Source organism: Lycium barbarum, chromosome 2, assembly GCF_019175385.1.
Source record: "Lycium barbarum isolate Lr01 chromosome 2, ASM1917538v2, whole genome shotgun sequence".
Taxonomy (NCBI): domain Eukaryota; kingdom Viridiplantae; phylum Streptophyta; class Magnoliopsida; order Solanales; family Solanaceae; genus Lycium; species Lycium barbarum.
Window position 1 is genome coordinate 113735834 of NC_083338.1, and position 72089 is coordinate 113807922.

Here is a 72089-nt window from a genome sequence, read left to right on the forward strand (position 1 = left end):
TTCGTTTATTACCTTCTTGATCTTATTTTGTCACTTAATAAATTTAAGCAGTTAAAATCAATTGATACGCAATCATTGAATTGGTTCAAATGCATTGCACATTTTTTTAGTATAATATGACTAAAGTCTTTTTCTATAAATTACTATCTTATTTAAATTTAAATAGCAGTCTTATATTTTCCATTTTGAAATCTTGATAATATTTACAAACTATTTTCCTAAACATTTAAAATGCTATATTTGTATTTTTCTAGTCTTAATTAAATAACCTAAGTTTGACCGGTTAACCGTTTTTAAACGGATCTTAAAGGATGCCTTACCCCTTCCCTTTAGGATAATTAAGAACCCTTACCTAGAATCGCATTAATTAAGCAGACCATTAACGGAGGTTTAGTTTAGCTTTACCTTAGTTAATAATTAGGTGTTCTAATTCACCATTAAAATAATTAGGTGGCGACTCCTTAAAATAAACAAATAGGAATCACTATTATGTTGTACTCCGATTTGACCCGTTTAAAATGGGGTATAACAACGCATTTACCCCCAATGTTGACTTTGGTCAAACTTCTGCATTTCCTTAACTTAAGAACTTCTAATTTTGCTAAATTCAATCCGAACCTCACTTGATTTCCTTGGGAACCATGTCCCCATCCCGCAAGTCATAAATACCAAGGTACAACTACAGGAAGGGTAATTTGGGTAAATAAGACTAAAAGGTCAAAATGACCAAGCAGGTGGTTAAACTTCAGCCGTAATTGTTCAAGTGTAGTGGAATTGCCTTCTTTTAGGACCGACATGTAACCTTGAGAAGAATGATAACAACCCTAGAGTCTTCTAACCTATGCCTATCACAAAAGGTATGCTGGATTGACGGAGGCACATGCGTATTTATAGGTAGACTAAGAATTCTTAGGCAAAAACTTTAACCCTAGGAATTCTCCATAAAATATGATTGCCGTAGGTACTCCGAATAAAACGTTTCCTTCCATTAAAGAAATTTTTCGAATATATTTGCCTAACCATGCATGTAATATTATCTTATTCTTTACTTTATTGGGAAGCAAGGTAAATAATTAATTAACTAATATGTGGATCACATTAAACGTCTCTAAGTAAAGAGACGTAAATTCTAACACATGTGCCAATGACCCCACTCTTAGATACACGAATGGAAAACGAAGTTATGGGTTAAAACTTAGACATTTTCCAATAATAAAATCTCTAAGATTATGAAAGGATTAAGCAACATCTATTTTCTAAGCATTCTATAATTATACAGTTAACAGTTAACAGTTATACAAATTGCAACTTGTTATTTTGTACTATTTTCTCCTAAAATAGAAAATGTGTGTCTTCCCTAAATGTCATTAGTTAGTATTAACTTCTAATTTTCCAAAAGACAGAGAAAAACGAATGAACTGTGTTGAGGGAAAATAACAACTAAAGGTGTAATTTACGGTTTTACCTTTAGAAGGAAATCTCAAGATAAATATAAGGATACTTTCTTTCAAAATACTGTACCTATGTTTGCTCCACTCTTAATTCTCAAATTTGTGTAACCCCAATGGAATTTTGCTCGTAATTATCGTGCTTCCTAATAATTCTGTCTTAAAGTCTCAAAACTCAAAATCCAAAGTACGAACAAACTGACTAAGTCAAAATTTAGCTTAAAAAATCCAATCCGAGCTTATTTGAATTGAATTTGAATTGTAATTTCTTCAATCCGACAACCGAAAAATCAAACTGAAATTTCATATCCAATATGAACGGCCCGAAGGCCCATCCCTAATTATAAAAATTATAACTGGTTATTTTGTACTATTTTCTATAAATGTGTGTCTTTTCTAAACGTCATTAGTTAGTTTTAATATCAAATTTTCCAAAACACAAAGAAAAACAAATGAAACGTGACCGAAAATAACAATTAAAATTATGTGGTATGGTGTTATAAACCCGTTGTAATTCCGTGGTCATATAACAATGAAAAAATTCAATTTTTGTAACCACGAATTTGGTGGTTTTTGTGTGGTTACGTATTTCGTTTCTCCATTATACCACACCACCCCCACCCCTATCACCCACCCCCAACCCACTCTACCACCCACCCCCACCCCTACCCTACCACCCAACTCCACCCCCATCCTACCACTCGCCCCCACCCCACCCCACCCCTCTGTCACCCACTCCACTCCCACAGTGACGGAGCCAGGAATTTGGCTAAGGGTGTTCAAATTTTTATAGTAAATATTTTTTTTTTCAATAACTAGGTGCATAAAATTTTTTAAATCAATATAAATAATATTTAGCTTGCCATTTCCTTCGCAATTTGTTCTCAGAACATTATCCAAGCACTAAAATTTGAAATGAGTTTTTGAATTTTCATTTAAAGTTTTAGTTGAGCAAAGACAATCACTCAAGGAGTCTAGCATAGAAAATTACCGGGTACCAGTAAAAACAAAAGGCTGAAAGGTTAAAAATAAAAAAAGTAGAGAGAGAGAATAAAAAAAACCTGAAAAGAGCGAACTAGGCATCTAACAAGGTTTTAAACAAACTTATTGATTAATTAAAAATCAAGTCAAACGTACTTTATTTTTAAATGACTAGTAAACTTATTTAGCTTTACGCGATGTGAAAACATCAACAAACCTAAAATAATATATTCGTAAATTCAATCGAGCACTTTCAGGTATCGCAAAGAAAAATATTTTTACTAGATTTAAAGTTTATATTAAATTGTAATTTTCATTATCAAATTTTCTCATAAGGAAAAAATTAAACATGTATGAGTGAAATCTTTCTACTTTAAAATTTTAATTAAGACAAACATTTAAAGAGATTACTTAAAACAATGAAAAGAAAGAGAGAGATTGGGCCTATGGAAACTTAAATTTGCCTTTGAGTTAACAAAGTGGGCTATCAGAGAGGATGGGTTGGGGTTTTTTTTTTTTTTTTTTTTTTTAATTATTTAAATAGATTTTAAAATATAGTTTTTGTTAAAATTAATTTTTAATGATTAAAAATTTTTAAAAAAGAAAAAAATTGGTAACTCACGCTCTGTTTAAAGCAGTGCACTGCATGCATGTGCCCAGCTGGCACGAGGGGTTCAAATGACACATTTTATCTTATGTTCGAGGGTCCAGATATTCAACGTTTCAGTTAAGGGGTCTAAATGAAAAATCAAGACAAGTTCAGGGGTCCATCTATGACTTTGGCCGAAAAATATCAACTGTCATACACTAAATTAATTGCCAAACTGCAGCAACTAAGTACCAATCTGCTGACCCAACTACTGTCGAACTGAAATATAAAGTTAATTAATTGGCATTTATAACTCAAAATCACCGTATACAGGGGCGGATTTACATGGTGGCGAGGGTGTTCACCCTCGGCAAAAAATTACAGTGTATGTATAAGGTAAATTTTAAGTGTTCATGTACATATATTAACTTTTGAACACCCTGAACAAATGTAAAAAGTTAGCTCAAGCGGTCTAGGGTGTTCAAATTGTCTCTACTATCCTAGGTTTGATCCCTAGGGATAACATAGTTTTTTATATTTAGCATTTGTTATTTTTTTCGAACCCCAGAGTGAAAATCCTGAATCGGCCACTGCATATATAAACACATAGTCATTGCCCTAAGTGTGTTCTAATGAGAATTTGATCGTGAGTTTAGGTTAAAAGAAACGGGCTAGGATTATTAGAGGGCGGGGTTAGATTTAACAAACGGGTATGTTTAATTTCTTATATTAAATAATATATGTGACCCATCATAATAGGCCACATAACTATTTTAAATTGCAATAAGTCACCGTTAGTTTGAGTGGTACCGTTGAGGGTTCATTCACACGCTACACTATCATCACATATTTTAAACGTTGGATATGCCTCTACATAGTTTCAAACCTTATCTACGTGATATTTTTTGTCCTTTAAATAGCCTATGCTATTATTTATGTAAGGGATAAGACATCAATACCCCTCTGAACTTTATCCAAAGTTTGAGCGGCACACTTGTTTTTTTTTTCCAGGGTTCCTACTACCCCTAAACTTTTTAAAACAAAATAATTATCATCTTGAAACTGAATATCTAAATTCTTATGGGAGAGTGACATTCACGCACTGCCACATGTATATTTAATTTTTTTTTTTTTTTTAAATTCTCTTCCTATTTTTCTCTTTCCTGTGCAAGCCAATCATGACTGCCCCTTTTCGTTCATTTTTTTTTCTCTTCTTTTCTTTTCCTTTATTTTTTTGCTTCTTCATGATAATCCATGGAAACGTTGATTTATGCCCATGTGTTTTGAAGCCCCAATTTCGTAAATCTATAAAATATTGTTCTTAATTATTTCAGCGAGATTCAAAACACATGGCCCGAATTTAAAATTCCGGCGATAAAATCTTTTTCGGCGAGCTTCAAATTCCAGCGACAAAATCTATTCCAAATCTCATATTTGCCATGGCAACAATGGATGGAGATCCTCCGGCGTTAACGAGAACTTTTGAAAAAAAAAAAAAAAACTTTCAACTTTAATGATAGTTAATTAGGTGTAATTAAATGTGAAGTACCCAATTAAAAAACGACACTTGTATAAGATAATCAGATTTTATGCTTCTCACTCTCCCAAATTGAGTAAAATACACTCTCATTGTCACCTCAATGCTTAGGGTGGTATTTATTATGTTTTAAAGGGGGTAATAAGACCCTCGAAAAGGAAAGGTGCGTCTTGAAACTTCTAGTATAGTTCGGGCATATTTATGCCTCATCTCATTTGTGTAATGATCCGTGATTTATGTCTTCTGTAATGCTTTTTTAAACACTCTATTAATAGAAGCACTTTAAAATACTATCGTAAGGGCTTATCAACACACCGTAAGCAAATATATATTGAAAATTGTTAATTATTGATAAAAATTTGACAAGTATTTCAGTTGAAATTAATAATGTTTTTTAACTCGCAAAATTTCACCATTGTTATAAATATTATCATATATTGTGCATGTCTATTTTTAGGAGAAAACTTAGATTTGTGACTTTCGGATCGACTTAATTTTCTTCTATAAAATAAAGATGTTCTCTTCATTGTATTTCATCACACAAGAGAAATAAAGTATTTTTCTCTCTTCTCTCTCTTTCCCTACAATATTATTCTTCTTCTAGTTTATTATTTTATAACAACCATCTCTTTTTTTCTTTGCTTTAAACGATCATATCCTACTATAAGTCTAACTTTCAAACCCCTTTTTTCATCTTCAAATTCGAATAATATTTGTTTCCAACTTCAAGCAAATATTATCCTAACACCTACTTAAAGCCATTAATTACTTTACTTGAAAGTTGAAACAATCTACCTGCGCTAATGCATATTAATAAAATAATCTTTAATAAATTTAATTGAGAAAGAAGAGATAAGATTCTCTAAATTAATAATATAAATATTTTAATTTGAATTAGGGTTAGATTTTTTTATTTGCCGACGAATTAGAGTTTTAAAATGTGACTCCTATCCATTATCCACCAAAACAATCCTATAATCTCGAATCAATTACACCATTAGCTTGAATTTTTTTAATGCAATATATTTTTTTTCCCAATAATCAATAACATTTACAATTCGAAGGGACAAAAATGTTCATACCAAAATTGCAACCATATATACTTTCAAATTTCAACTATATACTATTAAAACAAAACATAGTAGAAGAATATGTAGTCACGTATCTTATAAAACCATACCCTTAATAAATGACCTTTGGTTTAATTTTTGAATCCACTGATCGGAATCTTAAAAATATCTTCATCTAGTCTCTTATAAAATTAACTAGATACAAACTCCCGTGCCATCACAGATCCAATCCTTATTAATCGTATTATTAAATTCAATTATTTATATGTATAAATAAAATAAATTAAAAGAACCAACTGGTTTGGAACATCCAGGAGGACACCTGATCTGCGCTCTCTTCCATTTGTCATATTTAGACTGTTTTTAGAACTGTATTACCATCAAATACGAAGTAATAACAATACAAACTTAACATAAGACATGGATAATTAAATGATGGAACAATTGATAATCATGATATATTTGGAGTATTCACAAATAAAGTGATTAAAATTACAAATTTCAATTAATTATAGGTTAATTATCAGCAAGGCCAAATAGCCCCACGTGGCCAATCATATAATTATGTTCTTCCTTACTTTTTTGTAAGGAATATTTGATCACTTTATATAATACAGTGAAAATCTGCATCAAAATGGACAAATATCCCACTAAGGAAATTTATAGTAACGTGAAGCAAATCAATTTGATCCTTCTTTTTCAAAATAACTATCAGCAAGGCCAAATAGGCCCACGTGGCCATCAAAGAGAAAAATTTAAAAGAAGAAGTGCAAAACTGTGAAGGTTCAATAGGTTGCGGTTTAAAAGTGACGCATGGAGTGAAATTTTAGTTGGACCTGCATTTTACATTTTATTTGGTCCATAAGTTGAGAGGTACCAAAAATATATCATCAATTACAACATTGTTGAAAGCAAAATCTTATGAAAGGCCAAAAGTAACCTTATGTCGGCAAGCAAGCATGTTGTTGAACAGGCTGCCTGCTCCTAGACTCTTATTAATAGTAGTAATAGTAAAGTAATTACATCTAATAATCTTTTAGCGTAAAACGTAAAAAAGAAAAGATACTCCCTTTGTTTCAATTTATGTGTCTTATTTTCCTTCTTAATTTGTTTAAACAATTAAACCACTTTCTATATTAGTACTTAACTCTATATGACATATTTAAGATCATAATATTCAAAGACCACTTTGATACATTATACATATTTTTAATTTAAACCACAATAATAAAATAACATTTTGACACATTGTGCATATTTTTTAATTTAGGACGACAAAATTAAAAAATTATCTTTATTTTTTCAAATTTCGTGACAGTCAAACTAAGGCAAACAAATTAAAATCAAGGAAATAATAGATTGTAAATTTTAATATTATTAATTTTATTAAAAATAGTAAATGAAGTCTACCGACTAGAGTCTACTATTGGCAGAAACATTCCTGCTCCACAGATTTTTTTATCCAGCTTTTCGCAGAAAAGGCTGGAATTTATGAAGAATACAACAGAAAAAGGAAAAAACGTAATGCAAAAGAAAGGTAAAGAGTCCCGTGTAAGGGTCGCAACACTCCTTGGATGACACCTAACCACAAAGTACTTCCGGGTCAATAATATCTGCAACTCTTACTATCGTGTGCTTCTTCCTATGCTACATATTTCACTTGCAATTGCCTTTTAATGTGACCCCACACATATTTCGGGCAAAGCTATAAATTGTGTAATAATGAGAAAATAATTACAACACGATATCTTTAAATTTCTGCCAAACTTTTTGGGCCAAAAAAACATAATCTCAAACTCCATTGAATCACAGAAAGATGAAGGAAACATGTGAAGGAACAAACTTTTGGACCCAAGAAATACCAACTCTTCCACAAGATCTCATCACTGAAATTCTCATCAGGTTACCTATCAAAACTCTCTTGAAATTCAAGTGTGTTTCAAAATCATGGCTTTCTTTACTCTCAAACACTGTATTCCACAAATCCCATGTCAATTTTTCCATAAAGAACTCCAAAATGACTGATTATACACTTGCTATTGTAGCCACAGTCTCTGGTTTGGGTAAAATCTGCCATGTTTACAACATAAGCTCTGAAAATTCATGTGTTACTGTTGCTAAACATGATTGTCCTCCTAAATCTTTGTCTCTGTCAGCTTTTCTTTTGGGATCTTGTAATGGCTTAGTTTGCTTAACTACTGATTCATTTGAACTAATGTTATTGAACCCATGTACTGGAAAGTTTAATGTAATTCCTGATACTACGATTCAGTATAAAGTTGGTGCTGGTGGTTGTTATGTTAGATATGGATTTGGTTATGATGCATCTGTTGATGATTATAAGGTTGTCAAGATCTTTAGTTTTCCTCAAAGTGAAGGCAGACATGTGAACATGGTTAATGTTTATAGCTTAAAGGCTAATTCTTGGTCGACTATTAAGTGTTTTAATAGTGGTTATATAACTGTAAATGTTGGTGTTTTTGCAAATGGGGTTCTTCATTGGGAAGTAGGCGATCGTGGTATTTCGGAGATTGTTACTTTGGATTTGGCTGCAGAGAGATACGGAAAAATAGCACTGCCTAGTTACAAAGACGGAGGTATTCGTTGGACATTAGGTGTTTCAAGAGGGTGTTTAGTTGCTTGTTGCAACTATGAACCAAATAATGCAGATATGTGGGTGATGAAAGAATATGGTGTCCAGGAATCCTGGACTAAATTGGTTACCATCTCATCACCAGTTGATCGAAGAGTTTACATCTCACCATTGTTTGTGGGAGAGAATGGTGATGAGTTTCTGGTGAAGCTTGGCACAGAGCTAACACTGTACAATTCAAGAAATGCATCATTCAAGCGACTTGCCGATTATGTGTCGGGTGATTTTCTTCAAGTTCAAGCGGCCACCTACTTAGAGAACCTTCGTTCACCTCATATTTAGTGACGTGACAACAGGTTACACCTTGAAGGCAAAGAAAGAGAGGGTAAAAGATCTCTTTGATTGCCTGGCAGGGGTGGAGCCAAAGTGGGAGCAAGGGTTCATCCGAACCCCACTCGTAAAATTGCACTATATATACAAGGTTAAAGTTATTTTAATATATATATATATAGTAGATGTTGAATCCCCTTGACTTATTCATGTGTTTACTTCTTCATAATGAAAATCCTGGCTCCGGTTGCTTGGTGTCCTGTTCTCAAATTTACTGATAACTTGTGTCTTGTCATTGTCTCTTTTTGCATTTTTCCTTTCCTTATAAGGTGCTATAGATATCATGCTCAATTAGATGTTCTATATTTCTACACAATTCATATCATGCACCATACTGCTACACAATCCTTGAATCCACTAAAGATCAATGTCAGATATGAAAGTTTGGGTAACAAGCAACTGCTTGAATGCATATTGAATATGTACAGATCATCTTCTTGTGAGCTTTATGAAAGTTCCTAGAGTAATTTGGTTCTATTTGATGGGTTGTTGAATAGCTAGAGGTGTGAACAAGTCTTCCCCTTCGGGGGGACATCCGATACAAGAATTTTAGAATGTATGACAGAGTAGGATAGCTTGTTACAAAATGGACACTTGTCTGTTCAATTGGTTTTAGGTTGATTACTTGAGATTTAAGTGCTGCAAGTTTTTCCACTGCTAGTCTTGGTATGTGCTTGCTCTTTGGGACTTGGGTCATGCATTGTTCTGGTGCTCGTTAAACGCTCCCCCTCAAGGATGATTAACCGTGCACACACACACACACATAGATATGTGTGTTTGTGTGTGAGTATGTGATTATATGCATCTGTATCTATGTGTGTGTGGCGCGCACACGTGTGTGTGTGAGTATGTGATTATATGCATCTGTATCATGTATGTACATGGCGTGTATTGGCATGTCCCTGAGTGAGCCGGGGGGGGGGGGGGGGGGGGGGGGAGGAACCGGGCATTTTAAAGGTGAAATTGAGCTATTGAAGTTGCTTTAGAAAAAAAAGGCAATTGGGCCTGGATGAGTTGGACTTGACTCTTGGGCTATTTTAAAAAGGGTAATTGGACATCACCTGCCGGTGATTCCTCTCACACGGCACTTTCAGGGGTAATAATTAACTATGACATTCCGTTCGTCTAAGTTACCACAAAGACTCACAATAATACAACCATGAACTTTGAAAACATGAACAATTAAAAGGAAAGACAAACAAAGAAACTACTGGAAGTTGCTTTATTTGTTTATTCTGCATCAGCAGAGGCTAATAACTAGTCTGTTTAAGTGGGGAAGGAAGACTGCTTGGTTTCTTATTAATGACTGAAATCTTCAGCACTGTGAAGTACATGTCCAGCCCCTCTTGTTAGCTTATTTTGTTGTTTCAGCTTCTTGACTAGCTTTATTTTACTTACAAGTTGCTGTAAAGGCATAAAAGAATCGATAATTTAAGGAGTAGGACTTTACGTTACCGATCATTATTTGAATGAAGTCAACAGTTCTTCGTACATAAACATGTAACTTGCACTTTCTCATTCCGGATAATCTGATAAGTAAATGGGATCTATGCTGCTTTCTGATATTTATCTCCAAAGTTTGAAACATCCCATTGTTGCTGAGCTTCTGTTATGCTGTTAATATACACTTGGTATTTCATTTATCGCCTTCTGATCTATTCTACTCAAACTATGTTTCTATTGTGATACTAGCATGTTAGTGTTTTCTATCTTGCTGCTCTTTGAAATTTAGAAGAAAATGGACATTTTGTCTATAACTCAACCTCAAAACTAGCTCATAGGATGAGGCTTGCCCAAGATCATATAAGGAGATGTCAGCTTATTCATTCAACCAATGTAAGACACATTAATGTCCTTGCCCGCAAGCCCATACCTGGATTAGGCGGGGACAACATCAAATGGGGGCCTACAATTGGGGTAAATCAAGAACAAGGGTGGGTTAGACTCTAATACCATGTTGTGAAAATGAATTGGGCCTAACTCAACCTAAAAGCATGAGGTGAGGATCTTCCAATACGATATAAGGAGACATCAGTTCATTCCTTCAGCCAATGCCAGAAAGGCAGAAACTAACTTTTGTGCTTTAATTGTTACTTTTCTTTGCTACTATTTCTGTACAAGATTCATTTTGTTATATAATATTTTGTCTCTATGTTGATGGGGACTTTGATACTTATTTATCTTCTGGTGGTCTTGAAGTAGCTACTAAAGATGTCATCCACTTTGTTTAGCAGTTGACTCTGCAAGATGATGTTATTTTATCTTTCTATTTGCTATAATCTGAGCTGTCAGAAAGAGCGATAAAATCATTCAGATTAACTGAATGTTTCCGCAGTAGGTATTCTTGATTAAACTCTTTTTAGATATTAGATTTATATTTATTTTTAAATAATTAACAAATTATTATTCGGATACGTACGGCGGTGAATGTGAATTATTTACATTTGTAGCTAACCCTATCCTTCATGGATTCTCTAAATTTTCTTTTTATTAGAGCGATTGAGATCTGCATTGCCATACTTTAGAAATTTGATATGCTTAATATCAATCACTCTTGGAACGGAAATCATCAAGAGGTAATGAAAAATTTGTCAGAGTGCAAATGTTGAAGCACATGGATTTAGGAGAATGGATTTGAGGTTAACATAAATGCCAATGTTATCAATTTTGAATATGGACATTTTATACTCATCAAATGGATGATTTTATTGGGAGTAACTCTTGCTACTCTCGACATGTCTTGCAACAGGCTAGCCGGTATACTTCCTGCAATGGCTAAACTCTTCCCAACTTTGAAAGCATATAAATGCAAAAAAAAGGAGCCATTGATGTTGAAAAATCATGTGCTCTTTCATGGTTCCAGTTTTTTACTGCCTGGATTTCCTGTAGTATTCAAATACAATTACTTCTTTTGTTTTGTACTCCTTAAAGAGGACAATCAGTTGCACGAAGCAGTGCGGATCTACAGCCCATTGAGGGGGTTCACCCGAATACCCTCGGCAAAAAATTACACTGTATATATAAGGGATTTTTATATGTTTTATGTACATATATAGATTTTGAACACCTTGAACACAATAGTAGAGGTTAGTTCAGTGGTTTAGGGTGTTTGAAATTCACCTTGAAGTTCTAAGTTCAAGCCTCGGGCACTACATTTTTACTTTTCGAACCCTCTCAGAGAATATCCTAGATCTGCCAAGCATCCCACGTTTAAGAAAGGAAAAAGAAACCCTTTTTTTTTCAGTACTAAAGAGCTGGTACAAATACAATGGAAGCGCTTATGCTCGTCTCAGAAGAAATATACCATGCTTCAACTACATCTGATAAGTTCAGTACCACTGTACCAGCAGGTTGAGTATCAAAAGACTATTCTCGAGAAAAATTCAATGGGACTACGGGAGAACTTAACTTTGAAGTAGTAAACTGCATAATGAATAAGTACATTCAATTTGCACTAGAATAAACTACATCGCCAATCTAATAGAAACAAAACTTCCTCCACCTCCGTAAGGGTCCTCACTACCAGCTCTCGACTTCTGAGTAACTCGCGCTGATTATAAGAGTCACATTTGTAGGCTTTTACTCCTTTTAATTCACTATGCCTAGGCTTGCTTCCATGAGATGTAGAATGATGTGAATTCTTCAAATACATTAAACGATCCATGAAGCAAGTAATCATTTCAATAGTTGATTGTAGGTAGAGTCTCCTAGGATGACAACGGATGACAACTCCAGAGCAAAGCGTCCACAAGCAGTGGGCACTCCCCCGACGACTCTATCTGTACATTTAGAACGTCCACTTTGGGGTTAGCAACTCTATGGTGCAGTTCCAAATCTTTCATGCTGATCTCATCACATTCGTCAAAGTAAAGGTCAACTAGAGACCAAGAGGTCGAGTTTAATAGATATTTCCTCAACTCACCAAACCATGCAGCATTTAAATCGTTCAAGCGACAAAGACGTAATTATGAGTTCTTCAATTGGCCAGACTCTTTTGCAATTTTAAGCTTAGGAATTTGATCTCCCTCATACTCAAGTGATACCAAATTTGGAGCACCAATATCCCGTAAGACCTTACAACCCTCAATCGCTAAGAACTTAGGGATTGACTCCCAAAAATTTTAAACCTTTCCCACCCTGTAGAAAGGTCATATAATCTCAAACACTCAAGGACTTGAGATGTAGAAATAAGGTGCTGGAGAAATCCTCTAGATATCCTCATACATGATAGCTCTAAAGATTTTAGATTTTGACATTCAGCAATATCCAATACAGGGAATTGTTCCCAACGACACCCTGAATAAGACAAGTGTTCGAGAGTTGGTGCTTGGATTTTGACACTCTGGTTGTGGTTGCTATTAATGGAAACTGACTTGATATTTTGAAGATTCCGCAGCTCAATGTTTGTCAATAAAGAACAATGCACAATGATGAAATCGACAATCAATGGACAGCAATTGAGCAGAGTCTGAAGCAAGTTTTGGTCTAAACAAACAAAAGATAGAGAAAACTTTCTCAAAGAATGGCAGCTTGCCACTTGACTAGTAGATAATGAAATATCCGTCAGATTACATTTCCACATAACCAATTCTCTTAAAGAATTTTCTGCCAAGAATGTGAAAACAGGGAAGGGGTATGAGGGAATAGAAACCTTACAGACGAGATCTTTTACACTATTCTGAAGAGCAATGCCGAGCGAATTATCCATCTTAGGGAAATCAAGAGGATGATTTGATCTACTATTATCTGAAATCGAAAGTTGAAACTTTACTATAGGGATTTTTCTTTCCCTATATCTCGCCATGATTTGATCCACTATTTTCTTATTATTGCCTTTAACATTTTCGAAGGTGAATTCCAAGTTGGGATGAGCAAACCAGGCTTGTAGCCATGTTTTGGGGAGAGTGCTCATATTGGCTGCTTTTTTAAAACTAAGGTATGAGACTATTTTGTAAATGAGGCATTCAGGCAATATGTCCATGGTCGTGACTTACAAGTTGCACTGTGATACAAATTCTTGAATTTATAGAATGCGGCTCCTGTGACAAGGAGAACGAAAGGAAATCCTTTACTTAAGAGATTTTTATGGTGATAGGCCAAGTTATAAATAACAAAACTTGCGATTAATTTGTAACAGATCATTAGTTAATGTTAGGCTAGATTTTAGGCAGGGAATAAGGATTCCAGTTATACTACGTACAGCATCTCTTGCAGTGGCGGAGCCACACTATGCCGAGGGTGTTCATCCGAACCCCCTCGGCGGAAAAAAATACTGTTTTTACAAGGTTAAAATTATTTTATATATATATATAGTAGATGTTGAACCTCCTTAGACTTCTTCGTATGTTTACTTTTTTATATTTTGAACCCCATCAGAGGAAATCTTGGCTCCGCCACTGATCTCTTGTAGCATGTTTTGGGGAAAAACTATTTGTTTTAGCTTGTGAAAAACTGTTTCTGCTACTCTTCATTTTTTTTTTAAATAAGAACTCTTTGAAGCAAAAACAAAAACACTTTTGGCCTCCCAAAAGCTTGGCCAAATAGACTATTAGTAGGGTTTTGCTAATACGTTAGTAATATTATTTGGCTATAATTATTGTAATCATTTTTATGCTAAAAATATTCAACGTATATCTTAATAATGCTAGTAAACCCTAGTTGATATATTTTGTTACTCTTTTTTTTTTTTTTTTTTTGATTAAGTATCTTGCTTGTGAAAATTGTGGATTTCAAAATTAGTTTTTCTGGTTTTAAGTTTTGAGAAATTTTATTTTGTATGCATTTATTAATTGTTAAGGAAAAATATTACTTATAAGTTTAATTAACCAAGTAACTTAAACTTATTTCAGGTTAAAACTATCTTCTTCTCTTTTTCATCCAAAGCAGAGATTTATATTGGTTCTTCTACTAAGTTTACATGTTTCCACTTTACTTAATTATAGTTATTTCAATTACTCATTATATATACAAAGGTATTAAAGGTTGAAGTTGATCAAGAGAACCGCTCAGGCTATTCCAAACATAAGGTGTTATACGACGTTGGTAGCAGAGAGGCGAAGTGTAAGAAAGCATTCCATGACACTCTTGGGAAATATTGGTTAAGGACTATATTACGGGTAGCAATATGAATGGAAGCGTGACTCAAGACTTATTGGTTTTTCTACAGAATCTTTTGAAGCGACTCAACATATTTCAGCCGCGGTAAGGGATACGAATATTGCCAAGGGCAAGTAAGTAACACGCGAATGGAATCTAACTTCTACTCCGAAATAAGGTTGAGAGCCCAACCAGTCAGTCAGGAATGAAGAAAGGACTCAAATATGTGACAAAGGCTTCGGCGTTCCTCGAGTTCTATTCTTTGCTAAAGAAGATTCAAGAAGGAGATGAAAGGAAAGAACGCGTTCTCAGAACACGAATAAGGTATAGGTTGAAAGAGAGGGTCAGCATAGTTGGATGAGATTGGAAGGGCCTTAAAATAATACGCCGGCTATCGGGAAAGGACCTAGACATAGTCAAAAGGTGGCGACGTATCTCCCATAATTAATAAGTAGAGAGGCAATCCGGAAACATCATAAGCAGAAGATACTGGAGACAGGTATGATGCAACTGCAATGTGATCCGGTAAACGACCATGGATGTAGGTATAAGCTACTGTATGGATCGCCGAATTCCAAGACAAGCACGACTAATCGCTGTCAAGAGCAGTGACAGAAGGACGATTAGGACAGCAATGGAATTCACCCCCCGAATCCCAAGTAACACCATCGCCTAAGAATTGAGCTCACTCGAGGAATAGTATGGTAAGGACCAATGATCAGATAAGGGGAAGCGAGCAATGACAAAATAACCAAAGATTGAGACATCAGAGTAAGACAAGCACTAAGTCGAAGTCCATAACCTTAAGGAATAGGGTAAGCGTAAAACTTATGGCCATTAAGAAGGTGTTACACGAAGGATGATTAGTGCGAAAAGGTCTTAGGATGAGAACAACAGTAAATAGATGCCATTAGCAGCCAAAGGACTGGAAGAACCAAAATCAGAATTTTCCCAAGTATTAGCCAGATCCAAGGAGCATATGGTAACTTTGTCACCAAGAACATGCCAAGCGTTGTTGGTACCTCGAGGGCAGATATTAGATAAAGGACAAGAGAAGAAACTTTTCAAGTAAAGACGCAAGATTGATGTAAAGGTATGGAAGTTGAGAACGTTATTGCAAGAATTAAGGATAGTCAAGAGGACTCCGAAGGCAGCCAGGAGGCAAATGCGCCAAGGAAACCCGTACCACACTAACTCAATTGCAACAGGCAGTAATGAAGGATTAAAAGGTAAAAATAAGGACAAAAGAAGGCTGGGAAGACTCTAAGGATAACCGAGTAAGTCCATTGATCATCAACCTTTTCAATCTATGAGCAAGGGTGTAGACAAGGAAAAATGGGACTCTAAGAGGCAGATTATCAACAAGATAGACAGAGGAATTAGCGGAAACTAAATACAAGTTCAGAAGACGAAGATAAGAAGGACGTCAGGTTCAAGTATACAATGGTACCCCATAGTTAATCAACAAAAAGGAAAACAAGAGTTAGCATATGGAAGGCAAAGCGTCGAGCTGTAAAGGTCTTGCTCGCAACGATAACTTGGGTGGCAATGAAGACAAGAACGTATGTTTGGGGGCAGGCGAAGCAATACGGATACTATCAACAGTATGCCATAGTACGACAGACCATAAAAAGAAAGGACCCCCATAATTTCAAGGGCTTATGGAAGTATATGTATACATCGCACAACATGCCATGTGCATGACAGATCCAAGCAAATCAGGAAGGAAAAAAGTGACAAAGGAGGTGTTTACGCGGACGGAGAAAGAAAGGTTGGTTCAGGAAAGCTGAAGGTACTTGAGGCCATCCACACCAGACAACAAAGTAGACTCAGTGGTTATAACTGGTCGGAAGGTAGTAGCTAGAGGAGAAGACATAGGATGTGAGGAGTAATGAAAGGAGGATCTAGATTGAAGAGATAATCGGCTAAGGAAGCCTTCAGGAGAAGTGTTAGCGTATACAAGCACGCTTAAGTCCAATATAGCTTCTGTTGACACCCAATTTTGTCCCGCCTCTCCTTCAAAATATCTATTTACGCTTCTAATATTTTTGGCAACTTAAGAAATAATTATTTATTTTTTTACTATAATTATTAGCTTTTATTAATACCGGCATTTCATTATTCCATTGCATTCACCAGCTACTATTATTTCTATTATTATTATTATTATTATTATTATCATTATTATTATTATTATTATTATCAGTATCATTGCAATTCGCATTATAATCATTTTACCATCTTACGCACATGCATCACATTTATTTTGCGCAGTTAAAGAATAACGTTTATTTATTGTTGAATTTTCAAGATATTATTGCACGACTATTACGATGTCTTATAATTTTTATCTGAGCACTAATAATTACATACTTTTATATTAGGTAATATTTTAGCACATGTTAGTGTATAGTTAATTAAAATAGGCCCTGGTATTTAAATTTAGAAGCCCAAAATAGCCCAAGAAGGAATATATCTTTTTAGCCCATCCGCCCCAATCAACTTATGATTATTTTCGGACCAAGCCATCAATGCCCAGCCCATATCTTAATTTATCCACTCAGACCACACTCATTTAATCTACCCAGCCTGCATTTTTCAGTCCACTACATCTAATACCCGACCCGACCCGCCTTGTTTAGCTTAATGAACCACTAGGTTTCTTCACTTTCACTCAGCGCTGCACACCGCCCCTTCTCCCTCTCTCTCTCCCTCTTCTTCTTCAATAAAAACAGCAAAAGCACAGTCAACTTTCACCTTCCCCAGACCGTGCATGGTCGATTTGGGGAAGGGAAATTAATGCTCGGTACCCCCCACCCGAATTCAACCGTTGCAAGAGGTCAATTCTTGTCTTCTTCTTCTTCTTTCTTTCTGATTTATGATCTGAAAGGTTTAATGGATTTCGTCTGTTTGCGAAACAAAATCTTTTCTTGTCAGTCCCTTTTTCGTATTTTTGGGTACGAGTTTTAATGGTTTTTGTTCTCTTCATCGTTGGTTTCTGATCGTTGTCATCCGAACGTTGTTGACCAAGAAAACCCCGCTCAAAATTTTAAACCCCAGCCCAAACCCTAGTCTTTTGCCTATAAATAATCGTTTTCGGAAGTAAAAGAGAGGGTTCATTTTTTTAGCCGCACAAAATCTCCTTTTAAAAAAGAGAGAGTTCTTTCCCTCAGTCGCCAAAAAATCCCCTAAGCAATTTTAGTTTTTATCAGTCTTGTATTTCTGGATAGCGAGTTTAAAGATTGAATCATTTTTTGTTTTCCTTTGCTTCTGGGATTGTCTTGAATCTGAGTGCGTACGGGTTTGGAAATCGTAGTGTTCGAAGTTGCATATCGAAGCCCCGCACCCTGTTCGCTGCACCCGAAGGAGGTAATTCTCCTTTCTTCTAGTCATCTTGGTATTTTCCTTACCTATTTGGTAATTATGTGTGCCAAATCACTAGTATGTTCATGCTCGTGTTAGTTGTTCTTCCTGTTTAGTTAGATTTATGTGTTTAATTCCTAGTTTAGGCATATTTATGCATGTTTTAATTCCCGTTCAACCATAATTAAGATGCTGGTTGTTAGTTTAGTTAAGTTTAGCATGTTTTGCTGTTTAGTGGATAATTTGGTCCCCATTATGTCGTTTAAATGATATTAGCATGGTATTAGCAGTTTTAAGGCTATGTGTGTTTCAGGCTGGTTTATGTTCTTAATGTGTTTGTAGTTTATTTACATGGGTGTAATGTACCCTATTAACTGTTATATGCACTTGAAAGCATGTTTAGTAAGATCAATGATCGGTTAGGTTGGATAAAAGCAGATCTTGATGTGTATCTGTTGAACATCTAATATTGGGATCAGACGAAATATTTTGGGTATACTGTCAGAGAAGTATTAGTAATATTGATTGTGTTTGACCAAATGGTTAAAGTGCTAAGCATCTTAAGCCACTCATAAGCTTATTTACATCATCTCAAGGGTCAAGCCTCTGCTGCTTTATGGTTTTAGAAATGAGAGTCTCAATATACCAGCATACTTCTTGTCTTATATTTACCTGCTGGTTTTGAAGAAAGAAGTTGCTCACACGTGTGTTTGCCTAAACTACTTTGCATTTGTCTAGTTTGGTATTTGAGTCGACTTGAGTTGCAGAGTGCCTTCGCATTCTATGATTATGTAATTGATTCGAACTTCAGCATGGAATAAAGTTTACATGCGTTTTGAAGCTCATTTTGACTTGACTGTTGTTTAAAATATTAGTTGTATGTCAAAATATTTACTCCCTGTTTAATCTGAATCTGTTCTGCATTACCGTTCGTGTTCCTTTTGTTCCATTAAGGTAAAATTTGAGAAATATAGAGGGCTGGTCACTTGGTTCGCATCCTTCTTGGTGTGTCAGTATCTTTGGAATATAGGCAGTGTGACACATATCGTATATTGGAAGTATCCGGAAGTCCCTTGGAGTGGATGAACGAACTATATGCTAATTAGTCTTGTGTATGGTACCAACGCATATCTTTATTAAAGTTCCACATGTGTTGCAAATACTTGTCTAAAGTATGTATATGTGCGCGTATCTAGAGTATGTTTCAGTTAGTACATTTGTAGGGAGTTTAGTTGGTCATTATGGATCAAGCTTGAACCCTCCCCGGTGTTAGCCATGCCTGGGATTCATGAAATCCCTTGGAACTTGTGCAACATCGGGAAGACGGGGGCGAAAGCTTTCCGATATTAGCCCTCTAAGCCTCCTTACAAATGTATTTACGAAATATACTTAAATATACATAGTATATACATAATCTATTGACTTGTTTTTGAGTTCATATTTTACAAGTTTAACATTATTCGTTGATTGTATACTAATCTTTTTCTTTTCGTTTTATGCATGACCATCGCACACGAGTCTGAGGGACTCGTTCTTCTCCCGCATTCGGTGTTGGCCCAAGGCCCAACGACACCCTACTCCTCTCTCCGTCCAGCCCTCTGTCCGCAGCAAAAAATGGAAAAACATAAGTTCTGGGTTGAAGCCCAATAGGCAAGACAACAGCAGCAATATATAAAATTGTTACTGGGCCGAAGCCCAATAGCAAGCAGATTCGCAATAGTCCTGAAAATGGGCTGAGCCCATTTAATTTTATTTATGCCTTCACTTTTTTTTTTTTTTGTGGTTGATTCGTATTATTCGACTAACCCGTTAGTTTGTTTTGTTTTCCTAACTTAGATGAATTCTAGTAAAATTAGTGGGTTAGCTTTAGTATAATGGGTAGTTAATTTAAGAGAGAAACTCACCATTAGTCCCATAAGTTTCTTTTTATATTAAAACTATTTATAGCATCTATAATATTTATTTTTTGATTTGCAAAATAGCATGACTACATATTTTGAGTTAAGGGAATCATATTTTGTTCTTACTATCTTAGAAATTTCAAAACATCACTAATACGCAAATATAAACTCAAGTATATTTTATAAATAACTCTTCAAGTTTTGAGTCAATTACGCATATTTTTAAAGTATAGTTAATAAAAAATAAAGAAAACTCTCATCAGCTATTTTTGTATTTTTGTTTATACTCCTAAAATGCAAAAATCAATTAATACCTCGCGACTTGAGTTATCTCAAATATTTATTAAAACGCTGCATAAACTCACATTTTCTTCTACTTATATATCTTATGCAAATCTTATTTTAAATAGCATTTTTAGTTAAAGCCTTAGCAATATTTATAAGTTTATTTTAAATGGCATTCGAAGTTTCCTTTTATGCAAATTATTATATTTTCTGTAAGTCTTATTCTAAATAGCATTTTTCATTTAAAGCTTTAGCAATATTTATAAGTATTATTTTAAATAACATTATTATATTTTCCTTTAAAACCTTAGCGACATTTACAAAGCCATTTTCTTAAAATTTAAATGCTACATTTGCATCTTTAACTTTAATTAATTAATCTAAGTTTGGTCGGATAACCGTAGTTAACGGATCCTAGAGGATGCCTAACCCCTTCCCTTTAGGATAATCTAGAACCCTTACCTTGAATCACGCTAATTTAGTAGACCATTAACAGAGGTTTAGTTAGGCTTTACCTTAGTTAATAAATTAGGTGTCCTAATTCACCTTAAAATCAATTAAGTGGCGACTCCTTAAAATAAAATAAATAGGAATCACCAATATGTTGTACTTTATTTTAACCCGTTTAAATGAGGTATAACAACTTGGCGACTCCGCTGGGGACTTTAGGTTTTTAACCATAACAACTTAGGTTAATTAATATTTTGTTGGATGTTTTGTTTGTTTTCTTTATTTTGCCTTCTATGCTTTAAATGTTTTATTGTTTTATTCCTTATTTTCCTTTGCTATGTAATATGTATTTGCTTTAAATTGGCATTCCGCTCATACTTCCTCCATTCCTGGAAAATTCACACAAATTCACACACTTAAAGCGGTTTCGCGGTTCGCGGCCGTGCAGTACTAAATTACCCCTTTAGTTGGATCGATCTTGTGGATTTAGTCGATCGGCGGTGCAGTCGACAGCCACGGACTTTCCACTCCCAAGTTGTCCACTTGGGGGAGCCTTGTGTCGTAGGAAACCAGCTCTTAGTCTACCTAGGGTAGAGCGAAAACCAAAACCTTGTAAGGACATGCATCATTTTAAACCGAGGAGGCTTAATACCCTTGGTGTATTGAGTTCATTAGTCAACCTTACCAAATGTCCAAATGAATCTATGACTCTAAGTGACACTATTCACTATTTATGTGCATTATTTGAAGGACAAATGTGAGGAATATGTGGACCTAGTACTCTATAGATAAATATTTCAGGAAACCTGACATTTTGTTGCAGGATTGTCGTGAAGCATCCAATTAATGCCGGAGGTTTGAAGACAACCAAAGGAAATTAGTAGAGATGAAGTATTAGATATCTTAGATTAACTTTGAATTGTATTATTAACTGGCATGTAATAAATTTTTATTATTCTTGTAAATTAGTTTTAGGAAGAGTTATGGAATGATACATAAAAGACATGTTTGTCCTTCAAGTGTTCGTTAGGCCTACCTCTGGCATAAAGAGGTCCCTTGCATTATAGAACGTGATGTATTATGTGCAATAATGTGTTTATGTGCAATAATATTTCCTTACCCTATACTGACTCGTTTTCTTTTTCTTTTCTTATTTTATCTTTTTTCTTTTAAACTTATTTTCAAAACAAAAGGTTGACTTGTGCTAAAGGGGAACTGGCGGAGCATCCATATTTCACACGGTCTAAAGCCAAGAAATCAGACTCTGACTCATCACTAATCACCTGGTTAACTAAAAAGACTCGTTCTAAAATGGAGCAAAGTTTGATCAATGCAACCACTTCATCTGAGCCATCTCTTAGTTTACCGATCACGAGTGATCCCACATCCTCTAATGAACCAGAAACACATTTGGAGATCATTGCTCATCTGGAGCAACGAGTTGCTGAACTAAGTCGCATAGTACTTCAAAATCAGTCATTTTCTCAAACTCCGCCACACATGACTCCATCTCATGGGGTTTGTCAGACTTTGCCTATGCCACCTCCATTCCCAAACTTGGATGAACTTAACCAAGCAAACTATTTTACCACTTCTCATCCAGCTCATTCTAAACCCCTCGCCTACCTAGTTACTCAAAATGCTCTTCTTTTGTTTACAGCCGCTTCTTCAAAGGTTCAGTACATACCGCTGGCACATGATGTTACCAATGCGCATTAAGTTCCGCCAGTATATACTTATACCACAGCTCCACCCATGACACAAACCCAAGGACTATGTCACACGGATGTTGATCATTATGTCGAAGTCGAAAAGGAGGCAAGGGCAGTTAATGATGAAATGGTAAATAGAAAGCTCAAAAGTTTGGAAGATGCTATTAGAAGTTTGCGTGGACTCGGTAGTAACCAAGCGTGAGATATGAAGAATTATGTGCATTTCCTGAGGTAGAATTGCCACCAGGTTACAAGATTCCAAAATTTGAGAAGTTTGACGGGTCGGGAAACCCTTTCTTCCATTTGAAGGTCTATTGTGAAAATTTGATTGGTGTGGGGAAGAATGAAGGGATAAGAATTAAACTATTTAATTAGAGTTTGAGTGGAAAAGCTTTGGAATGGTATTCCAAGCAAGATACAACCAAATGGCGTACTTGGGATGACTTGGCAAATGCTTTTGTGGATCATTACAAGTTTCATGTTGAGATCGCTCCTGACAGAATCTCAATTACAAAATTAAAGAAGAAGTCAACCGAATCATTCCGAGAATATGCTATACGGTGGAGGGAAGAAGCATCTAGGGTACACCCGCCCATGGAGGAAACAGAAATGGTTACTTTCTTCATTCAGGCACTAGAACCGGAGTACTATGAACGTTTGGTGACAATGGGCGGAAAACCTTTTACAGAAGTGATCAAAGCTGGGGATATGATCGAAGATGGCATTAAGACAGGGAGAATAACAAGTCTAGCAGCATTGCAGTCTACTAGTAAGGCCATACAAACTGGTGCTCTCGGAAATGGAAAGAAAAAAAAAAGGAAGCGGCAGCGGTAATGGCTCTGGGAAGCACCTCATACCACCATCAACAACCTCCGCGGTACCAGTCTAACGCTCTCCACTCACAATATTTCCAATATTCGTCACATCTATACAACCAAGCTTTGCCATCTTACCAGCCTCAATCACCACAAATTTCCTACCCCGTCTAAAACACACAACCAACATACCGAGCTCCACGACCACTAACATACCAAGCTCCACCATCACAATTTCATCATCCAAACATGCATCCACACCTCGCCCAAATAAACCTTTCCGCAATTTTACACCGTTAGGAGAGCCATTGAGCGTTATTTTTGAAATATTGCAAGCTTCAGGCTTATTATATCCTGTGGAAGGTAGAATTCCAGATCCACTACCTAGAAGTTTTGATCCCACTAGAACGTGTGCATATCATTCGGGGGTAAAAGGCCATTCCACTGATCGTTGTTATGCATTGAAACACAAGGTTGAAGATCTTATTGAAGCAAAATAGATCATGGTCAAACAACCGACACCAAATGTGGATAACAATCCACTCCCGACCCATGATGGGGTCTCGATAAATATGATTGGAATAGGTGAAATGATGACGATCTGGCCAAATTTATAGTGCCTGCGAATAGCGTGAAAGATCATGGTCTTATAGCCGTTGCTTCTCCGGCTATAGTGGTAAAAGGTTTGTGCCCGTCGAGATATTAGGAGCTTCATCAACACCTGTGGAGGTAGTTTAAGCGCCAAATCAGTTGCCAGTACTCGATACCAAAGCCGTACCATGGAATTATCAACAAGCTGTGATGGAATATCGAGGAAAGGAAACGATCACTGACAAGACTAAGACGTCAGGAATGACAAGGTCCGAAAGGTGCTATACCCCAGAAGAGCTAGCTAGATTGAGGCAAACTAAAGAAATCCATGTGCCTCCCAAAAGGGTTGTGACAGAAGCCGAGGCAGAAGAATTTTTGAGAAAAATTAAGGCCAGCGAATACTCAGTTGTAGAGCAGTTGAAAAAGACCAATGCCCAGAGTCCTATCCTCTCTTTTCTTTTGAGTTCGGATGTACACAAAAATGCACTCTGGAAGATTTTGTGTGAAGCATATGTCCCAATCGAAACAACTAGTGACACGTTAGCTGGAATAGTTGGGCGCGTGCTTGACAGTCATCGAATCAGCTTCGACAATGAAGAACTGCCACCAGAGGGATGTAGTCACAACAGAGTACTCCATATAACTGTCAAGTGTCGTAACATGTTTTTGTCTAAAGTGTTGATTGATGGAGGATCTGGACTTAACATTTGTCCACTAACAAGTCTGAGGAAAATCGAATATACTATTAGCGAGCTTAAGACAAGTGATATGAATATTCGAGCATTTGATGGGGCTCAAAGGCGTCCTATTGGAGAAATAGAGTTAAACGTGTTGATTGGACCTGTTGAGTTCATTATGGATTTTCAAGTACTTGATATCTCCACAACATACAACATGTTGTTAGGAAGACCGTGGATCCATCTGCCTGGAGCTGTGCCATCTACTTTGCATGAGACTGTCAAATTTGAGTGGAATCAACAACAAATATGCGTACAAGGAGAATGTGACGTGTCCATATATCGAGAGCAATCTATCCCATTCATTGAGGCAATAGGAGGGTTTGATGGAACAACTTACCATGCTTTGGAGGTTGTGAATGTTACTAGAGTGGGTGAAGGGAGTCAAACTCAAGAATAAAAAATGTCATGCGCCGCAATCATGGTTGCAAAGGAAATGCTGAAAAATGGGTACCAACTTGGATTTGGGTTAGGGAAGACATTAAATGGGCGGGTTGAGCCTGTAGTTCTCCCTGCACAACAGCTTACATTTGGTTTGGGATATGAACCAACTGAAGAAGAAGTGAAGGAAGCACGAAAGAATAAAGGAAAGGAGATTTTCTTGCCAAAACTCATTCCTACGATTGATCAAACTTTCTCAAAACCTGCCATCTCCAAAACTTCAGATTTGACTGTTGAAGTTGCCTATGATGATATTGTGGAAGGGATCAAGAACTTGTTCGTGGGAGACGAAGATGATCATGCTGTGGTAATTGAAGACATTGCCGAAACACCGACCTTTTGGGCTGCCGAACCAGGACCTGAGTTGAAGAATCGGATTTGCATCTTAGCCCCGGTTCGCCGGGAGCTTCAGTAATTTAAGTTGAAATTTCCTTTTGTAATAGGCCGGAGGCATAAGTTATAACCTTTTTTTTTGTCATGTCGCCTCTATGTTTTGTTACGGCCTTTCTAAATTAGGACTTTATCATTTGTTATAATGAACTACGTTTGGCCTGACTTCCTTTTGGATACGTAGGCAGCCCATATCGGGTTCGGCCACTCTTTTCAAAACATTTCAGTGTCTTTGTTATGTAGGTTTGAACTACGTGTGGCCTGATTTCCTTTTGGATACGTATGCAACCCACATCGGGTTCGGCCCTCCTTTTATTAAAAACAATAAAAAAAACAAAAAAAAACCTCAAAAGTTCTTATTTTTATTCACGAACTACGTCTGGCCTGATTCCTTTGGGATACGTAGGCAACCCAAGGCGGGTTCGGCCCTTCTATTTTAAAATTTCAAAGTCTTTGGTTTGTCCAACCATTTTAGTCCCTATAAGATACATAAGGATTTTGTATAAAGTTTTGGTCTTCCCATTGTTTAAATTCATGTGTCCTAGTATCTTGAAACTGGGACAAATTTTTGAATTCGGTCAAATCTCTTCCAAAAACTTTCATTATAACTTCTCACTTTTCAATTGTTTAGAACCAAGCGCCTCCAGGACTGGAAACTGGGGCAGTTGTTTTAAGTAGCACAAAAGTGGTCTTAAATGTTCAACAATTTTAAATAAAGTTCGTCCATGTCTTTCTAAAATGTTGATAAGTTTGAAATTCGAGTCTTCATAATCATTTTATCTATTAGAGCCACTAAGTATCCCCTTTCGAAGTCATCCAAATCTCATTACTCTTAATTTCAAAAGACGTTCTTTATTACTTATTACTGAAACTCCTTGGCAAAGCAAAATATCTGGTGGGGCCTCGAAGAACGTGGACGCGACCGAGACAAGAATCAATTCAAGGACCAAGTTCCCCAACAAGCACAAGTCAACCAATTTTCTTTTAAACTCACAATTTTTCTTTGATGAGACAGGTTCCAATTAATATGGATGTGGCGCATATTTGACTCTTCTTCAAATTTTAATTATGGACGTGATCAAAGATTTAGCTTTCTTCAAAAGACAAACATTCTTCGATGTGGATGTAAATTTAGCTTTCGCTAAACGGTGGACGTTGTTCCACTCCTCATGAAATTTTGATCGCCACAGTGGACATGATTTTACCTTCTAGCTCGTGGCATTTCTCGACGGATCGAGGGGACATGATCGTGGATTTAACCTTCTTCAAAGTGGATATGGACATGGTCACCTGTTATTAGTTTAAATTCCTCAATTTTGTCATCACTTTGTACATATTTATTTATTTCAAGTCGCTAACAAGTTATTTTTAGAATGTGGTATTTAATAAGATGACAGGATCGAAGTCTTGCATGATATGTCAACTCGTGGAGACAATTGTAGATTTAACTTTCGTCACAACGGGATTTGGGATTATATCTCTTCGCAAATGATTTTGTGGATGTGGACATAAACATGGATAGACATTTCTACATTACAAATTGTGAAAGCGATCATGGATTTATATTTTAGTGTCATGGATTATGTGAGCGTGGATTTATTTTTTGCGATGTGGATATTGTTGATGTGGACGTAGATATATATTTCTGCATTATGAGCTTTGTGGACGTGGATGCGCATTTATCTTTCTTGCATTATAAATTTTGTGAAAGTGGACGTGGATTTACATTTTCGCACTAATGACTTCGTGGATGTGGACGTGGAAGTGGATTTATATTTCTACATTATAAAATTTGTGGAAGTGGACATGGATTTATGTTTTTGCATGATGAATTTTTGGCATGGACGTGGATTTATAGTTTCACACTGTGGATTTTGTGGATGTGGACGTGGAAGTGGATTTATCTTTCTGCATTATGGACGTGGATTTATATTTTTACATTATAGATCTTGTGGACGTGGAAGTAGATTTATCTCTTTGCACTTAAAGTTTGTGGAAGTGGATGTGGATTTATATTTTTGTACCGTGGAATGTGGATGTGGACGTGGATTTATATTTCTACATTATAAAGTTCGTGGAAGTGGACGTGGATTTATGTTTTGCATTGTGGATTTTGGGGTATAGACGTGGATTTAAATTTCAACACATTGAATTTCGTGGACGTGGATTTATTTTTTACATTATAGATCTTGTGGATGTGGAAGTAGATTTATCTATTTACACTTAAAGTTTGTGGAAGTGGATGTGGATTTATATTTTTGTATCGTGGGATGTGGACGTGGACGTGGATTTATATTTGTGCATAGTGGATTTTTGTGTATGAGGACATGAATTCATTTTCTACATCATGAGTTTTATGATGCGGGCATGGATTTCATAGATAAGGACGTGGATTTATATTTACGCACAGTGGATTTTGTACATAAGGGCTTGAATATGGTCATAAATTAGCTCCCCTTAAAAATGTGGTGTCATCATGGTTTTAGCTTTCCTCAAAAAACAGACGTGGATGTGGATTTAGCTTTCGTCGACTTAATTTCTTCTTCAAGTGGAAGCCATAAATTCAATACATCTCCGAAGCATGATGTATATTTAACTTTCAAAATACGGTTTACAAGTGTAAACTTCCTCAACCCTATCTTATTTACATATATTTCTTTATCACTAACAAATGTTTTTAGCTTGTGGCTGTTTGAAAGTGACAATATTAAAGTTGGCATCGCACATCAACTCGTGGATCATAATGTTAAGCAATGAACTGGGCAATTGCTGAAAGTTGAGTTAAGCTCGTCAGCAAGAGTTTAAGTTTCGCAGGAGCTCTAGCGCAACGTGGAACTATTTCTTCGGCAGCGAACTGGGGCAATTTGTTGGAAAGGATAATCAGACTTCTCGACAAGGGTCAAAGATCTACCTCGAACACTCGTCTCCAACCCCAAATATTCCGCTTGCATTCCAGCACATTCAATTTTTGGAATTCTCGAGTTCTATCATCATACCCAGTGTCATCATAATTCGACACTGGGACAATATTTTGCAAAGATTCGCGTCAATCGGGATTCGTCATTCATAGGCATCGTAGTTATCCCAGAACTACACACGGCCTGATTCTCGTACGGCCCGAGACATGTAGGCGACTCGGAGACCGGAGTTCGGCCATAATCCTCTCAAATTTTCTTTAGCCGAGACAAAATAGGCTACTGAGTCAACGTCTTTGCCCGAAAATTCTTTCATCATTACCGGGCAAAGAGGGACGAGTTGTTGACACCCAATTTTATCCCGCCTCTCCTTCAAAATATCTATTTACGCTTCTAATATTTTTGGCAACTTAAGAAATAATTATTTATTTTTTTACTATAATTATTAGCTTTTATTAATACCGGCATTTCATTATTCCATTGCATTCACCAGCTACTATTATTTCTATTATTATCATTATTATTATTATTATTACCGGTATCATTGCAATTCGCATTATAATCAATTTACCATATTACGCACATGTATCGCATTTATTTTGCGCAGTTAAAGAATAGCGTTTATTTATTGTTGAATTTTCAAGATATTATTGCACGACTATTACGACGTCTTATAATTTTTATCTGGGCACTAATAATTACATACTTTTATATTAGGTAATATTTTAGCACATGTTAGTAAATAGTTAATTAAAATAGGCCCTGGTATTTAAATTTAGAAGCCCAAAATAGCCCAAGAAGGAATATATATTTTTAGCCCATCCGCCCCAATCAACTTATGATTATTTTCGGACCAGGCCATCAATGCCCAGCCCATATCTTAATTTATCCACTCAGCCCACACTCATTTAATCTACCCATCCCGCATTTTTAGCCCACTACATCTAATACCCGACCCGACCCGCCTTCTTCAGCTTAATGAACAACTAGGGTTCTTCACTTTCACTCAGCGCCGCACACCGCCCCTTCTCCCTCTCTCTCTCCCTCTTCTTCTTCAACAAAAACAGCAAAAGCACAATCAACTTTCACCTTCCCCAGACCGTGCATGGTCGATTTGGGGAAGGGAAATTAATGCTGGGTACCCCCCACCCGGATTCAACCGTTGCAAGAGGTCAATTCTTGTCTTCTTCTTCTTTCTTTCTGATTTACGATCTGAAAGGTTTAATGGATTTCATCTGTTTGCGAAACAAAATCTTTTCTTGTCAGTCCCTTTTCCGTATTTTTGGGTACGAGTTTTAATGGTTTTTGTTCTTTTCTTCATTGGTTTCTGATCGTTGTCATCCGAACGTTGTTGACCAAGAAAATCCCGCTCAAAATTTCAAACCCCAGCCCAAACCCTAGTCTTTTGCCTATAAATAATCGTTTTCGGAAGTAAAAGAAAGGGTTCATTTTTTTAGCCGCACAAAATCTCCTTTAAAAAAAAGAGAGAGTTCTTTCCCTCAGTCGCCAAAAAATCCCCTAAGCAATTTTAGTTTTTATCAGTCTTGTATTTCTGGATAGCGAGTTTAAAGATTGAATCATTTTTTGTTTTCCTTTGCTTCTGGGATTGTCTTGAATCTGAGTGCGTACGGGTTTGGAAATCGTAGTGTTCGAAGTTTCATATCGAAGCCCCGCACCCTGTTCGCTGCACCCGAAGGAGGTAATTCTCCTTTCTTCTAGTCTTCTTGGTATTTTCCTTACCTATTTGGTAATTATGTGTGCCAAATCACTAGTATGTTCATGCTCGTGTTAGTTGTTCTTCCTGTTTAGTTAGATTTATGTGTTTAATTCCTAGTTTAGGCATATTTATGCATGTTTTAATTCCCGTTCAACCATAATTAAGATGCTGGTTGTTAGTTTAGTTAAGTTTAGCATGTTTTGCTGTTTAGTGGATAACTTGGTCCCCATTATGTCGTTTAAATGATATTAGCATGGTATTAGCAGTTTTAAGGTTGTGTGTTTCAGGCTGGTTTATGTTCTTAATGTGTTTGTAGTTTATTTACATGGGTGTAATGTACCCTATTAATTGTTATATGCACTTGAAAGCATGTTTAGTAAGATCAATGATCGGTTAGGTTGGATAAAAGAAGATCTTGATGTGTATCTGTTGAACATCTAATATTGGGATCAGACGAAATATTTTGGGTATACTGTCAGAGAAGTATTGGTAATATTAATTATGTTTGACCAAATGGTTAAAGTGCTAAGCATCTTAAGCCACTCATAAGCTTATTTACATCATCTCAAGGGTCAAGCCTCTGCTGCTTTATGGTTTTAGAAATGAGAGTCTCAATATACCAACATACTTCTTGTCTTATATTTACCTGCTGGTTTTGAAGAATGAAGTTGCTCACGTGTGTGTTTGCCTAAACTACTTTGCATTTGTCTAGTTTGGTATTTGAGTCGACTTGAGTTGCAGAGTGCCTTCACACTCTATGATTATGTAATTGATTCGAACTTCAGCATCTGTTCGCATCCTTTTGTTGCATTAAGGTAAAATTTGAGAAATATAGAGGGCTGGTCACTTAGTTCGCATCCTTCTTGTTGTGTCAGTATCTTTGGAATATAGGCAGCGTGACACATATCGTATATTGGAAGTATCCGAAAGTCCCTTGGAGTGGATGAACGAAGTATATGCTAATTAGTCTTGTGTATAGTACCAACGCATATCTTTATTAAAGTTCCACATGTGTTGCAAATACTTGTCTAAAGTATGTATTTGTGCGCGTATCTAGAGTATGTTTCAGTTAGTACATTTGTAGGGAGTTTAGTTGGTCATTATGGATCAAGCGTGAACCCTCCCCGGTGTTAGCCATGCCTGGGATTCATGAAATCCCTTGGAACTTGTGCAACATCGGGAAGACGGGGGCAAAAGCTTTCCGATATTAGCCCTCTAAGCCTCCTTACAAATGTATTTACGAAATATACTTAAATATACATAGTATATACATAATCTATTGACCTGTTTTTGAGTTCATATTTTACAAGTTTAACATTATTCGTTGATTGTATACTAATCTTTTTCTTTTCGTTTTATGCATGACCATCGCACACGAGTCTGAGGGACTCGTTCTTCTCCCGCATTCGGTGTTGGGCCAAGGCCCAACGACACCCTACTCCTCTCTCCGTCCAACCCTCTGTCCGCAGCAAAAAATGGAAAAACATAAATTCTGGGCCGAAGCCCAATAGGCATGACAACAGCAGCAATATATAAAATTGTTACTGGGCCGAAGGCCGATAGCAAGCAGATCCGCAACAGTCCTGAAAATGGGCTGAGCCCATTTAATTTTATTTATGCCTTCACTTTTTTTTTTGTGGTTGATTCGTATTATTCGACTAACCCGTTACTTTGTTTTGTTTTCCTAACTTAGATGAATTCTAGTAAAATTAGTGGGTTAGCTTTAGTATAATGGGTAGTTAATTTAAGAGAGAAACTCACCATTAGTCCCATAAGTTTCTTTTTATATTAAAACTATTTATAGCATCTATAATATTTATTTTTTGATTTGCAAAATAGCATGACTACATATTTTGAGTTAAGGGAATCATATTTTGTTCTTACTATCTTAGAAATTTCAAAACATCACTAATACGCAAATATAAACTCAAGTATATTTTATAAATAACTCTTCAAGTTTTGAGTCAATTACGCATATTTTTAAAGTATAGTTAATAAAAGATAAAGAAAACTCTCATCAGCTATTTTTGTATTTTTGTTTATACTCCTAAAATGCAAAAATCAATTAATACCTCGCGACTTGAGTTATCTCAAATATTTATTAAAACGCTGCATAAACTCACATTTTCTTCTACTTATATATCTTATGCAAATCTTATTTTAAATAGCATTTTTTTTAGTTAAAGCCTTAGCAATATTTATAAGTTTATTTTAAATAGCATTCGAAGTTTCCTTTTATGCAAATTATTATATTTTCTATAAGTCTTATTCTAAATAGCATTTTTCATTTAAAGTTTTAGCAATATTTATAAGCATTATTTTAAATAATATTATTATATTTTCCTTTAAAACCTTAGCGACATTTACAAAGCCATTTTCTTAAAATTTAAATGCTACATTTGCATCTTTAACTTTAATTAATTAATCTAAGTTTGGCCGGATAACCGTAGTTAACGGATCCTAGAGGATGCCTAACCCCTTCCCTTTAGGATAATCTAGAACCCTTACCTAGAATCACGATAATTGAGCAGACCATTAACAGATGTTTAGCTAGGCTTTACCTTAGTTAATAAATTAGGTGTCCTAATTCACCTTAAAATCAATTAGGTGGCGACTCCTTAAAATAAAACAAATAGGAATCACCAATATGTTGTACTTTATTTTAACCCGTTTAAATGGGGTATAACAGCTTCTGCCCCGTGGAATGATATCGGAATTCTAGGAGAACGGACCCGACAAGTGAGGAAACCCGTCAACTATTAACATTCAAGGATGAATGTTCTTAAGGGGAGAGAATGTTACACCCCGCCCTCTCGGAGCATGAGCACGCCATGTATTTCACCATATTAATGGAATATCAGAGACGTCTCGTGAAGTCTTGAAAGGTACAAGCCAAGGGAAGTACGTAACAATGAAGTAATGGATGAATTATGATCTTGCAAGTCGTAACCGGGAAGGACAACCTTGGAACCAGGGGACATGACCCTTATCAAGTATAATTAATGATAAATATCATGTATGGAAAAGTTTCGAAAGGTTCTGGGATCAAGCGGATAGACAAAAAGAAAGTTAATGGGATTTCTAATATTTAAAATTTTTAAACCAACTAAACTATAATGATTAAATACTTCCTTATTTGAACTAGGTTAGGTTAGAAGTCCTAAGTTCAAAGTCCTAATATTTAGGACAAGACTTTAAAGTCAATTAAAATTTCTTTATATAAATCTATAAAAGAAAAAACCTCACCAAAGTAACAACACGGAACCACAAAATTTTCTTTCCACGAATATGCATTGATTTTTATGACACAATCTTTTATTTCTTTCTATAGAAAAATTTATTTAGGTAAATTGCAGAGTCCAAGTAATAGTAAGAGACTTACTATATTTATAAATCTTTCCAATACTATATATTTAGAAATTAGATTGTTCTTTGGGTCACCGAGAGGCATGATGTTTCACATCCTGGCGGCCAATCTAACCCTATTAGTGCCGCCAGTACAACCATGTTTAGTTTAGAGTTGCAAATTCTTTTTCCGTTGGCATATATATAGAATTGGTTGATGATTTTTTGTAGTTTATTAGAAATTCTTGATTATGTTATTCCTCCTATCAAGTAATGTCATTGTAAGCCTAAACTTTACCTTACATCGCAAATTCAAAAAACTATTCAGAAATTAGTTAAATTGCGATGATTAGTCTTTATTTATTTATTTTTCTTGTTTTAATTTTGTATAATTTGTTAGTCTTCAGGGTAATAGTTTTGACTTGATTCTTTGTGAATTTTGTTTCAGGTGAACATTGGAGTCACCTCCTTCTACTGATGGAGGTTAGACTGGATTAAATAATTGCGATGTTGATGAGTTGATTTTGTAAAATATCGATTTAGTGGCAAAACTATCGATTTCAGTTTTCTTCCGTCTCAAATTTCAAGTTGTCATCTTCTACCCTACCATACTCCTTTCTGTTATTGAGTTAATTTGTTGCAAATAGTTGTGTTATATTATTATGCTCATATATAATGTAGTTCGTTTTTTCCCTTCACCTTATTCTCTAGAGTGTATTTTCGTATATCAATACCATCATAATTTTGACTTCTGATATCAACGGTGAAATTATGTTTGTCATTTAATTTTGATCCTTAGGGTGTCAAGGTGGTGATATTTAGGACTAATGTCTAGGTTCATCTTTAATTATAATCTAATATTTAGGACTTCGAAATCACTAAAATTTTATTAAATTTCTCCTTATTTGAACCAAGTAAGAATCCTTAATATTCAGAATCGAACAAGATTTTTACTTACATGAAAGTCGTTCGCCTTTTTTACTCTTTAAAAATAAATTTCACATTAGACAAAATAGTTATTTAGTTATTTTTCTAATATTTAGGACTTTTAAATCAATTTTCGAAATATATAGAGAGTCCTAATATTTAAGAATTTAAAATTAATCAAAACTTTACCATATATAAATTCTTTCCTTATTTGGGAAAATATGAAAGTATAATTTGTGAAGAAAGGATGTTATAAACGGAGAGAGCACACCTAGGAATATAGTCCATTGAAAGATAAATTCATTTCGGCACCAAGTTTAATCCGTATCAAGTACGTGGTGATCGGGATTAGTCTATTGAATACACATGTATATGGAATTGTTAAGCCAAAAATCGGCCGAAGTTTTCTTTTATTTTGATCATTATTTTTTAAATATGTTTATGTTTAATGTTGCAATCGCGAAAGTTTCTCCATATTTTTTTTGTGACACGAGAATCAGAGTCAAGTGATACAAATTTGAGTTTATTTAGTATCAATTACTTTTTTGGCATCGTTATATTAACGGTAATTTTATCGAGAATCCTGATTTGAATTTATCTTTATCTTATCTTAGTATAAAATTTGAAATGAATTGTTTAAACGCCTATAAGGGGCATATATTCAAGTATTGCTTCTTTTGGGTTGAAAACTTTGTTTGAAATTTGAAAAACTTAGATCTGGAAACAAAACTTATGTTTACGTAACAAATAAAGAAGTTTTCTAGGAAATAAAGGGCTAGATTTGACTAATTATTTGTTTAAAAGATAATCACCTGGCTGTTGGACCAAATTTTAATGTTTGAATCTTCTTTCTAATATGAATTTCTATGGAATTACAAAACTAATATGAATAAAAAAAAATATTTCCTTTAACGTGGCCAACAAATAATTAATATTTTGAATAACTAATTAGCAAAAGAATCCTATTTTATTCTTTTTCAAATTCTTCACATTAGTAAGTTTATTTTTTATATTGACAAAACTCTTATGTATATAAATTTTTTAAATAAGAAAAATAACAGTGGTGAAAGAAATTAAAAATAAAGCAATATCGATTATAGTATAATGTTAAATGTCAAATTGGTAAAATACAAATTTTAAATAACAAGGATAAATAGTAGAAAATAAAACATATTCTAAATGAATTATCATTGTTTATTTACACTTGTCTAACAAATGAAACCTATCAATACTATTTATATATTAAGTTATTTCACTTCTAACTAAATGTGAATTAGCGACAAAAAGTTAAACAATAGAATTCATTGCTAATCTTATTTTACCGACAGATTAGTAATAAATTATATATAAAAAATAAAGCAATTTAGTACCGGATTAATGATGAAGTTCGTAACTAAGTCTAATTTCTTTTGTATGTTTTTGTCAAATAAGGTACTCCCTTTAGTCACGCGCAAAGTGCGTACACTAACCTAGTATATATATACACATGAAAATTTATTAAAAGTTTAACAAATATTGAATTTTGAAGTCATAATTTTGAAAGTGTAATGACTTCAACATCGAGAACTTGAAGGTTGAACTCATCAAATTAAATACAACTCTCCACAGATTGAAGCCACAAGGGCAAATTTAGAGATAATAATTTCTTCTCTTTCTAAAACTTTTATTATCTTTTAAACAAATTTAATTTAACAAAACAATTATATTTGAGACCGGAGGAGCATCTCTCTCTCTCTCGTGTTTTGAACTTTCTACAAACCTAAACTCCATTAGGTTCCACAGTCTTCAATTTGTGTTATAGAAGTATAATCGATTTGATTTTGTATAATTTGATTATTGTAGTAAGAACTTTTTTTAATTAAAAGAGAGTACGTAAGAAATTAGAAATAAAGTTGGTACTACTTTTTTTTAATCACTAGAATATGCAGTTTTTGTAAGATTTCATTTTTTTTATAATTTAAATAAATATTTTTATGTTCGCCTTTTTTATTGTTTAAAAGTAGATTTCAAACAAGACAAGATGGTAATTTAAATATCTCCTATAACTGTTAGGAATAGACTTTTAATTATTCCCCTAAAATTTAGTACTTTAAAATCAAATAGAAGTTATGTATTAAATCTGTATTACATGAGTCATTTTTTCCCTAAGAATTTAGAACACTTTCCATTGCTTTTAGATGTAGGGACTCTTCCCTTCTTTTTTTTTTCCTGATAAATAAATCAAATACAAAAAGATATTCATTGAATGACTATAAGAAAAAAGATCCGAAAATTGGTTCTTAATAAAGAAGGATACTTTTTACAATGGTCTATTGGAGATGTAAATTGTGAACGGTACTTTCTTTTTCAATTTGCTATTAATAAATCTTAATAAAAGTCAAAAAAAAAAAAATCTTTTACTTCTATTTGCCGACGGCAATTTCCATATACGGCACTTATAATTAATGTGTTATTCTGATTCGGACGTGTGATAGCGTACTGCACGTGTGTATCGCGTGAATCAATAAATAATTTATATAAAAAGAATATTTTTTTCATTAAAATAAATACAATTGTCTAAATTATGAAAATAAAATGTGGGCATAATAGTTAAATTCAATATTTACTGAACATTTAAAAAATGTTACTTTAATTAAATATTATTGGTAACTATAGATATTTTAGTATATGAGAGATAAATATATTATGTTGTGATATCTCACATAAATCATAATATCTCTTTACAACGACGTTCTTAGCGTATGTTACGTTTTTTATGTTTCGTAATGATTTCCTCTGGGTATACATAAAATTTAAAAATATATAAATATTATTAAACTATGTATATCTGACATGCAATTGTTAAGTGTCTATCACTTGCTTTTTGCTATTTTATATTCTGAAATATATTATTTATCCTCAAATCTTATGAAAAATGTCCATGAAGACAAAAAATATTATTTTAACAGAAACCCTAAGATCTTTACCATAAGAAAGATAAAATTTTGATGAAATATCTTCCTTTTAACAGTTGAGACTAAACTTTTTATGTGCTTACTGCTTAATGGCGTCACATTATTAGTTTTTTTTTTTATCAGTTCTAAGCAATACCAAAAAATCAAATATTGAATTAAATTTGACTAATTTTGCTCATAAAGTTCCTTGATTAAATTTTATTTGTTTCTGACTATCTCAGGGTTAACAATTTTTTTTTTTAAAAGTGAATAATGCTTCCCTTCCATTACGGTTGAATATCTTAGGTCTTCCACGTGATATCAGACATGGAACTCTTAGTCACTTATTTGAACGCGAGTTTTCTTAAGTTCCATGTATGTCACATTCTCATGCTGAGATTTTTCTTAATTTATAGTAAGACTTAAATTTTGACAGTTCTAATTTCCTACAACATCCTCGATCTTAGCAGAAAGGGATAACTTTTTATACATACTAACTTTTCATATTTATCATATTGCATTGATTGTTTAAATAAAATTTTAATATATTTTTAAGTCCTATATATTAGGACTTTTTATCAAATAAGGAAAGACTAATAATTAAATTTTAATTGATCTTAATTCATAAATATTAAGAAAATAATTAAATGCCAATTTAATAAAAAGACAATTCGCGTTATATAGTTCAAATAAAAGAAGGATTCATATAATTAAAATTTTAATTGATTTCGAACTCCTAAATATTAAAAAAAATTCTCACACTTAAATATATAACTGGTTACTTTTCATTATTTCTAGAAAGGATAAATGAATTAGCCCTCACATATCAACTTTTTCTACATTTAATGACTAACTTCCTTCTCATACACTCAACAATCGTACAAATTGTATGAATATGTAATCAAATCTCGGGGTTGGAGGTTAGTCATAGAATAATTAATTACCAGACCAAAGGCTGACAATTAGTCTTGCACTGATATTTTTGTAAAAAATTAATAACTATACTTCAAGATATCTAGCATTCCAAATTAAAATTTTACTTTGGATTGATTTGGATTCTAAAACTTTTCCATACTGAATCAGAAGTTTTTACTTTGAAGACTTAGTTTTAGGATTTCTTACATAATTCAAAATTAAAATTTTAATTGTTTCAAGTTCTAAATATTAGGAAAATAATTAAATTATAATAATACAAAAATAATTTTCTAACAAATAGATCATAGCATGACATGAAAAAAGTATTAGTATTCAAAGAATGAAAACAATATCAATAATACTTCTGCAAATAAATGAATAACCCTAAACTTACCATAAGTATCACAAATGGGTTGAACTCAAACTTTCTTGTGAAATAACAAATAATAGCCTCAATATAATTTTAATGTCCTAAATAGGAGAAAAAAATATTAATTTACAACGTTGTCTGATGCGAAATTTCTTATGCAAAAATAAATAACATCTTCACTCGATCTTTCTTATGAAACAATAAATAACAGCTTCAATATGATTTTTATTAATTTTATTGTCCTAAATATTAGAAAAAATATTAATTTACAGTTTTGTCTAATGTGAATTGATTCAAATCAATTCTTAAGAGAAATTCAAGTGATTAAAGAAATAATTACCTTTAGAAAAGTGGATATATCAATAATAGATACGGCTTGTTCAAAGTGTTTCAAATTTTTAACAAATATGTTTATACTACACGAAGAATTCATGTGAAGTACGTACAATAAGCAAATTAAGATACGTACTCACATTAGTAATTCTTTTTCTTTAAAATTGACCTTTTTTTTTTTTTTTTTGTAGAATATCAAAACTGAAGTATATAAAAAAAGACAAAGATACATGAAAATTACCTGATCATGCAAGACAATGTCGCATCATCACCGGATTGGAGCACAATATGTATTCCTCATAATTAAATATTACTCTGGTTTTTTCCAATATTCTGGGAAAGAAAAATCAAATCAGCTCTCACATATTAGTATAAATTATTACATTTGTTGACTAACTTTTTTCTCTCATTTATACTTAACAATCCTAGAAATCATAGTGAATTTTTAATCAATTTTAATAGTGAGGTCGAGTGTTATTAGCTTAGACGATGAGATATTTTTCTTTTATCGAACGTTCAAATTCCATCAATAGCAGAGTGTTCTCTTCTCCTTTTCCCCTTCCTCCTCCCCCTAGATATTTAAAAAGATAACATTAATGCATTACCAATTAAAACTTAATCACTCAGCTTTTTGATATAACTATTTCACAGTAAAGGAGGAAAAAGATGGGCACAAGAATATGTTTTAGCATTTGAGGGGGGGGGGGGGGGGGGGGGGGATTATAAAGAGAGTAACATACCCGAGCTTCAAAAAACTTCCTTGATGCTACAATCTGCTTTTTTCCAATGTATAGGATGCCCATGGAATTACTTTTCTCCTATAATCTAGTTAATAATGAAGATATTTGGAAATATGAGTGTTACATAAACCTTATATACCTGTTTGGATGAGCTTAAAATAAGCAGCTTATAAGTTGTTTTCAGCTAATAAGCTGCTTTAGATAAACTATGCTAAACGGGCCCAATTAATTTTTTAGACTTATTTTAAGCACAAAATGACTTTAAGCTGGCCAGCCAAACACTCAAAAAAGCTGAAAACAGCTTATAAGCAACTTATAAGCCAATCCAAACGGGCTCATAAACAAAAGTCAACATGAGATTAACTTATATCACCACATATGAATGCTTTGTTATGAAACTATCACGACGATTAGACAACATTAAGTAACAAAAAGATACTCGTCGTAACTGATTTTAATTCAAAAAACAAATAATTATAAAATATTAATGCTAAAAAAAAGAACCTGAAATCCATAAGCTGGAGACCCAATAGGCAATAACGAAAGCTAATAAATTAGATCAAGTACCATAAGTTAGAGAGAGAAAAAAATCTTAAAGAAATTGACTTGCTGGTCAACAAATTTATGCATGCAGTGGATTAAAAGGAAAACCTAAAGAGCTAAGAAGAGATGAATGCCTATAATAACGAAGGTAAGCTCGAACCAGTGCTATTTACCTTAATCTCACGCTATTGCTCGTGAAACTGAGAATGATTTATTGGGTCCAGAAATATATTTTAGGTTAAAGACGTTTACCAGAAATATTACATGCCATAGGACATTATATCACTAAGAGTCCAATGTAAATTAGGACTCCTTAACCGTTATGATTTACCATAAGTCATAGCCGACATATGGTTGGTTTTGAAAGTCCTAATATATATTAATTTAATTAATTGTAAAACCCTAATGTAGTCCTAAATTGTAGGGAAAATAATTAAGTATTTATTTTTTACATATTTGGAGAATGGTGAAATGACTATTTTGTCAACTGCAGGGTCTGTTAATGAAGGGCAAAAAGTTCAATCAACATTTCTAAGACCCTTCACACTTTTAATATAGTATACACACACACACACTAGTTTAGTGTACGTGCGTTGCACGTGTGTATCGTGATTCGTGTCAAACAATAAACATATACATAGATTATTCGGAAAAAAAAAATTGATGTAGTTAATTAGTTCACGGCATGATAATAATTAGAAAATCATGAAGCAACAAATATGTAATTTTCAAGACTAAATTCATGTATAAATTCGACGCCATCTTAATAACTCAAAAGTCTTTTGTGATACTTAAAGATATTAACATCGAAGAGTGCCTTCTCATTCCTCCTCTGAAAAACCAATTGTACTCGATATATTATAAATGAGAAATCACATCATAAGTAAAAAAAGCTCAAAACTTTGAATGATAAAAGGCATAGCTGACCTTTTACATTGCTAGTAAAAGCAAGGAGAGCATAAGCAAGATATTTAACGAAATGGAGTTTTATAATTAAAAGTCCTGCAATGAATAAAGCAAAAATAAAAAGTCAAATTTAAATCAAACCAAAACAAACTATAAAATAAATCGGACAAACATAAATTTCCATGGGTACGCTCAGTGGCGGACCCAGAATTCAATAGTCCTAGGTGCTCACCGTAAAATCAACACAAAAAATATATTACTTTGAGTAGGATTCTAACTCAGCTCCTCCATGGCTTAGCCTTAAGCCTACAACCTTTTAACCAGAGCATCAAGATTTTTTATTGCTTCCTGAGTATTATTTATTACTTTATATCAAAACTTCAATATTTTCTATATAACTACATAGAATATCCATCGCGGTTAATGGGTGCTCAAGCACTAAAAATTTATACATGGGTCCGCCTCGGGGTTCACTTATATAGCCAGCTATTTCTTCAATTCTCCAAATTTACTTAGAATATGCTTATACAGGACTTCTTCAAGTCTCCAAATTTGGAATGAAATGAAAGGGAATAAGGACAAGTCTCCAAATTTGGACTGCAATGAAAGGGAATAAGGACTTTCTTTAATAATACTAAGAATAATTATTATAAAATATTTAAAAATATTTGCTTACTCGTGCAAATGTGCGTATAAATTTGGTTTCCATGGTATGGTAAACTTCATTATTAAAAGACTTAGGCCTCATTTGTTTTCATTAACATTAAGACGTCTGAAGTTGAATGTATATCTGAATCATTAAGATGCTGATTCTAGATCTGAACACTGAATGATTAAGACTGTTTGTTTTTCAACGTTTGAATGTGCACAATTTTTTTTTTTTAAAACACAATAAATATACACTTTAAATAAAAAGTAAGAAAATATTAAAAGGATATAAATTTAATAAAATAAAATAATTATTTGAAAAAAAAAAACATTTTGTTCTCTAGTAACCCTGAACGGGAATAATCTTTTATCTCAAAATTAATCAAAGAGGAAAAAAGAGAATTTCAACTTTGACCCATAGGCTCAAACACAGTGATATCCACCACTTTCGTAACCCTTGATACCCACCATCATATTTGAACTTTCAAATCTCCCGTGAGATCTTTTTCTAACCTCCAAAACTTTCAAAGAAGAAAGTGATTCTTTAGAATTTTGCTGCAGAGAAGACCTTTAGTGATTAGGGTTCATGTTTTTTCTTTATTGTTCTGGTTAGGCTTCATGTTTTATTTCTTTGTTCTTCAGGTTATGTTTTAGAGGTTGTAAAGTTTCAATCTTTGAGATGATTGCTGGCAGAAGAGATTTGTAATTGAGTTCTTTAGGAATAGAGATAAGTTAATAGTAGAAATTGGGGACGGATCGTTGTAGTCATTTTCATATGTCCGATAAACAGTTTCTAGGTTCCTATGTTTTAGATGGTTGTTCGACAATGGATGAGAGAGGAGAGATGAAGGTATTGTTGGCCATGGATGATATAATTCTACAGGGAGATAACAACGGAGAAGACAAGAAGTTTATACCGTAATAATTGAAAAAATAACATTTAAAAATAAAAGAGCAAGAAAAGGGTCCGAATGATTTTCAGACTTCGTCCCAGATTTGAACGAATCACCTCTATTCAGATGTATTAAGTGAGTAGGGCCTCATTTGTTTTCATTAAGATTAAGACGTCTGAATCTAAATGCACATCTGAATGATTAAGATGTTGTCTCTAGGTCTGAACACTGAATGATTAAGACTGTTTATTTTTTAATATCTGAATGTGTATAAGTATTTATTTAAACATAATAAATATACAATTCAAATTAAAAAGTAACTAAATAGTAGAAAATAAATACAAATTTAATAAAAAAATATATTATTTGATAAAAAAGAATGAAACATTTATGTTTACTAGTAATGGTTGAGATGTTTTGTAGTCGTGGTGGGTGGTGAGTGGGGGTGAAGGGGTGAGTGGGCGGTTGCGGTGAAGGGTGGGAGGTAGTGGGGCAGGGTTGGTGGGAAGTGAGGGTGGGGTGGGAGGTGGGGGTAGTGGGGAGTGGGGGTGGGTGGTGTGAGGTAGGGGTTGATGGTGGGAGGTGGGGGTACTGGGGAGTACGGGTGGGTGGTGTGGGGTAGGGGTTGATGGTGGGGAGTAGGCGTGGGGTTGGTGGTGGGAGGTGGGGGTAGTGGGGAGTGGGGGTGAGTGGTGTGGAGTGAGATTGGGGTTAGGGGTGGGGAGAGGGTGGTGGAGAGTGGGGGGTTAGAGTGGAAGGTGGGTGGGTGGTGGCGTGGGGTTGAGGTGGATGGGTGGGGTTGGAGTGGAGAGTGGGTGGGGGTGGGGTTGGGGTTGGAGCTGGTGATAAAAAAGTTCCATACAAATATACCTCTTAATGAAATTAAGACTTGGTTCAAGATCTTAATGATTAAAGATCTTAATGATTAAGACCTATTCAGACTCAATAAGTGCTTAGATCTTAATGCAAACAAATGCACTTATGGCTTAATGTCTAAATCATTCAAATTCAGACCTCTAATAAGTGCAAACAAATGAGCCCTAAATCTTAATAAAAATAAATGTACTTAATGAGCTTGGCTCTTAATCATTCAGATTCAGACCCTCATTAAGTGCAAATAAATGAGGCATTATAATTAGATCTGAATTCTTATTAGCTATTAGAAAAAAATCTAATGTACGTTATATTATATGCACCTTTTTTAACTAATAAAAAGAAGCTATTATTTTGCCTAAATCAAATAAGGAACAGATTCATTTAACCTAAATATACTAAAAATAATAGTGAGTTTTTCACCTTTCCAAAATATATATATTATTAGTGTTATGTAAAATTATACATATATTTAATGAGAAAAATGGTAAATGACAATTTTATCTATTGTGGAGTCTTTTAATGAAGGACAAAAAGTTCAATTAACATTTCTAAGGTCCTTCGTACTTTTAATATATATATATATATATATATATATATATATATATATATATATATATATATATACTAGTGTCGTTACATTAAAATTTATATTTACAACCTTTTTTTTGTGTTTTTTTCCTACTCTTGCCTTTTATTTTGTTTTTGTAAAATTATATTAGTTGTCAAAATAGTTCGACACTTTCTCAATGTTTCTAATATATTGAATCATATAGAAGTTTTTGTAAGTTAGAAAATAATATTTTTCTTAGAGTATATCTAGACTTCCTTTTTATTTTAAAACAAATGCAGGCACTTTCCAAAGTTGCTTAAAATTTACCAAAATGTACAATGACAAATAATATAAAGGGTAATCTAATAGTCGACTCGGTCCATATTAGCTTGGGCGCACCCCTTAAGAAATCACTTATCCTTAGAAAGTAAGAAGCATTTTTACTAAATCACCTTAATTAAAGAGTGTCCATTTAATATGATTTTTTGGTTGTGTAAAAATTCACATATCTAAATAATGATAAATTTGATATATAAAACTATTAATATCTTCTTAATTATATATAAAAAATATTTATTTTGGACTAAATATAAAAGCAAAAAGTACCATATAAAAAAGATTCACAAAAAGTATTATAAATATTAATATACACCAATTTTAGGAACCCACATAGAAATGAACAAGAAAATAGAGTGAAAAATGAGAATAGGCTAAGAAAGTCAAAAGGAAAGCCTAACCATTAGTTAGCATCTAACTAAGTGAATACAAAATCTTTAAATTTCCCCTTATTATAAGTAGTAATATATCACGAAATTCCTTAAAATCCCCCTCCTTCTTTAAAATATCCCGAACAATTCCTGTAGGTTGAGCCCTTTTTTCAAGGAAATATAAAATAGCAAGAACGTTCAAATAAGTTTGATTCTTTGTCGGATCATAAAATCCCACTTTACGAAGATCTTGTTATGGAATCGAAGGAACAGAAGCAAAAATTAAAGAGAGAATGAACAAAAAACCCATTGCATTGATCCATTACATTGTTTCTTATGTTGTAAATAAAAGACTACATCACTATTTATAGAGAACTAAAGGGAATAACATTAAAAAAAATGGTAGTTTCCGTATAGATACTAAACTAAAAGGAAACTAAATATTACGTAATTAATGTAAATCCTAGACTTAGAAGGAAAATAAATATTCTATAATATTCTTAGACTATAAGGAAAATAAATATTCTATAACATAGAAAGAACGTAACTTATAACATATCCCCTCAAACTCAAGTTGGTGTGTCCAATTTGAGTTTGAACACTTGATTCTTCTTATTCTTTTTGAATGCATTGTAAAGTTGTTTTCTATCTTCATCTTCACTTACTGGTTCTAATGGTTTTCATCAATGAAGATTTACGGAACACTCAAATAGATATTGATGCTTGTCATGTTCAAAAGTAGTATTGATTGAAATTTGAAGCCCGATGCGTTGAAAGTCAGCATAAATTAAAAATATTGAAGCCCTGACGGGTTAAAAAATATTGAAGCCCTGACGGGTTGAAAATATTGGAGCCCTTGCGGGTTAAAAATATTGAAGCCCTTGCACGTTAAAAATATTGAAACGGTTAAAAATGAGCCCTTGCAGGGTTAAAAGTGGGTCTTTTCCAGGGTTAAAAATGGTTGAAAATTGATTTTTTCCCCTAAAAAGGAAAAAAGAGTTTCGTTTAAGGGGAGATTATTCTCTCATAGTTTTAGTTTTTATTTTATTTTATATATATATATTAGTTTTTCAATATGTAGGTGACTTAACCAAATCTATATCTATATATAATATAAAGTTAGGCATAGATAAGGTGATGTGGCACCTCTCTATGACCTCTATTCCTATTTATCTTTTTTCTCTTTTTTTTGGATTTTTTTATTTTTCTCCTTCAATCTAATTAACACAAAATGGAGTAATAAAGAAAGAAAATGTTTCATCTGTTTCATTTGCCTAATAAAGCCCAAGTAGCCAATAAAGGCTGATATCCATTTTCTTAAACCCCACCTACTTATAGCACTTAAAGCCCATTTGGATTGACTTATAAGTTGTTGTTGGCTTATAAGCTTTTTTGAGTGTTTGATTAGCCAACTTAAAGTCATTTTGTGCTTAAAATAAACCTAAAAAAATAATTGGGCGTGTTTGGCTTAGCTTATCTAAGAGCTTGTTTGGATGGACTTATGCCTATAAGCTGCAAACAGCTTATAAGCTGCTTTAGATAAGCTAAGTCAAATGAGCTCAATTATTTTTTTGAGCTTATTTTAAGCACAAAATGACTTTAAGTTGGTCAGTCAAACACTCAAAAAAGCTGTAAACAGCTTATAAGCAACTTATAAGCCAATCCAAACGGGCTCTAAAGCAGTTTATAAGCTAAAAACAGCTTATAAGCCAAAAAAAAAAAAAAAGTTGGGCCACCCTAACTTATTTTTTTTAGCTTATAAGCTGCTTTTTTTAAGCCCGTCCAAACAGGCTCATACCATTTGCAGTTATCTTTTTCTGTTCTTTCTATGTTTTTTTCTATTTTATTTGCTTTAAATTTTGAAACCAAAAGACATTAATTAAATTTTCGTAATTACCACATTCCTCCGTTGTCTTCTTTCTCTGATTTATATTTCACAATTCTATGGTTTCTTTCATCGAAATTCTGCTCCATCCTAAAAACGTAATTGTTTCTTGCTATTACATAGTGACAGTGTGGTAGAATCTGGAACATCTACTTTGGTATTTTTCTTCTATATTGTTATGATTAAATTTGTTAGAGTGAAGTGTTTTTTGTTTTATTTTCTTCTTTATTTACTCTTTGAATGTTCTCTATAATACCTCTTTAGTTTAATTTTTATATGACTTGTGATTGTTGTTACTAACAAATAACAACAAAATGCAAAAGGTGGTTAAATTTATATTCAAGCGAAACTTTCCACCATCCTGGGCATTTATAGAATTAAAAAGGCTCATGCGGCGTACTCCGTTGTTGGGCTAAACTTTGTCTTAACTTTTAATGTTGACCACCTTCTTTCAGAATTGAAAGCTCTGAAAACATTTAGATGGAAGCTTCTCAAACTTTGTGCTATATTTAACCTTTTTTATTGGCAGTCTGATTAAAAAAACAAGTTCATCTCATGCATGAAATCTTACTGGTTAGACAGGTACAGGTGCATGCCTCATGTTGAAGTTTGAACTGAATGTATACTCATGAATTTTGACAACAAAAAGAAGTGAAACGAATAAGAGAGTAAATGTTTTTGTTTAAAATTCATTCCAAAAAAATAAAACTCTTTCAGGTGTTGAGAGAATGAGTGAATGGTTAGTTTTCTCTTTGCAATATGTTGCATTTCAGCAAGTTTCAAAATTTATAATTGATTTTTTAAAAGGAAGAAATTTTAAATATTAAAATAAACCCTTCATTTGGTGTTTGTTATTTTTTAAGTTTATAGAACCAGTAAAAAATACACAGAGCTTAAAATTGATGAATATAAACAATATAGGGGAGGAAGAATAAGGTAATTTAAATTGTTTTATATGCATGATGAAGAATTATTTATGTTTTATTTAAAGATTTTTTTTTCATTTACTTTAGAAATTGAAATTGTGTATTTATGTGATTTATTTTAAAATCGGTGCAAATTGTAAGAATAAAAAGCGTGTTCTTTCACTCATAAAAGAGTAATCACATATCAATTCTAAAGCTTTTTATGGAATCAAATTGTATTTATGGGATTTATATAGAAACAACTAGGTGGGTTATATATATATATATATATATATATATATATATATATATATATATATATATATATATATATATGTATATATATTCTTTTTTTATGTAAGGCGGAACTATTGGAAAATATTTAAAAACCTTGACTTAGATATGCATATATTAAATATATATTAGACAAACACATTATTATTTATATAAACATGATACAAATTTACTTCAAACATCAATGTTTTAAGAAACCAAAGAGCTAACTGATTAAAAAAATTCATATCAACTATACGAATATAGTCCATTTATGAAAGTCGGGTCATATGTATATTTTCATGAACAACTTCTAAAATATATATCCATGACCGCGCAAAGCGCGGACAAATTCACTAGTTATATTATAATATTATGCCATTTTAGTATATTTTCTTTGTTGTCTGATTTATCATCGTTCACGGTTTGCAATTGTTAGCTTCCGTATGACGCCCTGTTATTTTGATCCCAACAAGTTAGAGCCAAGTTTCATCTAATGGTTCAATGAAGTTGAAAATAGGTTCATGGCAGATTCATATCAAGTTGCAGTCTATTGACAATAATGAAGACTTTCTATCAAATAAGAGAAAAAAAAAAGTCTGAGCTACTACATGTGGAGAAAAAGCTTCAACGATATTCGCAACAATGCTGCTGCTATATCTTTTAAAAACATAAACCATTTTTAACCCTGCAAAGGGTTCAGTTGTAACCCTGCAAAGGGCTCACTTCTAACTTTGTAAAGGGCTCAATTTTAACCTTGCAAATGGCTCTGTTTTAACCCGCAAGGGCTTCAATACTTTTAACCCAAAAGGGCTCCAATGCTTTTAACACACAAGGGCTCCAAAAAACATTTAACCCGAAGGGCTCCATTTTTAAAACATGTCAAGCAGCAGTGATGAAGATCATGCATGATAAGTGGTGATTTTACCACTTATTTTATTCTCTTTGCTTTGGTTTTTGTGTTCTTAATCTATAATACGAGGCTATTCTTGGTGTGTATTGCTATTATTTCAGGTGCATTGAGTCCAAGGCACAGAAAGGACAAAATGGCGTAAAAAGACGAAAAAGAGCTGAATATGCGTTCAGTATGCGGCACCGCAAACTCTGGTATGCGGTCGCATACTCAGTCTCATAATGACCAGTGAGTGGAGCTAAATGCACAAGGATGTGAAGACTATGCGGCTCCGCAAACTCATTTTGCGACCACATACTTGGTTCGCATAGCGTCATTAAAAGCCACTTTTGCACTTTTTGTCTCCCTTCTATAAATACCCTCCTAGAGTTTTGTGATAAGTTGGTTCATATGATTGAGTAGATCTTTGGAAGAAACCAAGTGAAAAACAAGTCAAAAAGAGGCCAAATTGAAGAAATGGCAAAAACTGGACAGTGGACAGTTTTGAAAAAACAGGTCAGTTATGAAAATTTTGAAATTCAGTGGCTGTTTTGGACATATTTTGGGTTGGAAAATTTTGCAACTATAAAAGGAACACTTGGAAGACAATATCATTATCTTTGACCATTTAACACAAGCTTTGGAGCTAGAGTTTTACACCACACCTTTGGAGGAGAAGATTGGAGCTCTTTAATGATAAATTTCTCAACCCTTTCTTCAATTCCTTGCTTTGTATTGCATATTTAAGTGTGTTGTATTTTATTCCATTACTTGAAACTTGTTTATGAAAATATACATTGTTAAAGTTTTGGATCAAACTCTTGTTATGCTTATATATTGAATGATGTTTATATCTAATGAAGTGGGTCATTGTTTCTTTAATTAATCTCGTTTTGAATGATTCTTAAGGGAGTAGCTAACCATAAGACTCGCCCATTTACTTTGATTGGGATCGGAAGAGGAAATCTAGTTGGGAAAGATTAATTAACAAGAATTTGAGGCATAACCCTCATCTAATAACTTGAGCTAGGAATAGGAAAGTTACTTGAGATTCAATTGGTTGTGTTTGATATCACACTCTAAGGCTTGGAAAAGCTTAGAGTGAAAACCATTGATTTGGTTGGAAGACTTTCAATGAGATGTTAGAAACCATTATCTATTAACATAAGCCCGCTCTTAGTTTTAAAATCATAAAATATACTTGATCGTTACTTGAGAGTTCCTTGTATCCATGCTTGTGGCCATTGATCATTTTACTTGCTTTCTAGATTAATTTATATTTTCGCATTAGGTATAATTTTCTCAAAAACCAAATATTGAAAAAATGTTTGGCTTAGCTTAGTTGCTGATAATTCTTTACTTGTTTAAATCGCCTAGTATATTGTTCCTTGTGGGATCGACCCTGACTCATAGTTGGGTAAATTATATTGCGACGACCGTGTACACTTTCTCTTTGAGAAGTGGATTTGGACGTTATCAATTTTGGCGCCGTTGCCGGGGAACAATTTGGCGTATTTAGGTTAGTTTGGGATTTAAGCTTGCTGCTTTGGTCCAAACTTGTGAATATTTGTGTTGTTGTTTCGGTTCTTTATTTTATTTTTTATATATAAAAGAAAAAAAATGGCATCATTCCATGAAAATGGGTCGGATGGTAGTTGTTCATACTTTGATGACCCTTGTCCTTATTGTGGAGGGCCCCACTCTTGGAAAACTTGTTTAAAGTCTCCGGGGGAGGATTGTGCGCACAATCTCGAACCCATGAGTGGAGCATATGTGATAGATGTGGTGGTCAAAATGGCCATTGGGCTAATTGTGATTATTTGTCTGTTCCTTCCCCGAACCCCCACTATGACGATTCTACTTTTTGTTGTGACAATGATAGGGGAATGGAAGTGGAAGAAGTTGAGAATGATCAAAATGGAGAGTTCAAGCTCATGATGGAGCGCCTACTTGATGAAGGAAATGAAAATCAAAAAGCCTTGGAGGAGTACTTGGACACTAGTATCCAAAATGGCTTGATGATTGAAGACAAAAATCATCCATGGGCATTTGAACAAAATCAAGAAGAATTCTCAAATGATCAATATGAGAAGATAATGCCCATGTTGGAAGCCAACTTTGAAAAGAAGGAATAAAGAATTGAACGTCCTCCAATTGACTTTATGCTAATTGGAAATGCCAAAGAAAAAGAAAAGGAATTAGAGTCAACCATTGTCATGGGAAATATGGTTGAAATTGACTCTAGTTCGAGGGAAAATGAGAATGTCAAAATCCGGAAAAATTTGCTAATTGGGAGGTCGAAGTCTCACTCCAAGCATTTTTTAACACTGGATTTGTATGGTGATATGGGAATTGAGCCACATACATCCTTGTTGGATGGTGAAGAAGAAAGACAAGTGCCTTACATCTTGCAATTTCAAAGATCAAGAAGGCAAAATGACATTCCTCATTTGAAAGCCAAGAAGTGTAAAATGAGGAAATTGACGTTTGGCTTGTTCATCTACTTACCACCACCCGCCACTCGTGGTCACAAACTTGAGTCCAAGTTGGGTGCCCAATTCATATCTTTCAAATAGAAGGAAAAGTGGTAAAGTTGACAACCTTCATGCCGCGACGTTAACTTAAGCGCTTGGTGGGAGGCAACCCATCGTTTTCAAAATTTTAAGTTATTTTCAAAATTTTATTTTTTAGAATACTTTAGTTTATGGTTTTTGACTAATTTGCAAAATTTCAGAATTTTTGGAGTTGTTTTGAGCAGGATGAGATTCTCGAACATCCTATCACAACATCAGCAGACTTCAGGGAGTCCCTCAAACTATTTTATGTTTCGTTTTGCTATTGTGAAGTGAGGACAATGTTTTTAGTTGGGGGTAGCATGCAGTGGCACATTATAGGTTGTTTATACTGGACATGTGCCCTTGTCGGGCTTCTATGTTAAGTATGGATATTGCGTGGCCTTGTCAGGCTTGTTTTACCATCTATGATGATCATGTGTCCTTGTCAGTCTTGCTTTATGATTGTTGGTGTGGATGTGGATAGATGTTGTTGCAAATGGAACATGGCCAAATTTTTCAAAATTTCGTTCTGTTGGTTGCGGATTAGTCACTTTTATTATTTTATTTTCTTTCTTAGCTTCTTTAATTAGTCTTGTAGTTTAGGTTTAGGTGATCTTTTGAGAAAAAATTGTGGAAACTCTTGGCTTGTTTGGTACTAAGAGAGTTAGTCTCTTGCATGTGAAGCGTTTAATTGAGCATACCCCTCCAAGTGAAATTTAAGTGAAAAGAAAAGCAAGATGCATAGAAAGAATGATCTTTGTGACAACTTTTTGGCTCATTTTGTGACTCTTTACCTACTAGATAGGTTTACTTTGGATTATGAGATATTGCTCTAATTGTTCTTGCTAGGAAGTGAAATTGATCCATCTTGACTAGTTCATATGTCATGTGTGGTGAGTGTTTGTTGAATAATTCTTGTGCCAACTTTTATCATCTATAACTTTCCCGATTAGTCTTTTAATGCTAATTTTGATTATGTTGGTTGGAGAGATGACCTTGGGCTATCTTTGTGATTTTTGAAAAAACCCCTTTAGCCTTTCTTGTAATCTAGTGGTTTTGAGTCACTTCTTGAGGCTTGGTTGTTGTTATTTGATTGTTTTGAAACTCTATTGCATTCTTGATTTGTATTTGAAAATGATGGAGTTATTTGCTTAAAGATTCACATGCTTGTAGCCTAATTATTTGTACCATCCAAATTCATGAGTTTTGTGCTTAATTGATGAATGTGATATGAAATGATAGTGATACTACTTGAGCTTGAATTGATAGGTCCTCATTGAGTTTCTGGTTTTGATTTGCTTAAGGACAAGCAAAGACTTTAAGTTGGGGGTGTTGATAAGTGGTGATTTTACCACTTATTTTAGTCTCTTTGCTTTGGTTTTTCACTTAATCTATAATATGAGGCTATTCTTGGTGGGTATTGCTATTATTTCAGTGCATTAAGTCCAGGGCACAAAAAGGACAAAATGGCATAAAAAGACGGAAAAGAGCTGAATATGGGTTCAGTATGCGGCACCGCAAACTCTGGTATGCGGTTGCATACTCAGTCTCAGAATGACCAGTGAGTGGAGCTAAATGCGCAAGGATGTGAAGACTATGCGGCTCCGCAAACTCATTTTGCGACCGCATACTTGGTCCGCATAGCGTCATTAAAAGTCAATTTTGCACTTTTTGTCTCCTTCCTATAAATACTCTTCTACAGTTTTGTGATAAGTTGGTTCATATGATTGAGAAGAGCTTTGGAAGAAATCAAGTGAAAAACAAGTCAAAAAGAGGCCAAATTGAAGAAATGGCAAAAACTAGACAGTGGACAGTTTTGCAAATTTCGAAAATCAGTGGCTGTTTTGGACATATTTGGTTGGAAAATTTTGCAACTATAAAAGGAACACTTGGAAGACAATATCATTATCTTTGGCCATTCAACACAAGCTTTGGAGCTAGAGTTTTACACCACACCTGGAGAAGAAGATTGGAGCTCTTTAATGATAAATTTCTCAACCCTTTCTTCAATTTCTTGCTTTGTATTGCATATTTAAGTGTGTTGTATTTTATTCCATCACTTGAAACTTGTTTATGAAAATATACATTGTTAAAGTTTTGGATCAAACTCTTGTTATGCTTATATATTGAATGATGTTTATATCTAATGAAGTGAGTCATTGTTTCTTTAATTAATCTCGTTTTGAACGATTCTTAAGGGAGTAGCTAACCATAAGACTGACCCATTTACTTTGATTGAGCTCGGAAGAGGAAATCTAGTCGGGAAAGATTAATTAACAAGAATTTGAGGCATAACCTTCATCTAATAACTTGAGCTAAGAATAGGAAAGTTACTTGAGATTCAATTGGTTGTGTTTGATATCACACTCTAAGGCTTGGAAAAGCTTAGAGTGAAAATCATTGATTTGGTTGGAAGACTTTCAATGAGATGTTAGAAACCATTATCTATTAACATAAGCCCGCTCTTAGTTTTAAAATCATAAAATATACTTGATCGTTACTTGAGAGTTCCTTGTATCCATGCTTGTGGCCATTGATCATTTTACTTGCTTTCTAGATTAATTTATATTTTCGCATTAGGTATAATTTTCTCAAAAACCAAATATTGAAAAAGTGTTTGGCTTAGCTTAGTTGGTGATAATTCTTTACTTGTTTAAATCGCCTAGTATATTGTTTCCTTGTGGGATCGACCCTGACTCATAGTTGGGTAAATTATATTGCGCCGATCGTTTACACGTTCTCTTTGAGGAGTGGATTTGGACGTTATCAATGCATATGAAAAAGGTGAATCAAATCTTGTCCGAAAATTAGGCCAAAAAGGGGAGATTTGTTAGGAGTTTTGCCTTGATTTTCTTACCATATTTGAGTTTTACTTTTCGTTAGAAGGAAAGTCAAAGTATTTCCATAATTTCTTTACTTTTCCTGAAAGGAAAATATAATTATCTTCCGTATTTGGCTATTCCTTGTCTTGGAGGAAAAGTTTTGTACATCTATAAATTGAAACACCCTTCCCACAACCAGAACACAGAAACGTATCCACAATGTAGTCATTGATAGAATTAAATTTAGGAGGAGATTATTCTCTCATAGTTTTAGGGTTTCTTTTTGTATTAGTTTTTCAATATGTAGGTCACTTGACCAAATTATATTATAACATTATGTCTTTTATAGTATATTTTCTTTGTTGTTTGATTTATCATAGTTCAAGGTTTTTAATTGTTAGCTTCCGCATGACGCCCTGTTATTTCGATCCGAACATATCTTTTCCTTCTCTTCGGGATCAAACATCAATTACAACGATTCGATAGACTGCTCATTGGGATAGATGAAGATAAACAACACCCCCCCCCCCCCCCGGAAACTTATATAAAGCTTTCTCGTACGACTCGTGAAAAATGATTGATTCGAAATTTTGTCTCTGTATGGAATTCTATTTGAAAAATGATAACTAGGTTTATAAAATTATCAAATCAATTAAAGATGTAAGTTTTTTTTTCTTCCTTATGTATATAGGATTATATCTACTTAATACTTCTTTAAAATTGATGTTCTCGGTATTTATTTTTTTCTTCTTTTTTCCCATGTTACGACTAATTAACATAATCCTATATTAGAGATTAAGTGACAGTATATTTATTTATTGACATTTAAAAATATAAAAGTGTTAAAAATCATCACTAAACAAATTTACATTATAAGAATATTTTGCTTTTTTTTTTTAAATTGATCACAAAAGTAAGATATAATCATTTCTGCCATGCAAAAAATCAAGTAATTTTCATAAAGGCTGTTGTGAATGGGGTAATTGGGAACCTTTTTTATTTACATATTAGTCCCTGAGGTAATAACATTTCTATTGTAGTCCTTAGCTTTCCTTTATATTCTGTACCAAGGCTTTGTAACAACCATGTTGAATGAAAAATCAATTTTATACTTTCTTTTTCTCTGTTTCTTTTCCTTGATTTTCCTTAGTTAATTTTCATGGCTTTTCCCATTTGAGAATCACAACAATTGGTATTAGAGCCAACGTTTCTCGGCCCCAATTCCGCAGCGATGCTCCACCACTTTTATTGTCATTCACCGCGAAGCTTAGCTACTGCATCCATTCCCGAGGTCTATATCCATGGTTTACCAATTCCATATGACGTTCAAACAAGCAGTAGGGAGCAGCAGATTTCGTCAGATTTGTATGCACATGAAGGCTTCATTAACCCACATGCAACAGATGTGGAAGGAAGTGGATTCCATGCCGGCCGAGCAAATACTGCTTCAATTAACCCAGTTGATGCATATGCACATGGAGAACTCAGCTCGTACATGCCGGGTCACAATTATGAATTTACCACAAACACAATTGTTGGTGGCCAGCTTATCGATATCATTCCGCAACGAGAGAATCTGTATTCGACAACCACAAACTCGATTACAGGTGACGAAATTGTCAGTAGCTGTCAATATTGGGATAATCTTTATCCAGGGTGGAAGTTTAATGTCACTACTAGTCAGTGGTATCAGCTGGATACATACAATTCAGGGATAAGTGCAAATTCTGTTTCTTCTTGTACTATTTCTAAAGAAACATTAGAGGTCCCTTACTTGCAGCAAATTAGCCACCCTTTTGTTGAGAATCTGGCCGTGGACGATACCAAAGAAAGTGCCACCTTGCCTCCAATCCCGATAACTGATGTATTGAGAATGAAGTAAATGAACAAGCTACTCATTATGAGGACCACCTCTTTGATAAATGTTCTCAAAGAACAGTAGATATTTTTCAAGAGTTCCCAAACAATGGAGGTGACTTAATGAATAGCGGCCAAGAGTGTCAAGTGTCCAATGAGACTAAAAAAATTATCACTAATGAGATTTTGTTTGAAGAATTTGGAAAACCCGAAGAGGAGAAATTAGAAGATAATGGATATCAAGTGCTCAATCAAATTCTTCGGTCATATGGAATTAATGTGACGGATATGCAATGGGAGGAAAGTGAAGGAGATGAGCCTATGGAGCTTGAAGATGGTGTGGACGAGTTAGAGGTATTTTACCAACATATCGAGGTTAATCATGAAATTAGTTATGCACGTGTGGATGAGTTGGAAGAACCTCATCTACCTATTCTAATGGGGGTTCAATCCAGAGAAACTGGCCTCACAAAAGTCATTAAGACAGAGGTGGAATCCGACACTGAAGCGGGAGACTCAAGCTATGTGGCCAAGGTGTTTGACAAGAGCTCCCCAGGAAATGAAATCAGTCATTTAAACCATTCATTTATAACCAGTCACTCTTCACTTATCTTAGATACCAGGAGTTGTTAGTGCTGACTGCCACTAAAATTAAGGTTCAGACTCAAAACAATCATACTCTGAGAGTAACTTTTGAACAACCGAGAAAGAAAGAAGTGACGCGTATAATTGATGATAACATCTGGTGGCTACAATGTGACTTTGGCTTGTATAATGGAAATTTTCTTGACACTGAGCAAATAAGACACTAGTTGGTTCATGTCCCTTCTAACGTGAGTTTATTGAACGCAGTTGTTAACAACTGTATGCACAGCACCTTCGGAAGATGTTTCATAAAGCATGACGTGATCATTTTTGGTTGTCAACTTCAAAAGATTGTGAGAAAGGATATAGTTAATCCTGAGTTTTATTCACTTGCACTACATGAAAATGCTCTTGCTCATTTGTCACATGACACAATCTTTAATATCAACATTATCGTAGTAGATACTAGAGATTCCGTATTTCTTCAGAGAGATCCAAATCATGTTTCATCATTGAACTACATTGCTCGAGGTGAAAAGTTACAAGGGGTAGTGAAAATTTCTATAGAAATGCTGATGCAACCTAAAGTGGTATTAGTGGTGAAAAGTGTATCTAACATGGATGATGTTGAGCTTGGATTGGAAAGTTCTCTGATGGCTTGCAATGAGATTTCAGACACATCTTTGGCTTGTTTTGGTAATTGCGACAACCAAGTGATTGTTAGGGGTAGTGTGTTTGTTGAATCTGCATCATATGAGGTTACCTTAGACTATATTCATGGCTATAGTTGGTTTGATACAGGGCAGAGTTTGAAAAGGCTCAGATTTCGTGATCACCATGTGTTTACACCTGCAAATCTCTTTTCACATGCCACTTGGGATACTGTTAAGCTGAGACTTTTTCTTGAACCGAGTCCTTCTATAGCGGAACTTGGGATATCATTGACAGATGGGGATCAACATACACTCGAAGAATCTTTTGGTGGGATTAAGAAAGTGTTGGTTGGACGGCAGATTATTAAGGATAACGCAGAAAGTTTAAACGAGAAAATGTCTTATTTCTGGTGTAAACTGAAGGAGGTAGTTGGCAAAACTGATGGTCAAGATGACCAGAAGGTAGTTGGTATTGCTATTAAGGTAACTGACTTGTATTGTCGCAACATTAGTTTCATTAGCACTTCATCCAGTTATTTGAAAGATGACAATGGTGTTGCAACTCTATTGATTTATAGTCCTCAAAAGAAAATTAATGAAACAATGAGGGTCTTTGATCTCAAATATGACACTTACAGTGAACTTTTTTCATCAGTTCAACGATGCTGATTTTGCGTGGCTCTCTACCTTTTATGTTATCTATATTGATTGTGATGAGTTTGAGATGGTGCTTGAGACGCCAGCGATTCTGATTATATTTCAAGATGGACATGTCAGGATGTGTGTAATCGAAAAGGAGAATAGCTATGGTGTTGTGGTGAGTAGTATATTTCTTAATTGCGATGTTTCAGTGTTAAAGTTGAAGAGAGTGGGCAAATTGGAAAGTTTGTTTAAATGTTCAAGGATTATTCAGAATGGATTGAATGGTGCAGCTAGTCTTCCTATGCCAATTTGCAAAGTTGCAATGGTCCAACAATATTACAATAGTGCAAGGTGTGTTTGTAATGATACCAAGTGCACGACAACCTTAAATGAGATCGAAATACAGCTTCTACCTATTTCTTTGCTGCTGGTTATTGCATTGTCCACCGAGAGTAGCAGTGCAGTTGTCTAGGTATTTACTGCTCATATTCATCATAGAAGTGAGCAACAGATAACATTGTTGGAAGAAGCTAATACTGATGCTATTCAATATGGTCTTCCTTGCAAAGATATTGGTAAAATGCTAGTGAACGCTAGCTACTTAGCAGTGGTCTATTGTGCAGAAGTAAACCATAGGTTTGTTACTTCCTTGACTATTGAATTCGAACAAAAATTGGAGACGACAATTTTGACTTTTGATCCTGGAGGTGGTACTTTGGATTGGTCACTTTATGCGGTATTTGAGATGTTTTGTGTTGTTTTTAGTGCCAATCTTAGGGTTGGGTGTGCTCAAAAGCTACATGAGACCAAATATGTTTCACTTATCTCCACTTCAACTATATATCTCAGTGGTGAAGTTTATGTAGCTACCACCTATGTGTTAGGCAAGAAAGCTGGTGAGAGGAATATTTTCATCTTTGATCCTGGAGGGAGAACAACTTATGCGGTGTTCTAGTTGAAGATGTCGTAATCCTACATAGATGCATGGAATTTCTTCTTTGGTTACATTGCAGACAGAAGCCCACCGGTTTGCTGCATTTCAGTCACAAGCTCGCAGTTTTCATGAGCACCATTTCTAGTTTTTCATTTCAACCTTGAGGTCAAGGTTCTTTTAAAAGGGGGATGGAATGTTGTGAATGGGGTAATTGAGAACTTTTTTTATTTACATATTAGTCCCTGAGGTAATAACATTTCTATTGTAGTCCTTAGCTTTTCTTTATATTCTGTACCAAGGTTTTATAACAACCATGTTGAATGAGAAATCAATTTTATACTTTCTTTTTCTATGTTTCTTTTCCTTGATTTTCCTTAGTTAATTTTCATGGCTTTTCCCATTTGGGAATCGCAACAAATGCCGGATTTCTTAACTCTCCACGGAGGCATGCGCATGATTTTGTTTAATTTATAATAAACGTAGAGTACTCATGTTTTTCTACTAGAAACCTTACCATATTCAATTTGAATTGGAACTAAATTCATGGCTAATAGACCGAACAAAAGTCAAATTAAGTAGACAATGTGATATTTTCTTATATTTACCAAAATTACCAATAAAAATATATCAAAATTAGACTCAAAAGGTATATAAATCAATCAATATTTTAAAGATATTTTTATCGTTCAATATTGTTGTTTGTGCTTTTAAAATAATGTCGATATATATTTGTTTACCCCTTCTTTGCTAAAGCCACGCTTAGTCGCGCCTTCGAAGTTAATGACAGATCAAAAATCAAGTGGACACAATGCAGTGTCGGCTTGACCTTTAAGAAATTTAGGCAATTGTCTAAGGCCTCATAATTATCGGGGGTCCTGCATAATTACGGGGTCCCATATTTTTCTGTGTGTGTGTGTTTTAAAATTAGTAGTAGTTTTGAAAAGAAAACAAAATACTACTGGTTTTGTGTACTATTTTTTTTCTTATAAAAAACATATTAGAGTCAAACCTCTCTATAACATCATTGTTGGATTCAAAAAATTTCAACTGTTATAGAGAATGGTTGTTATACACCTATAACAACATTGACATTTAAATAATACTTCGCTGTTATACGAAAAAAAGATGCATAAAATCTAATTTTCATTTTTAATTGTCAAATTTTAAGCTTAATGACACTTTGTATAACGAAGGAACATCGTTTAATGATGAAAATATATATATTCATATGAGATTTTTTGTCATAAATAGTCTATTAAATAATCAAATATTAGGTCAAAATCTCTACACTTAGTATTGGTAATCATAAATATTCTATTTTTATAAAGATCGCTGTTATATGGGGGGTAATTTTACAAAGAGCGTACTGTTAAAAGTTGGTTGTTGCTGTTATAGGTGAAATGCTATTATAGAGAAGTAAAACATAACATAAAAAATCGATTTTGAAAAATTTTGGCTGTTATAGAGAGGTACTGTTATATGCGGGTGCCGTTATAGAGAGGTCTCACTGTAGTAGTTTAGAAAAGAAAAAAAATACTACTAGTTTGTTAGCATAAAAAAAGGGAAGACGGTTATTGTAACTGTTTGGCAGACAATAAGAAGAGTTTTGTGAGAGAAAGATGGAAAGTATCAATCTTTTAGGGATAACCTGATTGCATGCCAAGAATATAGCTATACATCTATTATCTCATAAATTATTGTACTTTAAATTCACCTTCTTTCTTTTTTTTTTCCCTCAACACTTTTAAACTTTTCTTCAATACTCATTACTTATCAAACACAACAAAACGCTTCTCATTTGTGCTGCCTTTGATTTTTTATTTTTCAATCTTGATTCTCCATAGGCTCAAAATTAATTGATCAGTCACTATTTTGAGGGAGGGAACACATTTTCAAAACTTAATTGGACAAAGTTTTACCTAAGGTCAAAAACGTCTCAAGAAAGATTGAAGGGATTAGCTATTATTGTCAATTGAAAAAGAATTACTAGAAAATATTGTTTATAAGAAAATTATTAGTAATTTTGCATATCAAAAAGCTAGAAAAATAAATTCAAAGATTTTTTTTTTTTTAAAAGTTAAGGTACCCCATGTGTGTTGGCTTTAAACCCCGATTGACTGAGCCGCCCTTGACACAATGGCAGAGGTATTGTGGGTTCTGCTAGTTCCGCAAACACCACAATTTCTAGTTTGAATCTTAAACGTGTGTGGGGGGAAAAGGTCTAAATATACTCTGTATTATGCGATTTAGGGTAAATCCCACCACTATCTCTCTCCCATCCCACCACGCTCCTCTCCATCACACCCACCCCTTCACCACCCCCCCCCCCCCCCGGTCACTGCCCTCCAAAATTTCAATTACATATATCTTATTTTACTTTTATAAAAAATGAGAAAGTTTTTCTTGCCAACCACCCCGCCCTGCACCCTCCCCCCCCCCCCCACCCCCTCTTCCCGAATTTTCTGTTTCATATATTTTGTTTTACTCTTACAAAATTTTATAAAAAATAAAAAAATTCTTACCACCCCGCCCTTGGTAGAGGGAGTGGATTGAGGTGGGGTTGTTGGTCGGTGAGGGTGGGGGATGGTGGATGGGGTGGTGGGCAGTGGGTCGCAGGGGTTGGGAGTGAATATGAGGTGTGTTGATTCAAAGGTGGTGGTTGGGTTGGGGGGGGGGGGGGGGGGGGGAGTAGTAGGTGTGGAGTTAAAATGGTGGGGAGTGAGTTAGAGGGTGGGAAGAGATAATTAATATGGAATGTCACTTGTGGGACTTGTTTTTCCTACTTTCATTAGGTAAATTATTTTCCTCATTTTTAAGGAACTTGTTTTAGTAAAAAAAAATGTTTTCCAAAATTTTTGACTAACGGAACATGAGATGGGAAGGTACTTAAGGGAAAAAGGTCAAAAAATGGCCCTCTTCTTTGGGAAAGCCGCTAGAAATATCCTCCATACAAATTTGGGTCAAAAATACCCCTCCCTTCATTAAAGTTTTCAAATATACCCCTATCTTAACGGAATTCTCAAATCCCTCAAAATAACACGATTTCATTTTTAAACCCGACCCAATTACATAAAAAATACATATTTGACCAACTTATTCCCGAATCCTACATCTAGAGCCACTAGGCACAGAGCAGGTAACCCATATCTGTTTTTTATTTAGTTGGGTCGGATTTAAACGGAGCGGGTTTAAAAATGAAATCGGATTATTTTTGGAAATTTCCGTTAATATAGGAGTATATTTAAAAAATTTAATGACAATTTTTTATCCAAATTTGTAATGAAAGATAATTTTTAGCCCTTTTCCCAAAGTAGAGGAGCATTTTTTACCCTTTCCCCCAAAGTTAATTAGAGATAGGGAGGGATATTATTAAATTACACGTTGCTTTTGTTTTAACCCAAAAATCAGATTTTTTTTTTTTTAAAAGCCGGTTATTTCACATCTGTTAGTCGAAAAGGGCATATCTGAGCCATTTGCATGACAACAGGGTTACAATCATACAAATATATCATTTCGCATAATACAAGCGTATATTTGTGTGAGTTTTTGTGTGTAAAAAACAAGTATAAGTAGAGTTATTTATTTTAGAACCCAAACTCTCAACTAAGACTTCACTACGTCAAAATTTAGAGGAGCAGATAGTATAGTGATAGAAACAAGGGAAATTATAGTGATGAAAACAAGAAGCGAAACAATGCAGGGCTTTCCACTTCTACTTATTTCTTTTCTGATATAGAAATAAGGGAATTCTGAGAGATACTCCACTTGTTTCAATGTTTAATAGTAGTAGACACTTCACAAATAATTATCACTTCAAAGAAGATGTGGTACTATCTAATGAGCAGTCAATCATAATATCGTATTAGCGATTGATTTGTCATAATAACAAAGAGAGTACCTTTATTCTATTCAATGTAACCGTAAGCGCTCATGATCCTGCTATATATTTTATATTAAACAGAAAATTGTTAGCACCTAAATGTTGTCTAGTGTAAATTTTCTTTTGATAAATTTGCCTATTTCACACTATATTTTTCTAATTTTTTTTTTTCGATAGGGTAAATTTTTAATCAAAGGGAAAAGGGTCAAACTTACCTTCCAAATATGGTTTATAGTTTAAATTTACCCTCCGTCAAACTTTGGGATCAAATTTGCCCTCCCCGTTAAGATACTTGTTATATTTGCCCTTTTTTTAGATAGAAGTGTGACTTGAACTAAAAAAATTAGTCACGTAGACTCCCAAACCCAAATATTTTAACCCATGACCAGTTTACCCATCATATAAAATAATACAAACCTAATCCTTTTATTTTAGAAAAGAGATAAGAGAGGGAATGAAAAGCTCTACTGCTGTCATTTAATAGCTGGATTTTGGAGGCAAGACACAAGCTAGTTATCAAGATGCTTGAAGATATCAGGCTAAAGGTAACACTTGTCCATTTTAGCTTGTCTATTTAGTCTTGACATATAAAACTAACACTTCAATATTGTGTAGGTAATGGACATGTTGGTAGCCAATGAAAGTGAGGTACGCAAATGGGCTACCAACTACACTCCTAAGGATTATGAGGTTATTGCTGAAAACTGTGAGGTCCATTTCAATGGTGATGTTGGGTATGAAGTGTCTGAGGGAATTGACACACATGTTGTGGACCCAACCTTGAAGAAATGCACCTGTAGAGCAGTATAGCTTTTCGTTCCCTCTCTTTTCTCTTTTCTAACATAAAATAAAATGATTAAGTTTGTATTATTTTATATGATGTTTAAGTCCAAGTCACACTTTCATCCAAAAAAAGGACAAATATAACAAGTATCCTAACGGGGAGGGAAAATTTGATCCCAAACTTAACGAAGGGCAAATTTAAACTATAAACCGTACTTGGAGGGTAAATTTGACCCTTTTCCCTTAATTAAAAGGGTACCGAGAAGGTACGCACTATATTTTTCTACTTTAATCTTAGGCAAGTTAAAACCCACAATTACACACAAAAAAAGCGGAGGTACACAAAAAGAAGTCATCAGTTCAACAGGATATTGAGACTGGAGAACATAGACATAAGAACAAACATTAGCAAGTTCTCTAGAACACTTCCCAATATATACATGCCTTGGGTGATGAAAAACCTCCAGTCCTTATTGTTATCCTCCCGTGTTCAGAACTGTCGTAAAGCAAAATCAGAAACTGGAAATAAAACCAGTAAGTAGAAAATGAAAAAAAAAAACTGTGTGAATAAAATTAACAAATATCCGAGACCACAGAATTCACTGTGTGTCCTTAAGGAATTTAACTCCCTCACTGTACCCGAGGTTACGGATTATTTCCTCCCAGGATATAACGGATATACCTGTCGTAGGATTGGCGGTACCTCAAACGCCTACGACTTCGGCGAACTCAAATCTGGCAACGAAACACAGTAAGACTCGATAGTTTTATTTGTGGAGAAAGAATGCAGAATATGTAATGCAAGGAAAAATTGTTCAATCGTCGAAAATTGAGGCATTGCCTCAGTTTATATAGCCTCGAACATGCCTGTTCAGAATAGGCTTGGTGGCTGTTCGGAAAGGCCATGCCTTTTCCGAAAAAATAAGAAGTTGGGGAAAAAAAAAATTCCTTTAAATTTTATTCCGCGAAAATTTAATTATTTATTAATTAATATTTTACGGCGGAAATAACAAAATAATTTCAGAAAATGAAGATTGAATTTAAATAAATTTGGTCCAAAAGGATTATTAATCAATCAGATCATTTGATCAAATCCAAATCCAAATCCGAAGCCGAGCCGAGCAACGACGACGGCGCGAGGGGAGTCCCTCTTCTTGACCCTTTAAGAGCTAGAGGAAGTGCTTTCTAATATAAGCACATAACTTTCCCTTTCTACCACCAATGTGGTACAAGGCTCCTTTTCAAAGGAACTTTGCTTTGAACTTCATTTTCCTTCCATTATCTTTTTCCCTCCATTTCTCATTCACACCAACTTAGCTAGCTTCAATCATTAACTAGCTTTAACAATCCCCCACATGAATGGGGAATGGCTATATGATGGAAAAACATGCAAGACAAAAATACTGTGTGATTCGTAAGCAAGGATTAATCGCATCTGGATAAGTAGATTTCTCTTTGAACTTTTCGTAGTGAACATATGTCGGATATACTCGGTCAATCGGTAGATTTGATATCTTTGAACCGTCAAGCTTTGGTGTATACCTAGACAACCACATGTCACACAATTAACCCTTTAACCATCTTTGGTTCTCATTGTTTTGTTCGTTTCAGCCATGAACACTGCCTGGTTCATAAGTGCGTAGAGAATTGGCCTCACAGAATTCTCCTTGAAGCGGCTTACACTTCACACTTACATAGGTGATTTCCAAATGTGTCATCCCGTAGATACACTATTTGATATACCCCGTATCAAACTTAGAAACCATTAAAAAGCCGTAATGCTTTATCCTGGTACTGAACATTGTCTCATCACGAGAATGGACCAAAAAGTTATTGTGACAATGTTGAACCGTCATCAATGACTTTGTTTGATCTCTTTGAACCTAGATCTTGGGATCTCCAGTCTTCTAGGTAGAGTTACCGCCACGATGACTTGTCCTCGGCCAAAGTCCCATTCCCCTCGATGATCTTTCAACCACCTCTCTAGTTAGGCCTTTAGTTAGTGGATCCGACACATTATCTCTCGACTTAACATAGTCAATTGTGATAATTCCACTAGAGAGTAGTTGTCTAACGGTATTATGTCTTCGTCGTATGTGACGAGACTTTCCGTTGTACATAACGCTCCCGGCTCTTCCTATTGCCGCTTGGCTATCACAATGTATGCATATAGGAGCCAACGGTTTGGGCCAAAATAGAATATCTTCTAAGAAATTCCGGAGCCATTCAGCTTCTTCACCGGCTTTGTCTAAAGCTATGAACTCAGATTCCATTGTAGAGCGGGCGATACATGTCTGTTTGGATGACTTCCAAGACACTGCTCCTCCACCTATGGTAAAAACATATCCACTTGTGGATTTAGTTTCAGTTGAACCGGTGATCCAATTTGCATCACTGTATCCTTCAATAATTGTAGGATACCTATTATAATGCAAAGCAAAGTTTTGAGTATGTTTCAAATACCCTAAAACTCGTTTCATTGCCAGCCAATGATTTTGGTCGGGATTACTAGTGTAGCGACTTAGTTTACTTATAGCACACGCAATATCAGGTCGCGTACAGTTCATGATATACATCAAACTTCCCAACACTCTGGCATAATCCAATTGAGAGTGACTTTCACCTTTATTCTTTGCAAGAGCAAGGTTCATATCAATTGGCGTCTTTGCAACTTTAAAGTCCAAATATTTGAACTTTTCAAGTACCTTTTCAATATAATGAGATTGTGACAATGCTAGACCTTGAGGAGTCTTATGGATTTTAATTCCCAGAATTAAATCGGCAATTCCTGAGTCTTTCATATCAAACTTGCTAGCAAGCATGCGCTTGGTAGCATTTATGTTAGCAATGTGGTTACTCATTATCAACATATCATCCACGTACAAACAAATAATGACGACGTGGTTCGGAGTGTTCTTAATGTAGACACATTTATCACACTCATTTATCTTGAATCCATTTGACAGCATCGTATGGTCAGATTTTGCATGACACTGTTTGGGTGCTTGTTTTAGTCCGTAAAGAGACTTAACAAGTCGACACACCTTCTTCTCTTTCCCTAGAACTACAAACCCTTCAGGTTGTTCCATGTAAATTTCTTCCTCTAACTCTCCATTTAGGAAGGCTGTTTTCACATCCATTTGATGGATTTCAAGACCGTACACGGCGGCTAACGCTATTGACACCCGAATAGATGTAATCCTCGTTACCGGCGAGTATGTATCAAAGTAATCAAGACCTTCTCGTTGTCTAAAACCTTTAACAACTAGTCTTGCCTTATATTTATCAATACTACCATCAGCTCTCATTTTCCGCTTGAAAAATCCATTTGGAACCTAAAGGTTTATTCCCTGGAGGAAGATCAACCAATCCCCAAGTATGGTTGTCCAATATGGATTCTATCTCACTATTGATTGCCTCTTTCCAAAATTGAGTTTCCGATGAAGACATAGCTTCATTGAAAGTTCGAGGCTCATTTTCCAACAAAAATGTTAGAAACTCTGGTCCAAAGGAAGTAGACGTCCTTTGACGTTTGCTGCGTCTTGGATTTTCCTTATTAGGAATATTTTCTTTTGTTTCTTCCCGAGGTCGTTTAGATTCTTTGCTAGACGACTCACATTCCTTTTTATACGGATATATGGTTTCAAAGAAGTCAGCATTATCTGATTCAATTACTGTATTCACCTGAATGTCGGTATTTTCAGATTTGTGAACCAGAAACCGATATGCCATACTATTTGTGGCATATCCTATAAAAACACAATCAACGGTTTTAGGTCCTATTTTTACCCTTTTGGGTTTAGGAACTTGCACCTTGGCCAAACACCCCCACACTTTGAAGTATTCCAAATTGGGCTTCCTTCCTTTCCACTTTTCGTATGGAATTGATTTTGTTTTGCTATGGGGCACTCGATTGAGTATTCGGCTAGCTGTTAGAATAGCTTCCCCCCACAAGTTCTGGGGTAACCCAGAACTTATTAACAGGGCATTCATAATTTCTTTTAGTGTTCTATTCTTCCTTTCTGCAATTCCGTTTGATTGTGGCGAGTAAGGGGCAGTCGTTTGATGAATAATACCATATTCCAAACATATTTGTTCAAAAGGAGATTCATATTCACCACCCCTATCACTCCTTATCATTTTAATCTTTTTGTTAAGTTGAGTCTCAACTTCAGTTTTGTACTGCCTGAATGCTTCAATTGCTTCATCTTTAATATTAAGTAAATAAACGTAGCAATACCGCGTACTATCGTCAATAAAAGTTATGAAGTACTTCTTTCCACCGCGAGATGGGATTGACTTCATGTCACAAATATCTGTATGGATTAAGTCTAAAGGACTTGAATTCCTTTCAATTGACTTATAAGGATGTTTAACATACTTAGATTCAACATAGATTTGACATTTTGATTGATTGCATTCAAACTTAGGCAATACTTCCAAACTAATCATTTTTCGCAAGGTTTTATAATTGACATGTCCTAAACGTGAATGCCATAAATCATTTGACTCAATCAAGTAAGACGAAGCAGAAACTTTATTATTATTAGCAACAACAATTACATTCAGTTTGAAAAGGCCTTCTGTAAGGTAACCTTTTCCTATGTACATCTCGTTCTTACTTATTACAACCTTGTCAGAAACATAAACACACTTAAAACCATTCTTCACTAGAAGTCCGGTAGATACTAGATTTTTCCTAATTTCAGGAACATGACAGACGTTGTTGAGAGTCACCACCTTGCCAGAGGTCATCTTCAACAGGATCTTTCCATAACCTTCAATCTTGGCCGTTGCAGAATTTCCCATGTAAATGGTCTCGTCGGGCCCGGCGGGAGCATATGAAGCAAAGGCTTCTCTAACAGCACAAATGTGGCGAGTGGCGCCAGAGTCAATCCACCACTCCTTCGGATTTCCCACTAGGTTGCACTCAGACAACATAGCGCATAAGTCATCAACCTCATCATTTGTTTCAACCATATTAGCCTGACCCTTCTTCTTTTCCTTCTTCGGAGCACGACAGTCTGCAGCTTTGTGTCCGATTTTTCCACAATTGTGGCAGTTTCCCTTGAATTTCTTCTTGTTGGGATAGTTCCTTGGTCCCGATGCCTTTTTCCTCTTTTTCAGATTAGTTGGGACAGTTTCAACAATATGTGCTCCCCCTATGGTTGATCTTCCATTTGCCTTCTTCTCCGCTGCCTTGTTATCTTCCTCGATTCTCAACCGAACAATGAGATCTTCCAGTGTCATCTCCTTTCGCTTGTGTTTCAAGTAATTTTTGAAGTCCTTCCATGAAGGAGGCAACTTCTCTATCACTGCCGCAACTTGAAACGCCCCACTAATCACCAAACCTACACCAAACAATATGTAAGTAATAGTGTACTGAATACTTTCGACAAAGGTATTAAGCAGATTTATACCTTCAGCGAGAAGATCGTGGATGATAACCTGCAACTCTTGAACTTGAGTAACAACAGACTTGCCATCTACTATTTTGTAGTCCAGAAACTTGGCAGCGATAAACTTCTTTAGTCCAGCATCTTCTGTTTTATATTTCTTTTCCAACGCATCCCATAGCTCTTTTGATGTTCCCACATTGCTATAGACGTTGTAAAGATCATCCTCCAGTCCGCTAAGAATATAATTCTTGCACAAAAAATCTGAGTGCTTCCATGCCTCAGTTATAACAAAACGTTCATTCTCAGGTGTTGATTCCGGCAGAACCGGAACGTCCTCCTTAATAAACTTTTGAAGGCTTAAAGTAGTTAAATAGAAGAACATCTTTTGTTGCCATCGTTTGAAAACAATCCAGGTGAATTTTCCGGGCTTCTCTGCCGGAGCCGGTGCTGGTGTGGTACGACTAGAGGACGCAGCATTGCTCGTAGAACCAACCACGGGGGCTGGTGTGGCATTAGCAGTAGCAGTAGCATTCAAATTTGGAATTTGGTCTCCCATTTCTGTCGTACGAAACAACAGAAAAATTTAATAAACAGTTAGTCAGTTTAAATTCAAAAAATGTTCGAACTGAATCTGTTTTGATAGCAATAAATATAATACACAACGGTGAAGATTTTATTTCTTCAAACCGAATCAAGTTTACACAAGACAGATTTAAAACCTTCAAACATAATGTAGGAAACTGTATGTTGTATACTTGATGAAGTTTTTATATCTTCAAATCAAGTATCCAAATGAGTAGAAAGTTCTAAAAACTTTAATCTCAACCGGAGTAGAAAATCTGATGATTTTAGTCTCCAAGCAACATACAAGTTCGTTACATGCAAACAACAAAGACACAAGTTTCTTTTATTTTGTGGACAGCACTGTTTTATGTTAACGAAAACAATTTTTTTTTCCTTTCAAATAACGTTCTGTAATCGTTAAACAACAACAAATGAACACAGAAATAGTTGTTAAATTCCTTAAGCTTGTTATCCTCCCGTGTTCAGAACTGTCGTAAAGCAAAATCAGAAACTGGAAATAAAACCAGTAAGTAGAAAATGAAAAAAAAAACTATGTGAATAAAATTAACAAATATCCGAGACCACAGAATTCACTGTGTGTCCTTAAGGAATTTAACCCCCTCACTGTACCCGAGGGTACGGATTATTTCCTCCCAGGATATAACGGATATACCTGTCGTAGGAGTGGCGGTACCTCAAACGCCTACGACTTCGGCGAACTCAAATCTGGCAACGAAACATAGTAAGACTCGATAGTTTTATTTGTGGAGAAAGAATGCAGAATATGTAATGCAAGGAAAAATTGTTCAATCGTCGAAAATTGAGGCATTGCCTCAGTTTATATAGCCTCGAACATGCCTGTTCAGAATAGGCTTGGTGGCTGTTCGGAAAGGCCATGCCTTTTCCGAAAAAATAAGAAGTTGGGGAAAAAAAAATTCCTTTAAATTTTATTCCGCGAAAATTTAATTATTTATTAATTAATATTTTACGGCGGAAATAACAAAATAATTTCAGAAAATGAAGATTAAATTTAAATAAATTTGATCCAAAAGGATAAGTCGAAGCCGAGCAACGACGGCGCGAGGGGAGTCCCTCTTCTTGACCCTTTAAGAGCTAGAGGAAGTGCTTTATAATATAAGCACATAACGTTTCCTTTCTACCACCAATGTGGTACCAGGCTCATTTTCAAAGGAACTTTGCTTTGAACTTCATTTTCCTTCCATTATCTTTTTCCCTCCATTTCTCATTCACACCAACTTAGCTAGCTTCAATCATTAGCCAACTTAGCTAGCTTCAATCATTAACTAGCTTTAACACTTATGATATAGACTGAAAGTAAGTAAGCTCTTTGCATTCATTATACGCATCATTAACCAATTAAATTCAATATAATAAGTAATGACGTTTATTTTGCAGCAGCAAGAAGTATAGATTTAAATGCAGATGAATTTCACAGCATATTAAAAGTTGATAGCGAGGGGAAATTGTTTTTCTGAGACACCCATAGTATAGAAAGCAGCTTTTGCACATAAGTTTTGGTGCACAGCAATGACATTTAATGTGCTGCAGTAAGAAGTAAAAAGTTCAATTCACATGAACTCACAATGTTAGACAAAACTATATGCTGCATAACTTCTCTTTGACGCCGAGAAGTACCAAAACAAAATGAATCACTTACCAAGTCATCTGTTGAACAACATCCACAAGTAAAAACGAAAAAAGAAAAAAAGAAAAAAAAAGACACAGGTACAGCAATTCACATGAATTATACATAGAAAAAAGAACCCCAATATTAAGTTGAATATTTGGGAAGGAATTCGACAAAGCATATGCAGTGCCACACAGAGGCAAATTCAAGATATAGAATCAGTGAGTTCAACGCAGGCATAAACTATTATATATACACATTTCTTGGTATCTCCCCAGTGTAAACGTGGTTCGAACCAAAAAGGAGTGGGTTTCTTGAACATGTTGAAGTGGCTCTATATTCGTCTCTGGTGATACAGTTTGCATTATTCTTGCAGATTGTCAGTTAGAAAACATTTTTTAGTTTAGACATTTAGAACTGCCAATGTTGTGCTACTTAAAATGTGATGCAATGAACATAGACACTGTTAGAGTCTAGATCACAAAACAAGCTAAATAGTCGTTATCACCTGACTTAATTTATTTGTTTATAACCTAAGATCTTATTGAAGAAAGTGCACCAATGTAATTTGTAGAACAAAATAGATTACAAATCCAGATTTCGGTTCATTTAGTGGCACCTTAGAAGGGAAGATTGGCCGTATCTTTTTAGCTCAACGCCATTACTGTTAAAGCTAGTTAATGATTGAAGCTAGCTAAATTGGTGTGAATAAGAAATGGAGGGAAAAAAGACAATGGAAGGAAAATGAAGTTTAAAGCAAAGTACCTTTGAAAAGGAGCTTTGTACCACATTGGTGGTAGAAAGGGAAAGTTATGTGCTTATATTAGAAAACACTTCTTCTAGCTCTTAAAGGGTTGAGAAGGGGGACTTCTCTCTTGCTATCGTCGCTCGGCTTCAGCTTCGGCTTCGTTCAAATGATTTGATTGATAATCTTTCTAGACCAAATTTATTTAAATTCAATTTTCATTTTCTGATATTATTTTTTTTTATTTCCGCCAAAAATATTATTAATTTCGCGGAATGGCAATGCCTCATTTTTCAACCACTGAAATGCTTTCTGCATCGCATTCTGCATTCTTCTTTTCTGAAATAAAATCATCGAGTC

General features: G+C 34.6%; 2 protein-coding genes across 2 annotated transcripts; one reads left to right on the top strand and one right to left on the bottom strand.

The window, feature by feature from the left end:
* The first annotated feature begins 7326 nt into the window (after window positions 1-7326).
* Window positions 7327-8818, top strand: LOC132626813 (F-box/kelch-repeat protein At3g23880-like). Its single transcript, XM_060341806.1, has one exon. The coding sequence runs from the start codon at window positions 7442-7444 to the stop codon at window positions 8558-8560; it is 1119 nt and encodes a 372-aa protein (XP_060197789.1). The 5' UTR covers window positions 7327-7441; the 3' UTR covers window positions 8561-8818.
* A 3880-nt stretch (window positions 8819-12698) lies between these two features.
* LOC132628759 (uncharacterized) lies at window positions 12699-13412 on the bottom strand. Its single transcript, XM_060344525.1, has one exon. It carries the CDS (start codon window positions 13410-13412, stop codon window positions 12699-12701), a length of 714 nt encoding a protein of 237 aa, XP_060200508.1.
* Between the last annotated feature and the right edge of the window lie 58677 nt (window positions 13413-72089).

What these genes read in the sequence shown, in the direction of transcription:
- LOC132626813 (XM_060341806.1), top strand. Translation starts at nt 7,442, where the DNA reads ATGAAGGAAACATGTGAAGGAACAAACTTTTGGACCCAAGAAATACCA.
- LOC132628759 (XM_060344525.1), bottom strand. Translation starts at nt 13,412, where the DNA reads ATGGCGAGATATAGGGAAAGAAAAATCCCTATAGTAAAGTTTCAACTT.